The 72,089-nt window shown below is 40.0% G+C and overlaps 2 protein-coding genes across 2 annotated transcripts; one reads left to right on the plus strand and one right to left on the minus strand.

The window, feature by feature from the left end:
• The first annotated feature begins 6,073 nt into the window (after positions 1-6,073).
• LOC103722910 (Pectin lyase-like superfamily protein) lies at positions 6,074-10,573 on the plus strand. Its single transcript, XM_008813642.4, has 9 exons — positions 6,074-6,697; positions 7,408-7,539; positions 7,673-7,843; positions 7,974-7,994; positions 8,088-8,295; positions 9,383-9,464; positions 9,549-9,657; positions 9,746-9,862; positions 9,948-10,573. The coding sequence occupies exons 1-9, from the start codon at positions 6,440-6,442 to the stop codon at positions 10,239-10,241; spliced, it is 1,392 nt and encodes a 463-aa protein (XP_008811864.2). The 5' UTR covers positions 6,074-6,439; the 3' UTR covers positions 10,242-10,573.
• A 1,034-nt stretch (positions 10,574-11,607) lies between these two features.
• On the minus strand, positions 11,608-27,232 carry PDF1A (peptide deformylase 1A). Its single transcript, XM_008813643.4, has 4 exons — positions 26,736-27,232; positions 25,751-25,840; positions 25,607-25,674; positions 11,608-12,154 (listed from the first exon to the last, which is right to left on the minus strand). Exons 1-4 carry the CDS (start codon positions 27,120-27,122, stop codon positions 11,914-11,916), a joined length of 786 nt encoding a protein of 261 aa, XP_008811865.2. The 5' UTR covers positions 27,123-27,232; the 3' UTR covers positions 11,608-11,913.
• Positions 27,233-72,089: the final 44,857 nt, after the last annotated feature.

Raw genomic sequence — 72,089 nt, forward strand, 5'->3', positions numbered from 1 at the left:
TCGGAGATCTGGTGCTAAGGCGAGCTAAAGCATCTCAACCTGCGGAAGGTGGGAAGCTAGCGCCAAATTGGGAAGGCCCGTATAGGGTTCGCTGGGTAAACCGACCTGGCTCCTACCAGTTGGAGGCCCTAGATGGTCGAGAAATTCCAAGGAGCTGGAATTCTGCTAACCTGCGGATGTATTACCAGTAGAACGACAATGCCAGAAAGACAGTTCGAAAATGTATAACACTTTTCATTTTAATAATTTCTGGTTACAACGGCGTGCTCGTATGATTACAAGGAATTCCCAGAGGGGAATTAGGGTGTAAAGAAAGTAAAGAAGAGGTGGAGACTCCGAGGAGCTGGAGATCTGGGATCCCGAAACCTCCATCCGAAGCGGCTGCAATCCCACCGGAAGTGGGTGCTTCCAACCGGAGGCGCCATCGACGTCCCGCGAAAAAGACGAAGAGCCAGCGCGGATGAAGAAGAAGTGGACGAAGGAGAAGTCCACACTGCTCCTACCCAGAGGCGCCATCCACGCCTCACGAAAAAGACGAGGAGCCGCCGCAGACGAAGCTCCCGCTGCCTCCAGGGGAACGCCACCTCCAAGGGATATTCCGGTCCTCCCCAGTGTTAGGGGAGAGAAGGAATACAAGGGAGAAAAGCATATGGAGGCGCGGTCCCGGATCAAGCGCCTGGTGCGGAGCTCAATCGGGAGGCCGAACTTCAAGGAGGGGAGACGTGATCCCGGATGAAACGCCTAGAGCGGAGTTCCGCCGGGAAGAACCTCCTTGTTGATCCCAGATGAAACGGCTAGTTGGCGGAAGTCGCGAAGGGCGCGCCTCCCGTTCCTTCGGTAGGGGTCTTTCAACCATGCGCCGGAGAGGAGGCCCACGATCCATGGCAACCTGAACAGCTCCGGCTTGGCAGGCTCCATCGCACCTGCACCTATATTTATAGCCAAACTGCGGCCCCCCGGTCGTTCCGATGCGGGTGGCTCCAATAAATGCGGGCGCATTGAATTCGGAGCCGATCCGGCTCTCGAGGCGTATCTTCCCGCGATTTCCTAAGCGTTATTCTCCTTAATCGCATTCTTTGTGCAGGACACTCCGGGTGGCCTGTACCCCTAGGTCCACATATCTCCGCTCGCGCCCAGGCCGCATCCGCCTCGAAGAACGCGCGTATCGCGGCCGCTTAACTGACACTCCTCGCAAGCAGCAACTGGCGATCCAATTTCCTAGGTAACCCCTCAATTAGCATTTAATGCCCATCTGGTGTTCCCCAGGCGACGCTTGGAGAGGAGGAGAAACACGATCGCAGCTGGCCACGGAGAAATCCCGTCGGGCGGCAAGCGACAGGCGCACGACCAGCGAGCGGAATTTCCCGAGGCTCGGCCCTCGGATGCTAGGCTAACCCGATGATCATCCCGGGAGCAGACTAGCCTGAAGCCCCGACCGGTCGCCTCGGCTTGCGCCAGCCTTGGCCGACCAACGAGCGGAATTTTCCGAGGCTCGACCCTCGGATGCCAGGCTAACCCGATGATCATCCCGGGAGCAGACTAGCCTGAAGCCCCGACCGGTCGCCTCGGCTTGCGCCAGCCTTGGCCGACCAACGAGCGGAATTTCCCGAGGCTCGGCCCTCGGATGCCAGGCTAACCCGATGATCATCTCGGGAGCAGACTAGCCTGAAGCCCCGACCGGTCGCCTCGGCTTGCGCCAGCCTTGGCCGACCAACGAGCGGAATTTCCCGAGGCTCGGCCCTCGGATGCCAGGCTAACCCGATGATCATCCCGGGAGCAGACTAGCCTGAAGCCCCGACCGGTCGCCTCGGCTTGCGCCAGCCTTGGCCGACCAACGAGCGGAATTTCCCGAGGCTCGGCCCTCGGATGCCAGGCTAACCCGATGATCATCCCGGGAGCAGACTAGCCTGAAGCCCCGACCGGTCGCCTCGGCTTGCGCCAGCCTTGGCCGACCAACGATCGGAATTTTCCGAGGCTCGGCCCTCGGATGCCAGGCTAACCCGATGATCATCCCGGGAGCAGACTAGCCTGAAGCCCCGACCGGTCGCCTCGGCTTGCGCCAGTCTTGGCCGACCAACGAGCGGAATTTCCCGAGGCTCGGCCCTCGGATGCCAGGCTAACCCGATGATCATCCCGGGAGTAGACTAGCCTGAAGCCCCGACCGGTCGCCTCGGCTTGCGCCAGCCTTGGCCGACCAACAAGCGGAATTTCCCGAGGCTCGGCCCTCGGATGCCAGGCTAACCCGATGATCATCCCGGGAGCAGACTAGCCTGAAGCCCCGACCGGTCGCCTCGGCTTGCGCCAGCCTTGGCCGACCAACGAGCGGAATTTCCCGAGGCTCGGCCCTCGGATGCCAGGCTAACCCAATGATCATCCCGGGAGCAGACTAGCCTGAAGCCCCGACCGGTCGCCTCGGCTTGCGCCAGCCTTGGCCGACCAACGAGCGGAATTTCCCGAGGCTCGGCCCTCGGATGCCAGGCTAACCCGATGATCATCCCGGGAGCAGACTAGCCTGAAGCCCCGACCGGTCGCCTCGGCTTGCGCCAGCCTTGGCCGACCAACGAGCGGAATTTTCCGAGGCTCGGCCCTCGGATGCCAGGCTAACCCGATGATCATCCCGGGAGCAGACTAGCCTGAAGCCCCGATCGGTCGCCTCGGCTTGCGCCAGCCTTGGCCGACCAACGAGCGGAATTTTCCGAGGCTCGGCCCTCGGATGCTAGGCTAACCCGATGATCATCCCGGGAGCAGACTAGCCTGAAGCCCCGACCGGTCGCCTCGGCTTGCGCCAGCCTTGGCCGACCAACGAGCGGAATTTCTCGAGGCTCGGCCCTAGGATGCCAGGCTAACCCGATGATCATCCCGGGAGCAGACTAGCCTGAAGCCCCGACCGGTCGCCTCGGCTTGCGCCAGCCTTGGCCGACCAACGAGCGGAATTTTCCGAGGCCTGGCCCTCGGATGCCAGGCTAACCCGATGATCATCCCGGGAGCAGACTAGCCTGAAGCCCCGACCGGTCGCCTCGGCTTGCGCCAGCCTTGGCCGACCAACGAGCCTTGGCCTTGCCCTCGGATGCCTGGCCTAGTGCCGGAAGAAGTTCCTGAGGCCTAACCCTCGGATGCCTGGCTTAGCGCCGGAAGAATTTCCTGAGGCCTAACCCTCGGATGCCTGGCCTAGTGCCGGAAGAATTTTCTGAGGCCTAACCCTCGGATGCCTGGCCTAGTGCCGGAAGAATTTCCTGAGGCCTAACCCTCGGATGCCCGGCTTAGCGCCGGAAGAAGTTCCTGAGGCCTAACCCTCGGATGCCTGGCCTAGTGCCGGAAGAATTTCCTGAGGCCTAACCCTCGGATGCCCGGCCTAGTGCCGGAAGAATTTCCTGAGGCCTAACCCTCGGATGCCCGGCCTAGTGCCGGAAGAATTTCCTGAGGCCTAACCCTCGGATGCCTGGCCTAGTGCCGGAAGAATTTCCTGAGGCCTAACCCTCGGATGCCCGGCTTAGCGCCGGAAGAAGTTCCTGAGGCCTAACCCTCGGATGCCTGGCCTAGTGCCGGAAGAATTTCCTGAGGCCTAACCCTCGGATGCCTGGCCTAGCGCCAAAAAAAATTTTCTGAGGCCTAACCCTCGGATGCCTGGCTTAGCGCCGGAAGAAGTTCCTGAGGCCTAACCCTCGGATGCCTGGCCTAGCGCCAGAAAAATTTCCTGAGGCCTAACCCTCGGATGCCTGGCTTAGCGCCGGAAGAAGTTCCTGAGGCCTAACCCTCGGATGCATGGCGTAGCGCTGGAAGAATTTCCTGAGGCCTAACCCTCAGATACCTGGCCTAGCGCCAGAAGAACTTCAAGAGTCGGGAGTCAGCGAGACGCTACCAAGAGTTAAAAAGAAGAAGGACGAAAGTGAAATGAAGAAACTCTATTTGCACCATACGCCATAAAGAAGGCGGGGAGCTCGAAGCGCGCGCGCCTCTCCGAGGGATGGCGGCAATCACGAAGCATCACTCCCTTCACCCGTTCCCCTTCTGGTTCCAGGCTCGGAAGTGGGGGGCTACTATTACGGGGGAACTTAGCCACCATGCCCCACGTGACCGGCACGCGCGCCCAGGAAGACTACGGCAGCCCCTTGATCCAGCAATCCGACCCCGAGTCGGACATCTTCGGCTCCGCAGCCCGACCCCGAGTCGGCTGCCCCTTGATCCAGCAATCCGACCCCGAGTCGGACATCTTCGGCTCCGCAGCCCGACCCCGAGTCGGCTGCCCCTTGATCCAGCAATCCGACCCCGAGTCGGACATCTTCGGCTCCGCAGCCCGACCCCGAGTCGGCTGCCCCTTGATCCAGCAATCCGACCCCGAGTCGGACACCTTCGTCTCCGCAGCCCGACCCCGAGTCGGACATCTCTCGACAACGACAGGCTATTCCCCAGAGTTATGCCGCAGCCTCCTGCTCCACTACTCCCTGCAACGGTTGTATCTGGCGCTGCTCCACGATCCCCTGTAACAGCCGTACAAGGCGGAGCTCCACTACGCCCTGTCATGGCCGTACCCAGCGCTGCCCCACGACGCCCTGTAACGGCCGTGTCAGTGGCAGCTCCATCGTGCCCCACGATGACGAACCTCCCTGAAAGACCCCCCAGCCTGGTATATATGCGGCTGGGGGGAGGAGGGGGGGTAAGCAAGAACTTCCAGAGAATTCTCCTACTTGCTACTATTATCTCTCCTTCTCCTCCAATCTCCTCTGACTTGATCGTCGGAGGGCCCCCACTACCCCAGTGGTGGTGCGAGGCTTGCTTGCAGGTTTTCCGGTGGAAGGTGGAGCGCAATCAACACCAACCAAGGCAACTCAGACGGAATCCCGTTCACACCGCTGTGCCAATCGTTCTCGGTTTGGACCACCAGCAACAATTAGCATTCTAATTATAATTTATTTTCTGTTCTATTTTTTTAAAAAATATTTATTATTTTATTATATAAATTTATATTTATATTTTAAATATCGCATAGGCCGGGTATCTTTTTCATGTTTTCAGAGCGACTCCAACCCGGCATCCAAATCTAGGAAACCAAACTAAAATTCGGATGTTAAATGGGCCCTGTCACGACATATCAGTTTGAGAGCCCTCATGTATGAAGTCGGCAAAATCTGCTTGCCGGTTTCGCTTATAGCTACTCCGGTTTTTTCTTTTTAATGCACTTGGGGGAAGGAATCCTTCAGATAAGGGGAGTATAGCTAGTCCTGAGTTTGGTTCTTGAAGTCTTGCGTGCAGGAAACGTAAGGAGTGCCTTATCGAAATGTTGGAGTGACTTTATCAAGGCGATGCGAACGCATAGAAATGGATAAACGTTTACGGAGGTACCTGCCTGCTGCAGATACCCGCATTTCGTGGAAACGAAACAAAAGGTGTGCAAGAATCAGCCTTGGGAGGTAATTGTCCATTTTCTTTTCTTCGAGGAAAGGCGGAAAAAAAACGGAGAGCCTAATTCAGATGGGCATTCAGTCATCCATTCCATCTAATCCATGATTCGTGATACTCTCTGGCTGGCCAAGTTGCATTCAAAAATCCAAAGCAAAAAGAAAAAGCATTCAAAAATTCAAGATTATATTTGAAGAAACCCAAAGAACATCATTATATTGTGAAGCATTTGCTAACAGTAGTCGGGGCACTGATCTTGGTACATGGATGGCGGCCAGGTATCGCTGGATGCTAATTTTATATGTGCTATCGTGACCTCTTTTAGGACTCATTTGGTTGGCATGATGATTTTTATCTCGCAAATATATTTTATTAAAAAGTTGATATACCGAAAAATAATTTTTACATTTTTGTTAATTATAAAAAATAATTAAAACATATGCTATGCTTTTAAATGAAAAAAATATTTTATTTTATTTAAAAGCTTAATTTTTTATTAAAAATTATTTTAATTTTTAACAAATATATTTTTTTTTTCATGGTCCATGGATCCGTAGAACGCGAGTGCATCCAAATAAGTGATGGTAAGAATATTTTAATATTTTTAGGCTACTATGCAATGGACACGTGACATCAACTATTAAGATAGTGTCGGCTAGCATGCTAAGTTTAAAAATCCAACTAAAGATTTTTAAGAAAGGAAGAGAAGAGGAAAGGGGTGCCAAAGATTGCCGGTGGCACGCGCTTGCGAGGAAGGGCGCTCGTCGCTGCCGAGCCTGGCAAATTGGAGGGACACGCGGTGCGTCTTGGAAGATGATGCGAGGGTGATGCGCGCAGCGGAGCAGCCCCGAATCTGGAGCGTCGTAATCAAATCCCAACCACGGTTGTACTTGCAGCTGACAGCACGTTTTTTTCTCCCTCCCTCCCTCCTTTTCTCTCTCTCTCTCTCCGCGCCTCCTCCGCCCCAGTTGGGCGGTAGCAGCCTCGAAATCGGACAAAACGGAAAAAAAAAAAAACTGCAGGCGAGAGCAGAGAGTCGGAGATGATGATGGAGATGGTCGATGATTTGTGGGGGAGGAGGAGGACATCATCTCGATCCATTGCTGTGATGCTTTTCCTTTTGGTCCTCCTCCTCCTCCTCCTCCATTGCTCCTCCTCCTCGTCTCCATCTCAAGTCCTCCCTCCTCTGATCATCCAGCAGCTCCCCCGCTCTTCGTCCAGCAACAGTACAGGGGCGGCCGTGGTCGTGTCCGTGGATGATTTCGGAGCAAAAGGGGATGGCTGTACTGATGATACCAAGGTACCCCCTCAATTCCCCTTTCCCTTTTTCTTTTGTTTTGCCCCATCTTATCTACTAATTATGGAGAAAAATCAGCGACTCATGGTATTGGATGATGATGATGGGATATTTTGATGCTAGTCACGTTAGTTAATAGGAGGCTGCTCCAGCTGCCTACGTCTTTTTGCGCAAGAATCTGCTGGAAGAGCAGCGGACCGATTAGATTAGCAAGAAAGAGACGACCAAAACGGGGAGAAATCCTCGTTCTCTATTTATCTTTCGCTCTTATTCTCCTGAATAAATGGTTCTCGAGCGGGGACATCTTAAATTTCTCGCTGTCATGACGTTCATACCGAACAGAACCCATGTACTTCGGATAATTTGGACAGGTCTTACCGTAACCAGATATCCTTGTGTTGAGAAGGAGGTTGGCGGCAATGACATGCAGACGTCGTGTGCCTGATTTATTTACAGATGATGACAGCTCCAGTGTGGAGCCCTCATCTTTAGTTTGCTTGCTTCATTGATACTCTTAGCCCTTTATGATTCATGTTCATGTAGTTTTTTCTTGTGCACGCCGTGCATTAATTGCAGGTACATTGTTCATAGCAAGCTAATGATAGAGGAAACTTTCTATACCCCTATACTGAATATAAATAACAATTGCTGAGCTATGAAATTTTAATTGTGCGTTAAACGAATGAAGGTTCTGATGAATATTATTTTATCAGGCTTTTAAAGATGCTTGGGAGTTTGCCTGTTTATCACCATTAAGATCCATCCTTCAAATTCCAGCAGAAAATGTATATTTGGTCAGTCCAATCAAATTTGCTGGACCTTGTAAAGCAAAGCTGACATTGTTGGTATGCCTTTCTAAACTTTTAAAGTGGCATTTGCTATACAAGACACACTCGACAAATCTCCTATTTCCCCTCTTTCCGAAATGTAATATTGTCTCTTTTCCTGCTTATTATCCTAGAGCTGCCATGTGAATAGGTTTCAGGAACTATCATTGCTCCATCAGATCCTGATATCTGGCAGGGGCTGGATCCTCAAAAATGGCTATACTTCCATGGAGTAAGACAGCTGGTGTTAGGAGGTGGAGGGACTATCAATGGCATGGGACAGGAATGGTGGGCACGGTCTTGCAAGAGAAATGCAACGAATGTAATGTTCTAATTACCCGGAATATGTTTCTGCATGTATGTCTGTTGAATGCTTGTGCATGCATGTCTGTGCGTGAGAGTGCGCACTTGAAATAACAAAATCTGATGTTGTCTTAATTTGTCATTTGCAGCCGTGCCGACACGCCCCTACGGTTAGTGCCCCTTCTATATCAAAACAGATAGCCTAATTCTGGTGCTTTCTTGGTATGCCCGTAATCAAAATGGATAGCCTAATTCTGATGCAGGCAGTAACTTTTCATCGGAGCAAGCATCTTACCGTCCATGACCTGACTCTGATGAATAGTCAGCAGATGCATATGGCGTTCAACACATGTTCTCATGTTCGAGCATCTCGTTTGCGAGTGGTTGCACCTGCTGAGAGCCCCAACACTGATGGAATTCATATAAGTGCATCAGTCTCTGTTGTGGTGGAAGATAGTATAATTAGAACAGGTCTGTAGCACTACGACATCTAGTTACCTATTCAGCTAAGCTTGAGTCATGATTGTCTCTTAGTAGCTTCCAATATTTTTTTGAGAATAATGGCAGGGAAAGTCCCTTCCAATAACACAAGATGATTTTTAGCGTATTTCACAACTTCACATTCCTGTTTCTTTCAAATGGTGTTCAGGTGCTATCATCACAATACAAATATTTAAATATAAGGTGAATGATTTACTTTTAAGTAGTCGATGTGTCTCCCTGTCTATTGGATCAAACTTTCTGCACATTTGAACCGTGTACAAATGATCGGCTTATTGTTTTGTTTCTTCTAGAAACAAGTATCCTACTTACTTTTGAGTTTACATATATGTGTCATTCTTTTTTTTAGCACTTGATTAACGCGCATCACATATTCATGTATCTCATATTCAAGTCGAACACTTTATTATTTAAGAAACTTCTACACTAAGAAGAAAAGGTCTTCTTGTTATATTCTAAGCTCTAATTATGCTTAAAGTAGTTCTCGTATCGTCTTACCAATTATATACAGTGCCGGCTACTATATATGACTTATATATTCCTCTCTTGAAGATGGTCTATTGCTGTCAAAACATAGTTGTTCAATAGCAATTTTCTGGCAATATCCTTAGCAAATGCACATCGAAGGCTATATACTTTGGTTAGGTACTCAAAAACCGTGCTTAGCTAATTGAATTTTTACAACTCAGGTCTGGGCACTGAATTAAGATAAACGAAACCTGAAAGCTCAACTGACTTCTGAATGAGCGAGCAAGTATGAAGCAACGTTTTTACCAAAAAAAAATCTGTCGTATGACCGAATTACAAAGAACAGACTAGGTTGTCCTACTAAATCAAAAATAGAGTTAGTATTCAAAGTTAAGCCAGTTCGGTACTAAGCACAGCTAACAATTGACTACATGTAAGTTGACTAATACAAAAGCTACCTTGAACATTGTGTTTTCTTCCAGTTGGAGCTTTACTGTCCCTTGCCTCACTGACTTATTTTCATGTCTTTCATCTATCCCTTTTATTTTACATGCTGCGCTTGTTCAATGTTTATGTTGTGTCCTTTCAGGAGATGACTGCATATCTATAGTCAGCAATTCTTCTGATATCCTAGTCAAAAACATCGTCTGCGGACCTGGTCATGGAATAAGGTAATAACACTCAAAAACTCTTAATTGGTCAAATGGAGAAATATTGTAATAACAATGAGATCTGTCCTGCTCTTTCCCTATTAGTATTGGAAGCTTGGGCAAATCAATGACATATGCTCGAGTGGACAATATTCTAGTGGATGGATGCCTGATTACCAACACTGAAAATGGAGTAAGGATCAAGACATGGCAGGTAACTCTCTGGTCCTAGACCCGCATATAAACATATACGTATCATGGGGTCTCATTTGGTTTTGCTGTATGAACCACAACTGTGTCAGGGAGGCAGTGGCTGTGCCCGCAAAATAATTTTCCAGAACATTTTGATGAAGAACGTCTCAAACCCAATAATCATTGACCAGTACTACTGCGACTCGTCCCACCCATGTAAAAACCAGGTATGGGTATGGATATGCATCCATTCTATCTGCTCATCTTGGCTCCAAAGAAAATCAATCTTTTTTGTTGGCCATGCAATTGCAGACATCAGCTGTGAAGGTGGATGAGATTTCTTTCATTGACATAAAGGGAAGTTCAGCAACAGAGCATGCGATTAAGTTTGCTTGCAGCGACACATTTCCATGCGCGAAAATATTTCTGAAAGACATTCATTTGTCCTTGGAGTCTGGGGGGAATGCTACCTCGTATTGCTGGAAGGCATCAGGCTTCGCCTCTGATTCGGTGTATCCACCCTCTTGTCTGTCAAGATCTGACCAGCACGCGAACCATGTTATCAATCCATGTGTTACTTCAAGTACAAGGAAGCTCGACTCATAGAATTGTAGTTGATGTCCTTGCTTTACTTGTACCTTATGTGTACAAGGCACGCATTGGTGGGGACACCAGTATCAGACCGCCTGTTACGCGGAGCCACGATCGTTGCAGGAGGATGATCTAGCCATTTTCGTTGTAGCTGAATTGATTTTATGTTATTTTATTTTGTTTTATTTTATGTTGATTGGGCTTGTTTGCATATTATCATTTGAGAGCCTTTATGGGATTTTTTTTGGGGGGTCTTTTTGTTATTTCTTGGCCTTATATATATGGATCTATGCACTTGTTTAGAGTTATTGAATAATTGAATGAAAATAGCCTCTTTTTCTCTGAAATTCTGGTGCGAAGCTATGGCCAGAGTCAGATGAGAAGTCTGGTTTTTCTTCTTTTCCCTCCTCTTCTCTTCTTCTTCCTTCTTCTCTCTCCTTCCTATAGTTGTCCTGTATTCATGGATGGTTGTGATTCCCCCTACTCTTCTTCTTCTTCTTTGTGGTACATTTCCCCCGCCCTCCCTTTTAACGAAGAAAGTTCTGATTCCAGAGTTAATCGTGCCCTCCCACTAGCGCTAGTTGCACTACTCTAAGGCGAAGCAGCAGCAGCGCAAACGTATTTAGCAGAGAAGCGCCAGTAGAGGAGCCTCGCAGCCACACCTGGCAACATAATTAACGTCGTAATTAGGCAGGGCTTGGCGTACTTGGGGCCTCAGTCTGGGGTTTATGCGTACTATATGATAGATATTGAGATGTTTAAGATAGAAATCACCAATAAATATATGCTCTCATGCGATATTTTTCACCTTGACCAACAAGCAAGCATCAGAACTTGCTTCAACTTTTAGTTATAAGGAAAAGGGTTTACTTCAAAAAATAATAATAAAAAAAGGCAGGTCCCTGGAGGACCAACCGTGCAGGAATGTCCGGTCCTTTTACAAGAAAAATAGGACATGTCCCTGGGATAGCTTACCATAAAATTTCAGCACATCCGAATTCATCAAAGCTTTAAAACAAGGTGCTAGAAGTCTGTCATCCGGTAGCTATCTAGCCTGAGAAAAAGTACAAATCAAAGAAAAGAAATATGTAATATGTTCCACGATGTAATATGGCTCAAAGAAGGGAATTACGTGAAGGCCTTCATAATCACATCCACAATGTCATATGTTCATTAAGAACAGAAACCTCTTGCGACTTTTGACCCAATAAAATAAAAGAACAAACTTGATTACAGCATGAGGTTCCAAATACAGCAATTGCCAGAGCTCCCTGTCAATCGTTCATCGTCTATTCCTTGCACGTTGCAGTTCCATACATCAGAATCTGAAACAATCAGAATCTGAAACAAGATATACAAAACAAAGGATCCACAGAAAGCATTTGGAAGCAGATAGCTTCGTGTGGTCGATTTCATTTAATTGCATGCTGATGAACAGAGAATAAGCTCGATCGGCAAAACTGCCTGCATTGGCATGTCATGAACAGGTGACAAAGAAATCTCCCAAAATAAAATTGGAAAAAAATAAAACTTATAACCCACTCCATAAGCCCTCTGGTGCGTTTTCACCACATACATTTTCTTAGCAGAACATCAACTATTAGAAATAATGTCCGCAGAACGTGCCCGAGAGCACTGACAGCTCTTGTTGGTCAAAATTAACTTTCTTGCCGTATAAAGATTTCAACTAGCGTACACCAAGCTGTGGGCATCCTACGGGTAGCGGCAAATCTAAATTCTCAACAGCCCTGAATGTTCTTGGCACCATCTTGTCGACATAAAGCATGCCATCCAGGTGATCACATTCATGTTGTAATATGCGTGCTTGCCAGCCAGTAGCATCTACCCTGATGGGGCGCCCGTCACGGCCCAAACCTGTTACTTCAACCTCAAGGTAGCGCTCAACCACTGCTCTAAATCCATCAACACTGAGAGAAGAGAATTAAATAAGATATACTGTTCAATGCAGCTAACCTACCTTGTGGTTGCAGTTACAGTAAGTAGAAAAAATAATACAACAGATTGGCATCAAAGACTATTTATCTATACCTAGTTGATACTCTCGTAGGAAAATTAAATCTCTAGTCGAACTATTTGACACGAATGCGAACAAGGACCATACAGGACATTCACAGAAATCAGTACATTTTTGAGAGAAAGGGATGAAGCCCCGCCCCACAATTTAATTATTCAGACCCAAAAATTTGGACATGAACCATCCAAGATTCGAATCCAGAATCACTAATGCTAGATAGAGGGGCATGACCATTAGGACAAACCCCAATTCACCATGGAAGTCCTTATGTTAAGGGGATTCCTCTTTGGTAACAAAACCAAGAGAGCATGCCCTGCTCTGTTGTTTGCATTGTTCTGAAGCACCCCTACTTAACCTAAGAGGCTGTTTGGAGCCCTATAGGTGGGGGTGCAGTGTGGCTCAAGCTACAATGCAACTTGAGCTGCATATAGTCTACCCTCAGTAGCTTCATTACTCTTGTTTAGAAATAAAAGGAAAGGGTGAAGGGGAGAGAGGGAGGAGGATAAGATAGAATAAGGACTGGAGCCAGCATGCTGCAGAGGGTGCGGACAAGCATGTCAACATGATTCTGGTCAGGGAGTGCAGAGAGGACAAAGTCAGAGGCCTTGAGGTCACCGACCTCGTCAAGGAGGAGGTCTTGTAGCTTGAGGTTATGAGCAATGTTGAGGGTGGTGCATTCCTTAACTCTCAACCTCACTAATGCCGCTGCCTTCATCTCTGACCCCTCCCTCTCTAGCTCTGACCGTGCAATCCTCACCGCCCACCTCGACTCCGACATTGTCTTTCTCAATGCTTGCAACGTAGTTGTTGCCCACATCGATTGTATGAGGATCCATGCAGGTGTGTGTTTAGTTCAACATCGGTTACGTAATAAGTAGATCTTAGGTTTGTATACAAAGTAGATCCTAAGTTGTTGCAAATCGTATCAGAGCAGATCCAGTCTATGACTCATGTGGACGAAGGAACACTACAACACAAGCTCTTTTGGGATTGAACATAGGCCAATCATGGTATCTATCAAGGAATGTTGAACTGGTCCGTACCAGCCGGTTTAGTCCGTACCGAACCGGTCCGGTCTCTGACCAGTCCGGTTCGGCCTTAAAAAATAGTTCCGGTCCGAAGCGGTACCGGGCTAGAACTGGTCTAAACCGGCCGGTACTAGTTGCATATCGGACCGAACCGGACGGTTCCGTCCCGTATGGCTAGGAACCAGACGGTTGTTAGAAGTATGCCCTAGAAGCCAATTTGGCTGACGCATTATTTTATTCTGGGATATAAATTTGTACTTGACCTAATAATGAATTTATTAGAATGGGCATTCTTTTCATTCATGTTCTTATGTGTCCATGAATCGTCCAAGAAATTAATAAGATGATGACGCATATTCTCAAGAGTTGAGAATTTGAGGCATGTGTCATTGGTGATTAATTTCTAAATTGCTCTTGATCGATGGATCATCACGAGGACGGTGATCGATCCGCTGAGATTAGTGCACATATCGCTTTCTTTGATGGACGAGTCTTGAGTCCACAGTGTGGCGACACTGGAGCAATTGTGCAAGTGCTTGTTAGAGAACAAGGGTACTGAGCGTGACCATAGCAAGTAGTCACTTGGATGTCTATCCACTCGTCAGTGACTTACTTGATGCTGCAGTTGTATGACTGGTCCTTTGACCTGCGATGCCTCGGCTATTCACAGTGAGGTTGCTGTAGTTTGACGAGCACATAAACATGAGCCCTAGCCAATTGGGTTCTTGTGGTGCAGATTGGCTGCAGTAGGTTCATTGTAGGAGTAGGGGTGCATCTAGATGGAATCTATCGATCTTGATAGGTTAAGAGAGATCCTATGTGATTTATGAGACTGAGTTCGTAAATCCTCGGCCGGGGTAGTATGTACAGTGGAAAAGGAGTTTTCCATTCTCGAACTTAAGTCGAATAAATCTTGACATATGACAGACGATGGGGTTTGACGAGTTATCCATGACCTCCGTCCTGTAGGGATCCACGATAGAAGGACCGTATCATATGATAACTGCACCTAGAGGTTCATCATTCCATTCTGCTGGGTTGCCACTACATGCTGCTAGGTGTCACTGGTGGATGGTGAGACTCACAGGGACTATCTTGATGATCGATGGTCCCTGGTGAGTTGAGTTGGAATTGTTCCAACCCATTGAAAGGAGTTTTCAATGATATTGTGATAGAGATCGCAATATATCTCACTACCAGACAGAATAGAACCTATGGGGTCACACACATTAGAGGTATTGACCGATCCGATGGTTGAATTGTGATTAGGAATCACAAATAATCAATTTGATTGATAATTGGTTAACCCGCTAAGAGTTAGTGAGTTGAAGAAGGAATAATTGCAATTGGATTGCAATTTAATTTAATTAATTGGATTTAATTAATTGGACTTAATTAGGAGTTCTACTTGGATTAGGATTCTTAAAGTCCTAATTGGATTAGGATTTCAAATTAAATTAAAGTCCTACTTGAAGTAGGATTTCTAAAGTCCTAATTGAATTAGGACTGAAATTTAATAAGTCCTAATTAGATTAGGATTTCTTAAGTCCTAATTAATTTTAATCTAATTAATTAAAAGACTCCTAATTGGATTAGGATTGAAGAGTTCAATTGAGTCATGGTTCAATTGAATCCTAATTAGATTAGGATTTGAAGGAAAAAGAAAATGGGCGCACTCAATCCTCTTTGGAAGAGGATTAGACCCACCTTGTACATGGCCCCACACCCCACTTAATTGGATTAAGTGGGCGTGCGTGAAATAGGGAGAAGAGGGAGGGGCTACGCCCCTCTTGGCTGAATACGTGAAGAAAAGAAGAGGGGCGTACGCCCCTCCTCTTTTCTTAGAGATAAGGATGGGAGCTCCTAAATTTTAGGAGCTCCACATGCCATATATAAGAGAGAGAAAGGGGGCAGCACCCTAATTTTTCCTCCCCCTCTTTTCAGCCGTGAAGGACCATCTTCCCATCTTGGTGATCCAGCCGTGAACCCCCTCCCTTCAGCCTCCTTGGAGCTGCAAGAAAAAAAAAAAGGAGGAGAAGAAAGATAGGTGGCAGGTGACCCATCTTTTCTCTCATGGGCCCGCTTGACAATCCCCTCCTTTGGAAGGACGTGGGATTTTTCTCCTCCCTTTTGTGCCGTGAACCCATCTCTCCCATGATGGTTTCAGCCACCAGCAAGCAAAGAAAAGGAAGGAGGCATGCAGCCCTTCCTCCCTCTCTTCTTTTGGTTCCAAAAGAAAAGGAAAAGGAAAAGGCTGCAAAGGGGTTTTGCCTTCTTCCTTTTGATCTATCCTTCTTCCTCCTCTCTAAGGCAATCAAGAGTTGATTCAAAAGAGAGAATTTCAACCATCAAAACATATCTCTGCAAGGGAGCTAGCACCCCGGGGAGATTAGAGAGTTTGGATTGGTCCTCTGCCTCGTGTAGATACCCGTAGAGGCCGGACGCGTGTGCGGCTTCAAGCGAACCTTCAACAAGTCCACGATCATCAGATTTGCGGTGATCATCTACCCGCACAAGGTGAAGATCTGATCTTCCTAATATTATGTAAAAGTATTTAATCCTAATCTATCTACGAACATCGGTTTTAAAATATGATCATGAGATGAACGGGATCTCGCGCATGTCTTCCGCTACGCGCAGAATTTTTCTGAAATTTTCTGCGACGTGCGAGGGATTCCAACAGTGGTATCAGAGCCATGGTTGCGTAGATTAAGATTAGGATTAAATGATTAAGGCATAATAGATCTGAAAATTTAAAGATTATGCTTGCTGAATTTTTCTGCATGCAGAATTTTCAGCTTGCTGATTTTTCTGCATGCTGATTTTCTATGCGATTAGATTAATGATTCTATTGATTTGTTAATGAGATTAAAAATATTTAGAATCATATCTTGCATGATCAGCAACTCATAAGATGACATAATCTGTTAAATATTCAGATCTGTAAATTTTATTTAATGCATGAGATGCGTATGGTGATGATCATGGATGGACCCTTTAATTGTGCTGAAATGTTCTGCAATGTCTGAGATGTTCTGTGATGTTATGTGATGCATGTAAATCAGATTTTCAGATGCCTGCGTGCATCTTATATTGACGTATTAGAGACCTGCGTGTCTCATGAAAAAGGGTTGTAACTATTATTTAATTTTATTTATTTTTAAAGTTATCTGGGATGTAATCTGTGATGTGTTTGCATGTCAATGGTTGATCGGTGCATGCCTCTACAAGCACGATTTGCGCGGATCGAGATCAAGGGTTGATTGGAGATGGATCAAGGAGTTGATCGCAATTGGACCAAGGGTGCTTAAGATCGAGTCAAGAGTTGAAGACGATCTAACCAATTGACGTGCATGTGCTTGTACTATGACCCCATCCTGGATCCATGATCATCACCAGTTTAATTTTTGTTATTATGCCTGGATGTTTATGTCTATGTTTATGCATAGCGGTTAGATAATTATTTGCATGAGATGTAGATAATTAAATAAAAGAGACCTAAATTAAATCTCCTCGAAAAATATTAAGTCCATAGGTCTTCCACCGTAGTAGAGCTGCTAAGGTCTTTCCGGCGTTGATTTGTCTCGGCTGGATACAGTGGGCAAGTTGCATCGGGGGACTGGACCTCTCTATTAGGCATGAGATGTTGTAGGGGTAAAGATGGGGTTGGGCCCAATAACTGTTAGGTGAGGGACCCAATGACGGCTTTGCTTCTGCGGTTATACGGTGGGTCCGACTTAACTAAGGAATGGGGCCAATAACTGTTAGGTGAGGTCTTCATTACTTAGAGACCGGATAGCGCTACAACTTGCTTGAGAAGCATTGTACAAGAGTTGTACACTCATCATTTATTTGTCACCAATAACTGTTAGGTGAGGTGGTATGTAAATTGGTGGGACCGTAGCACCCCACTTGAAACCTAGAGTCGCAAGGTTTCCGTTTCTCTACTAGAGGAGTGTGAGAGATTCGAGAAAATAGTGGGAGGTATATTTGTTTTAAAAGGCCCTAAAACAAATAAAGTTCAAGTACAAAATTCTAACTAGAATCTTTACTCTCTGAGGATTATAAAGTCAGCTTCTAGACTCTTAACTCATATCCTATAGAACAACTGTTTGACCAAACCCAATTATAAAAACTAGCTCAGCAAATTTCAAAATAGTTTTGAATTGTGAGAAATTAGGGTATATGCTAGACCATGGAATCCCTGTGTTACCAATCCGTCCGATTACTTGTCAGCATAAGACGCATGCTAAGTGGATGAACAATGACAATAAAGTTAGGTGCTGCACAAAGGCATCCATGTCCAATTAATTTTAATGCCAGCATGAGAACATGAAGATTGCCAGGGACATATTATATCACTTACAAGAGTTGTATGGTGAACAGAGTCACGCAGCATGTTTTGAAGTGTCCAAGAGGCTCTTCAAGGCTAAGATGCGTGATGGGTAGTCTGTCCATGATCATGGTTTGACCATGATAAAGGACTTAGAGGAGCTTGAGAAGCTCGGCATGACCATGCACAAGGAATTGCAAATGAATTTGATCCCGCAATCCCTTCTAGCTTCATATGAACAGTTTATAGTAAATTACCATATGAACAAGATTGTATGCACCAAAATAGAATTGTTAAATAAAATTGGTAACTACCTTAGGGACCTTGAAGAGTTCAAGGGGCATCGTTCTCGCTGTCGAGTTGGTTTCTACTTCCAAGAGAGAGTCTACTTGGAAGAAGAAGAAACCTGTGAAAAGGCAGAAGACCGAGAAAAGGCCAAGTAAGGAAGTTCCAAGAAAAAAAGGCCGATTGCAAGGAAAAGTGTTTCCATTGCATCATAAGACGGACATTGGAAGAGGAACTGTCCTACATACATGGAAAGCATAAAGAGTAAGAAGGGTGACAGACCTTCAGAAGGTATGCCAGATATGCTCATTATTAAAAGGATACTTAGGGACTGTTACCTGTTGCAAACAGAAATTTGATTTCTGTATCTTGTTTAGCACAGAAAGATTTTTATAAGACTATTGTTCAATTTGTTTGAGAAATAAATTGGATGCATATGGTTTTATGATTGACCGTCTCTATCACTTACATTTGGATGTACCTGTGAATGTATCTAAGCAAACAGTGAGTACCATAGGATCCAAAAGGATCTAGAGATGAGATAAATCTAAAGTATTTGTGGCACCTCAGGCTTGGTCATATAGGAGAAGACAGAATAAACAAATTGAAGAAATATGGGCTTCTGAGCTCATTGACTTTCGAGTCATATCCGATTTGTGAATTCTGCCTTCAAGGAAAGATGACCAAATTATCCCTTTTAGTACATGGGAGAGGTCCACTGCGATACTTACCCTAGTACACACTTATCTGTGTGGCCCATTCGATGTGCAGGCTAGGGGTTGTAATTTTTACTTCATTTATCGATTATTACTCACGGTATGGATATGTGTATGAGACACAAATCTGAAATTTTTGAAAGGTTCAAAGAGTTCAGATATGAAGTAGAAAAACAAACAGAAAAACTCATTAAGGTTCTTCGATCAGATCGAGGAGGTGAATACCTTAGTGGAGAGTTCCGTGATTATCTCAAGGAGAATGGTATAGTTTCATAATGGATCCCTCCTGGTACACCTCAGCTTAACGGAGTGTCGGAGAGGAGGAATCAGATCCTATTGGATATTGTCAGGTCCATGATGAGCTTCACTGATCAACCCTTGTTTCTTTAGAGAGATGCCCTATTTTCAGCTATTTACATATTGAATAGTGTTTCCTCTAAGTCTGTTCCCACCACACTATATGAGATATGACATGGTAAGAAGCTGAGTCTTGGTTATTTCAAGATTTGGGGATGTCCGGCCCAAGTCAAATGACAACAGGCGGACAAGTTAGAGGATAGGACAATTAGTGCTCGTTTTATAGAATATCCTAAAGAGTTATTTAGATACAATTTTACGTCCCAGAGAATCACAAAGTGTTTGTGAGCCGACATGCTATCTTCATGGAAAATAGTTTATCCTTGATAGAGGCAGTAGGAGAAAAATTGAGCTCGAAGAGAAAGTCTCTAAAGAGCAACGAGCCATTGTGCCTATAGAACCTATTCATATCGAGCCAGTACATGTTGTACCTCCTCCACCTCGTAGATTTAGTAGGATCTTCCATCCTCCTGAAAGGTACTTAGGTATACTTACAGAGGATGTAGAGGAAGTGTTCCTCATGGGAGATAGGGATCAAGGTAAGGATCCCAATACCTACAACGAGGCGATGTTAGACATCGATTCCGAGAGATGGCTGGAAGCCATGAAGTTAGAGATAGACTCCATGCATTCCAACCAAGTCTGGACCTTAGTAGATTCACCGGAAGGTACAGTACCTATTGGGTGTAAATGGATCTACAAGAGAAAATTAAGTTCGGATGGCTAGGTAGATACCTATAAGGCAAGGCTAATGGCGAAAGGTTATAGTCAGTGCGAAGGCACTGATTATCAGGATACTTTTTCACCTGTAGCCATACTGAAGTCCATTCGAATATTGCTTGTTGTTGTAGCATATCATGATATTGTGATGGTGATCACAAGGTCTGTAAGCTGCAAAGGTCCATCTATGGACAAAAACAAGTATCTCGGAGTTGGAACACTCGTTTCAACGATATAATCAAATCGTTTGATTTCTTCAAGAACGAGGAGGAACCATGTATTTATAAGAAGGTTAGTGGGAGGACTATTGCATTCCTCGTATTGTACGTGGATGATATCCTAAGTCAAGGTTTGGTTGTCTAAGGAATTCTCCATGATAGACTTTGGAAAAGCATCCTATATTTTGGGAATTAAGGTCTATAGAGATAGATCTAAGAGGATGCTTGTCCTATCACAGAATATTACATAGAGGGAGTGTTGAAGAGGTTCGGCATGGAAACCTCTAAAAGAGGATTATTACCCCTTAGGCATGGGATAAATCTCTTCAAGAAGATGTGCCCCAACACATCTGAAGAGATTCAGTGGATGAGCAAGATCCCTTATACTTCGGCTATAGGGGCCTCATGTATACCATGCTATGTACATGACTTGATATAGTACATGCTGTGAGTGTCACGAGCATATATCAGTCAAATCCAGGCAAGAAGCACTGGATAGCTGTGAAGAACAGTCTTAAATACTTGAGAAGAACTACGGACATGTTCTTGGTCTTTGGAAGAAGATCAGAGTTGAAGGTAGAAGGATGCACACATATTGATGATAGAAAGTCTACATCAGATTATATGCAATGATGGTTCAGTAAATTGGAAGAGTTCCAAACAACCGATTATTGTAGATTCTACCTTAGAAGCTGAATGTTTAGCCATATCTAAGGGTGCAGTGGAAACCTTCTGGTTTAATAAGTTCATTGCTGAGTTAGGTGTAATGTCATCAGATGCCATAACACTCTACTGCGATAACAAAGGCACCATAGCACTAGCTAAAGAGCCAAGGTCTCACCAGAAGCCGAAGCACATAGAGCGGTGGTTTAACCTAATAAGCGACTACCTTGAAAAGAAATAAGTAAAGTATCAGAGAGTAGACTCCACAGGAAATGTGGTGGACCCATTCACTAAGCAGATAAGTCAGCAGAAAACTGAAGCGCATCTTGAGAAGATGGGGTTTAGGTTTATAGCTGATTGGCTTTAGTGCAAGTGGGAGATTGTTAGAAGTATGCCCTAGAAGCCAATTTGGCTGACGCATTATTTTATTCTGGGATATAAATTTGTACTTGACCTAATAATGAATTTATTAGAATGGGCATTCTTTTCATTCATGTTCTTATGTGTCCATGAATCGTCCAAGAAATTAATAAGATGATGACGCATATTCTCAAGAGTTGAGAATTTGAGGCATGTGTCATTGGTGATTAATTTCTGAATTGCTCTTGATCGATGGATCATCACGAGGACGGTGATCGATCCGCTGAGATTAGTGCACATATCGCTTTCTTTGATGGACGAGTCTTGAGTCCACAGTGTGGCGACACTGGAGCAATTGTGCAAGTGCTTGTTAGAGAACAAGGGTACTGAGCGTGACCATAGCAAGTAGTCACTTGGATGTCTATCCACTCGTCAGTGACTTACTTGATGCTGCAGTTGTATGACTGGTCCTTTGACCTGCGATGCCTCGGCTATTCACAGTGAGGTTGCTGTAGTTTGACGAGCACATAAACATGAGCCCTAGCCAATTGGGTTCTTGTGGTGCAGATTGGCTGCAGTAGGTTCATTGTAGGAGTAGGGGTGCATCTAGATGGAATCTATCGATCTTGATAGGTTAAGAGAGATCCTATGTGATTTATGAGACTGAGTTCGTAAATCCTCGGCCGGGGTAGTATGTACAGTGGAAAAGGAGTTTTCCATTCTCGAACTTAAGTCGAATAAATCTTGACATATGACAGACGATGGGGTTTGACGAGTTATCCATGACCTCCGTCCTGTAGGGATCCACGATAGAAGGACCGTATCATATGATAACTGCACCTAGAGGTTCATCATTCCATTCTGCTGGGTTGCCACTACATGCTGCTAGGTGTCACTGGTGGATGGTGAGACTCACAGGGACTATCTTGATGATCGATGGTCCCTGGTGAGTTGAGTTGGAATTGTTCCAACCCATTGAAAGGAGTTTTCAATGATATTGTGATAGAGATCGCAATATATCTCACTACCAGACAGAATAGAACCTATGGGGTCACACACATTAGAGGTATTGACCGATCCGATGGTTGAATTGTGATTAGGAATCACAAATAATCAATTTGATTGATAATTGGTTAACCCGCTAAGAGTTAGTGAGTTGAAGAAGGAATAATTGCAATTGGATTGCAATTTAATTTAATTAATTGGATTTAATTAATTGGACTTAATTAGGAGTTCTACTTGGATTAGGATTCTTAAAGTCCTAATTGGATTAGGATTTCAAATTAAATTAAAGTCCTACTTGAAGTAGGATTTCTAAAGTCCTAATTGAATTAGGACTGAAATTTAATAAGTCCTAATTAGATTAGGATTTCTTAAGTCCTAATTAATTTTAATCTAATTAATTAAAAGACTCCTAATTGGATTAGGATTGAAGAGTTCAATTGAGTCATGGTTCAATTGAATCCTAATTAGATTAGGATTTGAAGGAAAAAGAAAATGGGCGCACTCAATCCTCTTTGGAAGAGGATTAGACCCACCTTGTACATGGCCCCACACCCCACTTAATTGGATTAAGTGGGCGTGCGTGAAATAGGGAGAAGAGGGAGGGGCTACGCCCCTCTTGGCTGAATACGTGAAGAAAAGAAGAGGGGCGTACGCCCCTCCTCTTTTCTTAGAGATAAGGATGGGAGCTCCTAAATTTTAGGAGCTCCACATGCCATATATAAGAGAGAGAAAGGGGGCAGCACCCTAATTTTTCCTCCCCCTCTCTTTTCAGCCGTGAAGGACCATCTTCCCATCTTGGTGATCCAGCCGTGAACCCCCTCCCTTCAGCCTCCTTGGAGCTGCAAGAAAAAAAAAAAGGAGGAGAAGAAAGATAGGTGGCAGGTGACCCATCTTTTCTCTCATGGGCCCGCTTGACAATCCCCTCCTTTGGAAGGACGTGGGATTTTTCTCCTCCCTTTTGTGCCGTGAACCCATCTCTCCCATGATGGTTTCAGCCACCAGCAAGCAAAGAAAAGGAAGGAGGCATGCAGCCCTTCCTCCCTCTCTTCTTTTGGTTCCAAAAGAAAAGGAAAAGGAAAAGGCTGCAAAGGGGTTTTGCCTTCTTCCTTTTGATCTATCCTTCTTCCTCCTCTCTAAGGCAATCAAGAGTTGATTCAAAAGAGAGAATTTCAACCATCAAAACATATCTCTGCAAGGGAGCTAGCACCCCGGGGAGATTAGAGAGTTTGGATTGGTCCTCTGCTTCGTGTGGATACCCGTAGAGGCCGGACGCGTGTGCGGCTTCAAGCGAACCTTCAACAAGTCCACGATCATCAGATTTGCGGTGATCATCTACCCGCACAAGGTGAAGATCTGATCTTCCTAATATTATGTAAAAGTATTTAATCCTAATCTATCTACGAACATCGGTTTTAAAATATGATCATGAGATGAACGGGATCTCGCGCATGTCTTCCGCTACGCGCAGAATTTTTCTGAAATTTTCTGCGACGTGCGAGGGATTCCAACAACGGTTCCGTCCTGTATGGCTAGGAACCAGACGGTTCCGTCCAGTATGGCTAGGAATCCGTGCGAACCGGTCGGTTGGCACCGGTCTCAAATTTTTTTGCTATAGCGCAAACGCGCTGTGGCCTATTTGGCCGATAGTGCGGGCGCTGTGGTCCATACAGTTACGAATATAAATATGGTGCATCCGAGTCATCTTCCGGTGGCTACTACTCTACGCAGCTCAAAGCATCACAAGGGTCGGATTTTGCTGCCACCATATTCGGATGGTCCCTCCACAGCTAGAAGACACCTCTCAGAACTAGAGCTTCAGCGAGAGATCCGAGAGTGTTTATAACCCGAGGCACGTTCCTTATGGGATGAGCATTCAAGACTACAATACCGCTTGGTTAGAGGGATGAGTTGATGTGTCTCCTGATTATGTTGATGATCCGAATATCTACGAAAGGCATTACCACTCGACCCGATTTTAGATATCTGAGAGTACTTTAAAAGTATGTAATTGATTGTATCTTGTTTTAAAGATATCTTATGAATTGTATCATTTGAAAGCAATAAGATGCATCATCTAGCTTAAACTGGGATCATAGAAATATCAGAAAACATGAAAAAAATATCAAGAAAACAACAAAAGAACATCAAATTAGACTTATATTCATAGAAAAAGTTCGAAAAGAGAGAATTTCAAAAAAAAAGTGTGGAATCAAAAATCAGGCCGAACCAGTGGTACTGGTTCGGTTCGGTCTGAACCGGTACCGAACCAATTCGGTAGCTGACTGGTACGCCTTCCGGTACCAGTTTGGCATACCTTGGTATCTATGATTAGATTTGTGGTATTTATGGTTGGATTTGTATCTGTAGCCCGACGAGGATGCCAGAGTTTAAACAAGAAGAGTATGTGAAGATTCATGCAAATGTGTGTTTTGCTCCAAATCGGTTATGCACTGGGTCGATTTTGGATATATATACAAGCTAGAAATCAAACAATAGCTTCTAGCTAACCTTTTTAAGTGAGGTCCTGGGTTATTGCAAATAGCCTCCTACTCTTCTTTGCCATCCCTCCTCTCTCCTCCCCTTTCCTAGACTTCCTTTGCCATGCCACTAATCACTCCACCAACGAACTAGGAAATGGTGATGGTGGTGAGGGGGCCTCGAAGGAGATGGGGACAATCACAGGGGGCTCACCAATGGAAAGATTGGAGGGAGCTAACCAGTGTAGAAGATCAGAAGGGGCTGGTGGGGTGGTGGTGGTGGGATATCTTGAAGGAGGGGCACGAGCCAAGGGGAGAGAGGAGCAAGAGAGAAATGGGAAGATTTACCATGGAATCATCTTTTGGGGAAAGTTCGAGATGCTACAGCTCATCTCATGCTCGTTTCGACCATAGGTCGAGCTATAGTATTTTTTTCCCTAAGTTGCTGTTGGTCCTTATCTCAAGCTGCAGCATGCTACTCAGACACAAATAGCCAAGCAAGCGGGCTAGACCGTGCTTGCAGCTCAACCTACAAGCAGGTTAAGCTGTAAGGTTCCAAACAACCCTAAACAACATGATCTTGCTCGAAAAGTCTATGTGCTAAAAGGGCGAGATGCTTAAAGTATCCAAAAAATAGAGAAAATCTACTGTGAGTCCAACTGCCAAATTTCTACCAATATCCAAAAAGTCATGTTACAACCCCCTTTACTATACAAAACAGCCACTATTATTTCAAAATAAGATCACTAACCTCCAGCATTCCCAAAAGCTTATTTGAAGTTGGCTGGAGTTGGGCTTCAAGTCCAACAAAAGAGCTAGAAGGTCGTATCAATCCTTCAACCATATACATAAGATTACTATATTATTTGAGACAGATAAGACCAGATAAGGCATCATTTCCATGTTTTAAACCGGTGACACCTAGTTCACAGTGGCGCAAATTTTACATTGTGCCAAAGCCCACCTCTGTATGCTGTTATAGACTTGCAAGGAAATATGTCATCAGGGCAATATAAGACGAAAGGATTGGTCAAGAACAATTAGAGGAAAAAATTGAAGGAACATAAAGCAAATATATTTATGGATTACAAATGATAGTTGCAAAAAAATATGTTATAAAGGAAACTGCAATTAGGGTTTCAAAAAGCACAAAAAATACCTAAAGGGTTAGATTCCTTTTTACCTCAAGCATCCTTCAAAGAAAAGTGCAGTTTTGTTGCTCCTCTTCTTCATCTTTGGATTCACTATGACCTGTGTCAGAGAAAGTAACTGATAATTCATATATGAAAGACAGATCAATTACTTTCTTCCTTTGACATTAAATTACCAGAAGATCAAAAGGGTGGCGGTCTTGTGCTTCAAGTTCATTCTTAGGAGCATAACTAATGTATTCCTTTGTGTCCTCCAGAATGATAATCTGCCACAGTAAGAGCGATGATATGTTAGAAGGATTGGAATTCCACAAAATTAACCTCTAGTCAGATGGTTAAATTATTAGCACCATGGCAACACACCCTTAAAGAGAGGGCTTTGTTTTCCTCTAGTACTCGTGCGTACTAAATGAATGGAGGAGATATAATAACAGTTACTCAAAAATCAAAAATAAGGATCGTGAAAGCTTTATGAATGGACCTCCTGCCCTGTTTTGCACTAAGAAATAAGAAGCATGCAATTCCATGACAGATTCCACTCTTCTGAATCAGAAGTTTTACTGATCTTCAGCATCTTTCTACTTTACATTCAGCTAGGGAATTCGTGTATTTCCATGATGGTCGGTTTAAATGCATGCATATACAGATCTAGAAAAATAAAGCAGGATGCTGTTTGCTGTTTAAGTAAAACAAGGCTATTTGGCACATCATCAACCATTTCCTGAGAAGAACAACATTATGCACGAGCATTTCAATCCATGGCCACCCCACAAGACTACAATAGACGCCACCTCCTTTGGTTTCAAATGGCATGAAGAAATACTATCAAGTCACACGACTGCTTACTTGGCTAATAGCGCATAAAGCCCCTAAAATCATCGAGCAACAAACTATTGTGCATGAGACCAGTTATTTTAGAATTTAGATTGCTGTCACAGTTAATTGTCCGGTCGTAGAGGAGCAACATTCATGCATCCCTGCATTATAATCCAAGAAACCTAAAAAATTCATGCTGGGTCCGAAAAATCCCATATACATACTATTTAGCAAGCAAAGCCCCAGTTCAACTCAATCCCCAGCAAAGGGATAGCGTACCGGCAGCAAGTTCGCAAACGCCGTGTGTGGTAGAAGAACCAAGTAAAGATATGATTTTGATCAGACCTTCAAGGGGACACCGATCTGTGGAGCCGCAAGGCCGACGCCGGGAGCCTTTCTCATGACGGAAATCATGTCTTCGATGATCCTCTGGATCCTTTCCGACCCAATGTCCTCGACGGGGACCTCGCCGGCGGGCTCGTGGAGGACGGGGTCGCCGGCCTTCACAATCTCCGGAAGAACAGCCCTCTGCCTGGTGCCGAAGACCGAGAACCATCCAGCGGACACTCTGAAGCCATTGGAGAAGCGGCGTCTGAACTCCAGAGCAGGGGATCCGGCCGGAAACACGGAGGGATTCTTGGGCGGGAGTGGGGGGAAGCGAGGGGTCCTGGGACAACGGAATATTAGGGTATCGGCGGCGGAGATGGGGAGGAGGCGGTGGATGGTTTCCATGGCCGCCCGCTGGCCGGCGAGAGGAGGCAGGCGAGAGGAGGGGAACGATGGGCTAGGGGAGTCGAGGCTTCCGGTGGGAACATATGGCACAAACGTGGTTCCCCGAGATCAGTGGACTGGAAAATAATTTATGATTTCACAAGGGATCAACATATAATCTTATATTTTTCAGGTTATAAATCAGAAAAATTATATATATTTTTTAAAAAATTAATTGGACTCTTTAAGTCACTCCATTTACTTACTATCATCTTCTGCCGTATTAATCACTCATTCCATCATAAGATGCTATTTCAAATGACAAATATTTTCTCTAGCTTGAAACCCAAATTTTTGAAAAACTTAAGCCTCGTAACCCATCCAACTATTGTTGCTCATCTTCAATTACTGATATAATACCTGATAACACATTGCAAGGCTAATCAAGAAACTTGAGCAAGCAATATTATGTGGTTTATGGTTTTTTAATATATAATTTACTGGAGCAATTTACTTGCTCTGGGATTGATTTTTTTATATATTTTAACAAACTCGGACGATCTAAAATTACTTATATCAACTGATTTATTTTCTATAACTATCGATCCCTTCAGAAGTGTTTATTCTTAAGTGGTAAGTAGAATTATTGGATTAATATAAATTGTTCAAGAAATTTATAGGGGTCCATGTCAAATATTGACTGATTCCTTAGTAGAAATGTACAATTCTTTTTCTCTACTTCTAAACCACCCAACTTTTTCCCTTATTCTTTTTCTCCATCATTATGTCAACATCTTTAGGTAATTAAAGAATACATATCACAATGACTAGACGTATGAAAGCTACCTCTTGTCACAATGACTTGGCATTATGCATGAGCTTTTCTTTTTCTTCCATTAGAAGAAAGAAATATTGCTTAGTATAGATTCATTATACATGCATGCTCAGGGATGGAACTAACTTTCTTCTATACAAATTAATTATTCCAGTATAAATGAGGTTTATTCTTATGCTCGTTGTAGATCCAGTTTGCTTGCATCTTAAGCTCAATGAGACATGGATATTCTTAGGGCATGCAAAATCATAGTTGTTCTACCATAGAGTCCATGGCAATATGCTGGGACAAAAAGATCATTGCTGTACATGTAAATGAGCAACTCAGGTTAATTGACATAATCATATCATTTATTCTTTGTAATACGAGTCTTTAGAATTTTAGTATTTCCAGAATATTTTAGTATTTCTAGAATGCCTTGGTTGAAATGATTGCAGAGAAACATCTGCTATTTCCTCCGTTTTTTTTCCTCCCCCGGTAAGAGGATAAGAATTGTTGGGTGATCGGAATACAAAATTTCTTGCGTCAATCTCCGTATCGGTCCTCAAATGTTGTTAGGGCCAAGGCTGCTGTCAACTGTAGTTATGCGGGGCTCTACGTGGGAGCCTGCTTTGTTCCATTCCCTCTGTATAACTACAGAGAGATGAGATGAGCCAATGATGGAGGAACCCAACCTGGAGGATGCTTTGCTGCTGGTATTCGGAGAGAGGTAGCTTTGGTTATGCTACAAGGCTATCGACATCGTAGGCTAGTTTTATTCGGGGAGGAGCCTTCCATCTACCCGAACGACAACAAAGATTGAAAGGGGGACAAGGTTTATAGAGGATGGAGCTATAGAGAGAGAGAGAGGGGGGGGGGGGGGGGGGGGGAGGGGCAGAGTTTGCAGAGGACAAATGAGAAAGAGGGGGACATGGTTTGAGGATGAGCCAGAGAGAGAGAGAGAGAGAGAGATTGGAGATTGAGGGGGAGCTATCTCGTCATTTTAACCGTGACATGTTTCATCTTGAGCTGAGGTCCCACCGGTGGCATGCAGGTTGCGAAGGTCAGGACCAGCCATGCAAGCCCGGCCAGTCCCTCGGTCGACCCGGACCTACGAGTGAAAAAGTCATTTTCCTGTGGAGGTCTATTGCCGAATCTTTTCCCAGCGTAGAATTTGGCCAGGAGACTCTTTGGGGCATCAAACCATTTAGTTTGAGCCTATCTATACCTTCCCAGTGTACCACCGCCTGGGTGTTTTTTCCCCCTTGTAAACAAAGTGGGGTTGCCGCCGTCGAGGATCGAATCCAGATCCTCTCGGAGGCTCCTGCTTTGCCATGGGGCATTTTTATATTCAGATATCCATACTTTTCATGCTAGTGATGGCTTCCGTTCATATTAAGTCAATATTGCAACAGAAAAAAGATATTAAGTATAGGGATCAAAACAAATTGTACCGAGAAAAAGAAAAAAACAAAATCTGAAAAGGATATAGGACTAAACACCCACTCGATCGGATCCTCACACACTCCCGTTCATGCCCCGACGTTTTTGTCAGGCTAAGAGTTCAAATCCATTCAAATCTAATCATAAACATCACGATCGGCCCGTAGTCAGCCTCTATGAACTTATGTTGCAGTGTCACTTAGTTCACATATGCTATGGGCCGAGTTCGCTCGTGCTGCAGTGTCCCCTAGTTTATACAGGCTATGGGTTGAGTTTGCTATAATATTATTTGTAATAGCCTAGGACCTCACCCAAAATGGCTAGTCGGAAGATATTTTTTGGGTTTCTTAGTCCTATATAAGTATCTAAGATCTTCTCAGCGAATAACCAATATAGGACTAAACACATGCCCGCACGGGTCCTCACATACTCTTTTCACTCAAGCCCTAACGTTTTTGTCAAACTAAGAGTTCAAATCTATTTAAATCTAATCATAAGCACCACGATCGGCCCGTCGACGAATATCCAATGTGGGACTAAACATATGTTTGCATAGGTCGTCACACTTTTTAGGTAATAGGCGACGGCCGTTACTTTTTCTTCTTCTTCTTCCTTCTCCTCTGTGTCATCGGAGACAGTGTCGACCGCCAACAACAGGATTGGAAAGAGAACAATGAAAGGAAAAGGAAGGAAAAAGACAAGGGGAATGCGAGGGTAATTGAGGACAGTGGAAGGCGGTTGGTTTGAGATGGATGCGCAGCTCCATCTGACGAATGCGTATGTGGACCGGGTCAAATCCAAGGTGGATCACAGTCAAGTCCCTGATTGGCTTCATTAATTATTCCTCCGTTCCTAATGTAGAGCAGCCGGTTGTACACTAGTATATCTATATTCATATATATTCTTTTGTTTGATAAATATAAATATAAATATAAATATTTGTTGATAAAAAATTATATCTATATTTATTTTAAATAGATAAAGATACAAATCAGATATTGGAATTATGAATATAAATACATATAATTAAATGTTATGATCATAAAATTAGAGATATCATTAAGTAGATGATAAATTAATTACAGCATATTAACATGGTTATTTATTTTCTTTAAAAGTTTATAAGTACTATATACAATTAAAAGCAAATTACAAAAATGCTTCTGAGGTTTACATTTATTACACTCACATTTAATAGTTTGTGAAACTTACGCTTATATCTAGTCAAAGTCAAGATGGACAAGAGGGTAGGCGACGATTGCTGCTGTGTGTTCGCAGATTTGGCGGGAGAGAGACTCTCTCTTGTTCCTTAGCAAGAAGAAATTTTACCATTCAACTATATCCGTATTTTCTTCGTTCCTGATATGTATGCATATGTCCACACATATATGACATATATCATATATCATATATGCTGTTAGCCTAGATGCACAAATATAATTTATAAATCAATAATTGAATGTTTCTAATATTCATAAATAGTAAATAAAAAGAATAAACTAGCAAATTATTTACTTGAAAATAGAATAATAAAATGAAAAAATAAAAGAAGATGGCCCATAGATCGAAGCACGCTGACATGCTGTCCCAGAAATATCTATGCCCCCCGTGCACGGGTCCGCTGGCACAGATTCCTAGAGATATGATGACCCAATATAGAACTACGTCTTCTCCATCAGTGCGCCTCCAGAGAAGAAAGAAGAGCATGTTCACGCTTGCAGATAGCTCAAAAGAAACTCAGAAAAATAATTGAAATTATGTGGAGAAGAGAATAAAAACAAGAGGGAGAAGATAAATTTTTCATTCTCTTGAAATGATCCCTAGAGCCCTTTATATAGGCTCAGGCGCGTCAAAAGAAGCATACTCTTCTCCCGCGGATTGATGACATATTTTCTTGTGCTCCTTTGATCCTATGGCCTGTTGCATCTTGGCCGCCCATGCTTCCATCTTTCTTTGGGGGCCATTTCATGCTTGCTCTTGTGCGTGGATGCATGACACTTGTCTTGGTCTGTTTTCTTTGGAGATCTTTCCATATTTGCTCTCTTACTTGCGCGCGGATGCTTGACACTTAGTCGTTGACCAAGTCAAAGCAGAAATCCCGTTGACGTGGAATTTGAATTCCAATTTTGAATATGGAGGAAAGGTTTAAAATATTTAATTTAATTCAACAATCTCCCACATAAATTAAATATTTAAATAATTTAAAAATCAAAATAAAGTGCTGAGTATCTTATATTATGTAATAGGTGTAGGTACCTTTCCGTTTGAACCTTCACTTAGTGACAATTGATTATCTCTGTAGAGCTAAGGTGGACTATACCTTAAACTTTAGTCCATTGCTCAGATTTCATCAACAGCACACATAATATAGCGTGAACAATGCTCGAAGCAGGTTTACGCCTTATGACCATGCGTATGTATCTCTTCATATGTGTTATTAGGGAATAGCTCACTTTTCATAGTCGCAGCCTCACAACTACACATATATAGGTTAATCCTTAAAAGGGTACAAGCAAGTAGGTATCCTGCCTCATGGGTCTTGGATTCATTAGGAGTAAAAAATCAACCTAACCCTTGCTTTTTATGAGCACTGTTGTCCTAGAGATGGGAAAAACAAATAGTGCTCCTCATTAGTCATATATCTGGCTTGTTTCTACCCATTGAACCTTTTCAGGTTGGATTACCACCGTGGTGACTTTACTTATGGGCTTAGCCCCATCTTCCTCGACAACTCTAAAACCACTATTCTAGACAATTCTTTCGTAAGCTGATCAGCTAGATTTCTTTTGGATCTTACAAAATTTAGTACAATTAAGTTATTCTTTAATTTGGATCTCAATAATTTATGAGGCACTTTCAAGTGCCTATTCATTTTCACATTTGCATTTTCTTGATTGCATTTGTCTTTAACAGATCTGTAGTCACAATGAACAGATATAGAAGGTAATGGTGAAGTCACTAGAGGTAAATCTACCAGTAGATCTCTAAGCCACTGTATGTAACTTGGTGTACACCCAAGAAGGAAACTCAATCTCCATGCCCAAGGGACTAGACCCAATACTCCACGCCCAAGGAGGATGCTCCTGCATCAATTGCCCTAGGTGACAAGCCAAGAGGTGGTGGTGGGGAGGGGGGGGGGGGTGAATTGGATTTTCTAAATATTTAATCCCTTAATCAAATTGCTAGATGAATGGGTAGTTTAGCTAATATTAATTAAATGCATGTAGTGAAATTAGAAAGGCACACAATATAAACATACAAGAAATATAGTGGTTCGGTGCTCTCCTAAGAACCTACGTTCACTCTCCAAGCGTCTCCTTGGAAATTCACTATAATCCCGTGGATTACAGTTGGATTATTTTTTGGGCTCACAATCCAAAAATCTTTACAATTTGATTTTTTGGGATTACCAATAATCTACGTTGGTTTTGCGGGCTCACCAACAACCTACAATGTTGGTTTTACGGGCTTACCAACTAACCTTACAATAAGATTAATGATGACCCAAAGATTGATTCATAGATTGATTTTGATGATCACAAAACCTTGAAGTATAGATACTAATGTTTATGTTGCAAGGAGAAAGATATTTATTTTGCAAGGAACATAGCAAGTTGGAAGAACATAAGAAGGCCTCCAAAAGCTCTCAAGAAAAGTTAGAAGAAAGCTACAATTCATTGGCCCAAGTTTAAAGTTCAAAAGGTTCAAATTGGAGGAGTAAAATCAAAGGAAAAATTCGAAAGAATAGTCTTCGAGTCGACTCCTGAGGAATTCGAGTCAACTCCAATGTTTACCGAGTCGACTCCGGGGAAGTATGAGTCGACTCCTAGGAGTCACAGGCAGAAAAGTCAGAGAGCAGTTTTCGGGTCTGAAATTCGAGTCGACTCCAGTGGAACGCGAGTCGACTCCGATGGTTGGCAGGTCGACTCCAAAGAAAGCAAGAGTCGACTCTCAGCGGTACATAAAGAAAAAGTCAGAGAGCATTTCATGGACTCTGAGATTCGAGTCGACTCCCGCATTGCACGAGTCGACTCCGAGACTCCGCGACCATCAACAGACAGAAAACCAAGTTACTGCCTCTGAGATTCGAGTCGACTCCCAGACAGCTCGAGTCGACTCCAAGACAAGCTTCACGTCAAAAGGCAGAAGACCAACTTTCGGAAACTGAGAGTCGAGTCGACTCCGAGGAAATTCGAGTCGACTCCAAGACTGGATGAGCCAAAAGACAGAGGATCGGGAGTTCGGGCTCTGAGATTCGAGTCGACTCCCAGGACAGTCGAGTCGACTCGAGTGGATCAAATTCAAAATTGGATCCACGGACTTCAGTGGATGAGCCGACTCCGAAATTGCCAAGTCAGCTCCAGAAGTTGGCGAGTCGACTCCAGGTTAAGACGAGTCGACTCCCAGTCGAGGCAAGCACATTAATTCAAATTTGGAACAGTGGCCGAGTCGTCTCCGGTAAAACACGAGCCGACTCCTGCAACAGGCGAGTCGACTCCTGATCGCGCGAGTCGACTCCGATCCCAACGGTCATATTGTCAGGAGGTGCAGACTGGTTCCAACGGCTCTATTTTTGTCTCTAACGGCTATATTCTTGTTTCCACGCCATCTAAAGCTATAAAAAGCAAGAAGAGAGCTTGGGGAGAACTTATGGAAGTGGGAGAGATCATCTAGGAAAGAGATCTCAAAGAGATTACAAAGAAAATCTCCCATAAGCACAAAAGGGCCATCCAAAGCGAAATAGAGAGAAGAAGAGCATCCAAGAGAATCCCAAAGCTTCCTCTCCATCCGTGTGCTGCCTCAGTGATCCTCTACCTCGTGCCAAATCAGAAGAGGGTCAAGTAAAGAAGAAGCCGAGCTCCTCCATCTTCAAAACTCGTTTGAGGGCTTCTCTTTACTCTATTTGTTTATATTGTTATATTTGCTTGCTTAAGAAGCTTTGATTTGTTTTTATTCTTTGTTTTAATATCTTGTAACTTGATTCAATCAAGGGATTGAATCAAGGGGTTAAAGGTTTGTTGGTGAGCCAAAGGGAAAACCAACGGTGTAAGGTTTGTTGGTGAGCCAAAGGGAAAACCAACGGGGTTTAGGTTTGTTGGTGAGCCGAGGGTAAAACCAACGTGTAAGGGTTCGATTGTGATCCCGGGAAAACAATCGGGGGTGGTTCTAGTCGGTGAGCCTGGGAAAACCGACCGAGTTCGTTGTTATCTCGCAAAACAACAAGTTGGGTTGTGAGCTTGTAAAACAACCGGCTGTAATCTGTAGGATTATAGTGGAATTCCCAAGAGGTCTTGGGGAGTGGATGTAGGTGCTGGGGTGCACCGAACCACTATATGTTTATTGTGTTTGTGATGCTTTTTGTCATTGTCTAACTTGCTTACTTAGATATATTGCTTGCTTAACTCGTATCTACGCATCCCTTAGTTGCAAGCATACTCAATTTACTTAATCAAGTCCCATTTAATAAATCATACTGTTGCTAAGTTTAAATTCCACTGTGCATCTATATAACTTAGCATAGTTAATCAAAAAGTCTTAGAAGTAGTTTAAAAGTTTTAAAAGACCCAATTCACCCCCCCCTCTTGGGTTGTATCTACTGGGCAACAAGTGGTATCAGAGCAGGTGCTCAAATATTATTTGTAGTCTTAACCGACTAGAGCCAAAGATCATGACAACTCAAATAGATAGTTTTCTAGGAGAAGGACAATCAATTGATACACCTCCACTGTTTAATGGTATAAACTACCCACATTGGAAAATACGCATGCGCATTTTCATTCAATCACAAAACTATTATCTATGGAAAATCATAATAAATGACCTTCACACACTCTCTCATATTAATGAGAAGGACTTAGCACAATTAAATGCTAATGCTATGAACATATTATATTGTGCTATTCAAGAAACAAAGTTTAATGAAATTTCTGCATGCTTATCTGCTAAGGAGATCTGGGATACTTTAGAAAATATTTATGATAAATCTCAGATTAGCTCTCATATGCTTCAATTATATACTAACAATGAGACTGCAGAAAAGGGTGATGAATCTCCCTCAGTCGAGTCGACTCCAAGAAGCTCAGAGTCGACTCCCAAGTTAGTCGAGTCGACTCCAATAAGGTCCGAGTCGACTCCGAGGCAAATCAGCTTCCTAAAGACAAAGAAGAAGAGGAAGCAAGAAGAAAGGAAGAAAGAGGTAAAGCGCAAGAAAGCCTTGACCAAGAGAAAGTCAGACAAGGAATTGAAAGTTAGGAGCAACAATGAACTACAAGAGGTAACTAACTTATGTCTTATGGTACAAGAAGATAAAGTAGAATCTGAATCTAATCTTACACCAAATGACTTTCATGAAAAATATTCTTATGATGAACTTTTAAATGCTTTTCATGATTTGTATAGTGAATGTAGAAAATTAGCTAGGAAAAATAAAAATCTTAAAAAGCTAAATTTGGAAATTTCAAAAGAAAGAAATTCTATTACTGAAATACAAGACAAACTAAATTCTGAAAATAAAAGTTTAAGGTCATTTTCAGAAGAATTGATTCAGAAAAATCATAGCTTAATTAAAGAAAATCAAAACTTAAGTAAAGAAATTAATCAATTAAAATCTTTTATTAACAAATTCACCGTAAGTTCAGAACGATTAAAAATGATGTTTGAAAGCCAATATGTTGCTTGTGATAAATCAAAACTTGGCTTGATTCCTTTACTTAACAATAAATCTCTAGAGAAAAAGGTTATCAATTCATCAAGCAAACCATTAAATAAGATAAGTTATTTCAAAAATGAAAAGGATGGGAATAACAACTTTACCTATCGTTCTAGTATAATTAAATCAAATGGTAAAGTTATTACTATTAAACAGATATGGGTTCCAAAAGGAACCATATGTCCTAACTCTCAAGGACTCAAGCAAGCTTGGGTACCCAAAATGAGAAAATGAGGATGTACACATAGGTGTACCAAGATACCCATGGAACAAAAGAAACTTAAAATATACTTATGAAAAGTTATTAACAAAAATCAGTAATCCTTGCATCTCATCATTATTTTTGCTTAGTATTTGATATGAATTGCTAATAGTGATCAATTTTGTGATATAGAAAATACTTTTGGAAATATGATCAAATCACTTCATAGTGTACTTTACTCACTATTGGATAAGTTGCAAAATGATTAATTTATTAAGAATAATTCTATGAATTCTCTATATGCTTGATTGAGAGTTTTTATCCATGGCATTATTGTTTATTGATCATAGATATGATAATGTGTACTTGGTATGTTTTTAAATATATGCACTATGAATACCAAGATTAAAGAAACCATCTTTAGCATACAAAATCAACTCATGCTAGTATATACTTAATCTCAAAAGACCTTGCCATTGGCTTACTTAAATTATCTTCTTAAAGGTCAAAGTTTTGCTATGCATGCTAACTAAGGAAACAACCAAAAATCATTTCTAAATCTAAAGATGTTGTTTCCATCTCTAAGTTTTCAAAAGCTTACATTGGATTTGTTCTTGGAAAATAAACTTGAAAATATTTTCTGTATTTGCTGAATCTTGTAAAAGTGTTTCAAATGATAAAGGTTTCCTAACTGTGAAGATAAAGAGTATCATGGCACAGTGTTGAAAACCAAAATCCTGATAAAGTTTATGCAGAAATTAACTATTTCAGCACCAAGGACATCTTAAGTAAAATAGGGGTAATAGAATTCTTGAAGAAATGAAAAAGACAACTGTGTATGATAGTCATCTACTTAAATGATTTTTAAAAAGCTATCATCACTGCTTGTCATACATATGATTTCTATTAGATCTATTTTTGATGAAAACTCCTTTTGATCTTCTGAAAAATGGAAAATGAACCATTGCATATCTTTCATATTTTTCAGTCGTACATGTTATGCTTGATATGTTCTTATGAAAAATAATGCCAAATCTGATAGAGATATGTCTATCCTTGGATATCATTCATCAAGCAATGTATATAGAATATTCAATGAAAAGATTTTAGTTGCAAAAATATCAAGTCGTCTTATTCTCTATGAGACTAATGATTTACTGTCAAGATACTAAGATCAAATTATATATGGTTAATCTTTTACATATAACAATCTGAAAACTTGTTAATAATTATAACAAAATTGAGTTTTTCAGAAATGCACTTAATGAAGAAAAATTGATAACTACTAAAAGACTGAATCAAGAAAAGATGAAATAGATCTTGATTCTTGCATGATTAAAAGTAAAGATCACCACTATCATTTGCTTGACTCATGAGCTTTATATTCTGTCAAATGAATGTGTAGAATTCACTCCTATGTGGTTATTTCATTAAAAAGTAGATCTATGTTAAATAACCACCATATTTAAAAATTACACATTACATATATGATAAAGCAATATGTGATTTAAAACAAGCATCAAAAGCTTGATATATAAAAGCTTAGGTAACCTTGTTGATAGAAAGTAATAGTGATAAATCTATGCATCAAAAAGAAGAATCTATGATATCTTGCTTGCTCATAGCACACATTGATGACATCATTTTTGGTTCTACTAATGAAGAGTTATATTGCAAAGTGAGTTTGAAATATGATGAATGAATTAACATCTTCTCTCAAACTCCAAATTAAGACAAACAAGAAAGGGGATCTTCATTGACCAACGTTAGTCCATAAGAAAACTCTTATAGAAGATTGGCGTGAAGAAGGTATATCTATGACCCCATCTTGTAGAAATTGTAAAGGATGAGCAAAGTAGATCTATTGTTTAAAGCTGTATTGAAGCATGATAGAATAATTATTTTATCATACAGCTAGTAGACCAGATTGTATGCTCATTATGTGACCTTGTGCAAGACTTCAATCTAACTTTAATTAATCATATTTTATTGATAACAAATACGTCATAATCTGAATTTTGATAGAAACAAACGTTTAAGATAAGTTGATTAAAACTTAGTTAACACATCTTATTGATAATTATCTTAAGCAAATAGAATCTAAACTAAATTGATTTGACCTTGATAAATCTGTCTATTGCCTCACATGCTTGTCCTTGAACTATCTTGGTTAATGAATCTATCTCTTTAGTTCAAGTGATATGTGCTTGCTTATATTTAGGCAATCTCTTGAATAAAGTGACTCAACATGCAACTATTGTCATATCTCATATTGAGTCATCTAATTAAAAAATATATATATATTGGATGAATGCTTTGTATCTTAAAGAAACTAATGACCTTCCTTCAAGAAAGAAAAATGAGAAATTTCAACTTGAAGGATATCTTCATGTAAGATACACTAAACATTCACATGCAAACAAGAGAGAGGATCTTCTTCAGCCAAAAGTTCACACATAAGAAATCTAATTTGGCTTGAAGAACATATAATGAATAGGTAATTTTAGATACCTTTCTCACAAATTAATTGAGCAAAGTCAATAACTTAAATCCTATTATGGCATGATTAAATTCTTTAATTATTAATTTTTGATATCATGTCTATATGTGTATTGACTGACTTATACTTTTAGAAATTGTTTCATGGTTTGCTCAATCTAAAATATTTCTATGGCTGTATCATAACCATGAAATACACAAGTATATGATTAAAACTCTGATTTAGAATGACTTGTGAGAAGCTACGAATTCTTGGGCATAATGAAAATAGTGTTTGCATGATATACCTCTATACGATACATTTCATTATTTCTTTATTCTGCTCTTTCATGTAGATTACTTGAGAATAACAAAAAGAGAGAGAGATAAAGAAAAGAAAATGGATATTATTCAAGAGAAGTAAAATCCAAGTAGAGGCAAACACTTCAACCTTAAGGAAAAGCAAAACAAACTTAATATATTCGACACATTTGTGAGACTTGTGTGAGCATTCTTTTGGAAGGAATAAAATCCATAATTAATTACACTTAAACAGGGAGTTTTTGAAGTAAACATTTTAACCTTTCTATATTGCTCATCATAGGGATGGTGCCAATGGGGAGGCTAGTGGTAGTACCCGGCACTATTTGACCCAACTATTCGGTGTAGGGCATATTAGGGACGGCACAAGAGGAAGGCTAGTGGTAGTACCTCGTGCCCCTTCCCAACTCCACCGGATAGGGAGCAAATAGAGTATAGAGCATAAGAAAGTTATAAATAAAAAACAAAGTAAATGAAAGTAGAATTAAGTCAAATTTTTAATCACTTGAAAACACACTTTAAGGATGAAATCATTGCAAGATTATATTTAAATAGGGGGAGTTTATTTGAAAAGAATTGATTTTGATCCTTGACATTCTTGTTCTTAGTATTTTAATGCATGACTTAACACATGGTATATTTTGCATATGGTATGATGTCTTGATTTATGGATTCTCAATATTTTGTAATGTTTCATACTTGGACAATTTGATTGAATGTTTGAATTGCTACATAACATCTTTTGTTTAGTTTTATTGAAAAGAAATTTCAGATTTATCATTCACAATCATTGTTAAAATCTGAAAGCTAAATAAAATTGTAGAAAGGAGAAGAGAAGAACATCTCTATTTAGGGAAAATAAATTGATATTGATCTATCTTTCTACTTGCCTAACTTTGATACATAATGTCCTAATACTTGTTAAAATATCCTTTATTTTGTATCGAAACTCAAAATTAAACACAAAGATTCTGAAAGTGCTTTAATGTTATTGAAATATGTATTTTTCAATCGTAACAATTTAAGATGAGCTACATTGTGAAAGATACATATCTCATATTATGACTTAGAAAGCTTCTATTGAAAATCCTATGTAATTCAGAATCCGATTTTGTATAAAAGTTTAAACTCCATATGATTACTAAATAAAATGTTAATGTAAGAAAAACAGAATTTATTTTGATTGCTCCGATACGCATCCGAAACATATCATTTCTTACCTTCAAAGTATACTAATTTTGATTCAAATGATGTGTCTTACGATGATCTTGATTGCAAGTAAATATTTTTAAATATATGACTTTATTTTAATATTTAAAAAATTTATTGAGCTTCATGTATACATTGCTGAAAAACTGTGATTAAGAAATTGAGTTCTATAAATACACATACCTCAATGATCATCTATATGTTTTTTTTTCTCTCCTACATTCTTAGAAACTACCATCAGAATATATATATATAGAGTGAATACTATAAATTTTGAATAATTCTAGATCACTCTACATTCTTGATAACATAGAATTTCAGTTTTATTCACGTTTATTATTAAATTCTGAAATTCAACCAAAGAAAAGAATGATTAAAGAAGAATGCATCTTTTGAGGGGGAGCTTTAGATATTCAGTATCTTATCCTAAAGAAACTTTAATTTGATGCATACCTTGAATTTTATGGATTGATTTTGATGAACCTCCTTATATTGCAAGACATGCTTTAAATTACCTTGAGATGAGTTCTATAAAGGTTGTCTTATCTCAAACCTTGAGTCTTATGAAAATAAGCTGAAACTTATAGAAAATATATTTTTGAGATTGACAATTTTATTGAACATTATCTTAGGATTCTAAACTCTTAAATGGAATGATCAATTGAGGGGGAGAAAGAAAATTTCAGAAGGAGAGGTCTTATTGGACTTAATTGCATAAATCTATAGCTAAAGGAGAGAGAAAGAATACTAAATGAAAAATGATCCTAATACTCTCCAATATGTATTATCTGAAATTTAATCTGAAAATCTTTATGATACACCTTGAGGCGTGTTATTTGGTTAGTATATCTTATGCATAAATCATGAACCAAATTGCAAGTTGAGCTTAAAGAGCCTCTAACTTAATGAAAAAGGGGGAGAATAACGTGTAAAATTTTCTTGAGCATCTCTTAGAAAACCTATTTTGATATTCACTAATGAGTCCTAATTGACTTGATCTTTAGAACTTAAATTGTGTGCCAATTCATATTTTTATGTATCAAATTGTTTTTTTTTGGAATAGAAGAATAAAGTCTTTAAAAGAGCTTTAAAAGAACCTTCAAAGCCTTGAACTTTATGTATACTCTAAGATATATTATAAATTGCATGAATTCATATTTTGGTATTTATGCCACAATATTTTTACACCATAAAAGAACTTTGCAATCATACTTAATATATTGTTCTTATACTCAGAAAATTAGTTAAATTGCTCTCATGTTGATAAAATACTTAATAGATTGGGCACAAGATCTTAAATGAACAAGCTTTCACACTTATTATTGAAGAGAGGTTAGATTTCCACTTCTTGAATTAACCTAAGGAAGATCCCACCTACACTTGATTAGAAAACTATCTGTGGTATCAACTTAGAAAAACTTCTTGAAAACTATCTTAATTGGCTCTGATCTGTGCTCACTAATCTGATTCCAATATTATTGCCTTAAGTTATATGATTCATATCCTTGCAATAATTTAACATTCAAATCAGAGTACAATAAGGGAAAGAAATATTTGAGTGTTCTTATCTTTGTGCTTAATGTTTCCCTATCTTTTTGATGTTGTCAAAAAGGGGGAGAAATATCTAAGTATATGCAAATATCTAAGTATATGCTCATAATGCCTTTATGCTTTGAATTGAATACAAATCAGCTTAAATTGAAATATGTTGATTGTGTTAAGCTGATTAAATCTAAAGCATTATCATGAAGTATGTTTTAAATTGAAATATGTTGATTGTGTTAAGCTGATTAAATCTAAAGCATTATCATGAAGTATGTTTTAAAAATATATGTTTTCTACTTCATGCAACTTTGCTATGTATTACTTCTAGAAAACAATATCTTTTATATTGCATATACTCCAAGTTTTGTCATCATCAAAAAGGGGGAGATTGATGACCCAAAGATTGATTCATAGATTGATTTTGATGATCACAAAACCTTGAAGTATAGATACTAATGTTTATGTTGCAAGGAGAAAGATATTTATTTTGCAAGGAACATAGCAAGTTGGAAGAACATAAGAAGGCCTCCAAAAGCTCTCAAGAAAAGTTAGAAGAAAGCTACAATTCATTGGCCCAAGTTTAAAGTTCAAAAGGTTCAAATTGGAGGAGTAAAATCAAAGGAAAAATTCGAAAGAATAGTCTTCGAGTCGACTCCTGAGGAATTCGAGTCAACTCCAATGTTTACCGAGTCGACTCCGGGGAAGTATGAGTCGACTCCTAGGAGTCACAGGCAGAAAAGTCAGAGAGCAGTTTTCGGGTCTGAAATTCGAGTCGACTCCAGTGGAACGCGAGTCGACTCCGATGGTTGGCAGGTCGACTCCAAAGAAAGCAAGAGTCGACTCTCAGCGGTACATAAAGAAAAAGTCAGAGAGCATTTCATGGACTCTGAGATTCGAGTCGACTCCCGCATTGCACGAGTCGACTCCGAGACTCCGCGACCATCAACAGACAGAAAACCAAGTTACTGCCTCTGAGATTCGAGTCGACTCCCAGACAGCTCGAGTCGACTCCAAGACAAGCTTCACGTCAAAAGGCAGAAGACCAACTTTCGGAAACTGAGAGTCGAGTCGACTCCGAGGAAATTCGAGTCGACTCCAAGACTGGATGAGCCAAAAGACAGAGGATCGGGAGTTCGGGCTCTGAGATTCGAGTCGACTCCCAGGACAGTCGAGTCGACTCGAGTGGATCAAATTCAAAATTGGATCCACGGACTTCAGTGGATGAGCCGACTCCGAAATTGCCAAGTCAGCTCCAGAAGTTGGCGAGTCGACTCCAGGTTAAGACGAGTCGACTCCCAGTCGAGGCAAGCACATTAATTCAAATTTGGAACAGTGGCCGAGTCGTCTCCGGTAAAACACGAGCCGACTCCTGCAACAGGCGAGTCGACTCCTGATCGCGCGAGTCGACTCCGATCCCAACGGTCATATTGTCAGGAGGTGCAGACTGGTTCCAACGGCTCTATTTTTGTCTCTAACGGCTATATTCTTGTTTCCACGCCATCTAAAGCTATAAAAAGCAAGAAGAGAGCTTGGGGAGAACTTATGGAAGTGGGAGAGATCATCTAGGAAAGAGATCTCAAAGAGATTACAAAGGAAATCTCCCATAAGCACAAAAGGGCCATCCAAAGCGAAATAGAGAGAAGAAGAGCATCCAAGAGAATCCCAAAGCTTCCTCTCCATCCGTGTGCTGCCTCAGTGATCCTCTACCTCGTGCCAAATCAGAAGAGGGTCAAGTAAAGAAGAAGCCGAGCTCCTCCATCTTCAAAACTCGTTTGAGGGCTTCTCTTTACTCTATTTGTTTATATTGTTATATTTGCTTGCTTAAGAAGCTTTGATTTGTTTTTATTCTTTGTTTTAATATCTTGTAACTTGATTCAATCAAGGGATTGAATCAAGGGGTTAAAGGTTTGTTGGTGAGCCAAAGGGAAAACCAACGGTGTAAGGTTTGTTGGTGAGCCAAAGGGAAAACCAACGGGGTTTAGGTTTGTTGGTGAGCCGAGGGTAAAACCAACGTGTAAGAGTTCGATTGTGATCCCGGGAAAACAATCGGGGGTGGTTCTAGTCGGTGAGCCTGGGAAAACCGACCGAGTTCGTTGTTATCTCGCAAAACAACAAGTTGGGTTGTGAGCTTGTAAAACAACCGGCTGTAATCTGTAGGATTATAGTGGAATTCCCAAGAGGTCTTGGGGAGTGGATGTAGGTGCTGGGGTGCACCGAACCACTATATGTTTATTGTGTTTGTGATGCTTTTTGTCATTGTCTAACTTGCTTACTTAGATATATTGCTTGCTTAACTCGTATCTACGCATCCCTTAGTTGCAAGCATACTCAATTTACTTAATCAAGTCCCATTTAATAAATCATACTGTTGCTAAGTTTAAATTCCACTGTGCATCTATATAACTTAGCATAGTTAATCAAAAAGTCTTAGAAGTAGTTTAAAAGTTTTAAAAGACCCAATTCACCCCCCCCTCTTGGGTTGTATCTACTGGGCAACAATTAATAAGTAACAAAAGAGAGCTCCTAAAAGAGCAAATAATGCAATTATAAACTACAAAAAAGAGTTTAGAGAATGTTTATCGCTTTGGAGGAGCTATTCTCTTCTTTGTCAAGCTTGCTTCACTTCACAAGAATTGGTGGAGCTATTGATGACTCTTTGAAACTGCTCAACAACTTTTTTGGCCCTTTTTTGAGGCAATTGAATGAGGCTTTCTTTTCTAGGGTTTGCTCTTGAATATTCTTCTTTTTTGTCAAAAGATATTTTCCTCTGATGAATAATATCTCTTAAATACCTTTCCAACCTCTATTGGTTACTCTCCAACTGTTTGAATTGAAAAACTAGCCGTTTTTGCCATTGGGAGCTCGAAAAGTACTTCTGCAGAACTAGCCGTTGGGCTGTTACCCGTACTGGGGTCGACCCAAGCTTTTCTAGGGTCGACTCAAGTTACTATTCATCAGCCTTGGGGTCGACTCAAACTTCTCTGGGGTCGGCCCTGCTATAGTGGGGTCGGCCCCTGCTACAGTGGAGTCGGCCTTCTCAGGAACCATAGAACCTTGTTTTTCTGATTATTTTCACTGGGGTCGACTCATGCTTTCTTGGGGTCGACCCATGCTACAGTGGGGTCGACCCAAGCTCCATTCGGGTCGGCCCTCTAAAGAATTTCAGAGACATGATTTTTGAACACTCATCCTGGGGTCGGCTCATATTCTCTTGAGGTCGGCTCCACTGGGGTCGGCTCCACCTAGGGTCGGCTCAAGAAAACTTGGGGTCGGCCCTCTCAGTAAAGTCCAGAGAGTTGTTTTCTTTGAGGTTGCAAGTTGGGGTCGGCTCATGGTTCTTTGGAGTCGGCTCCTCTCTTGGGGTCGGCCCCAATTACTGTTCTTTTGTGCCATTTTTGTAGGAAAGTGCCAGAACGTCCCAAAACGTGCCAAGGTCGACACCATTTTTTCTGGGGTCGACTCCTACTCTGTGCCAAGTGTGTCACTCCGTGCTAGTGTGCTGCTCAAGGTGACAACCCAAGAGGGGGGGGGGGGGTGAATTGGGTTTTCTAATTAAAATTTAATCGGATCAATTTTTTCTTGAATACTTAAGATACAATTGATCTAAAATTAACTTATAGTTGTATAATCAATTTTAATCTATATGAATGGTATGAATGCAGTGGAAGCTAAGCAAGCTCTAAACAATCACATATAAATTGATAGAAAATAAAGTTAGAGCTATTATACAATCAAGTATGAATGTAAGGCATTAAGCACAAGAGATAAGGCATTACAAACACAAAGATGTATAGTGGTTCGGTGCACCCCAGCACCTACATCCACTCTCCAAGACCTCTTGGAAATTTCACTATAATCCTTCAGATTACAACCGGTTGTTTTACAAGCTCACAACCTAACTTGTTGTTTTCACAAGATCACAACGAACTCGGTCGGTTTTTCCAGGCTCACCGACTAAAACCAAACCGATTATTTTTTGGGGCTCACAATCTAACCCTGTTGGTTTTCCCCGGATTACCAACTACAACCTACAACGTTGGTTTTCACTGCCTCACCACCAACCCTTAACCCCTTGATTCAATCCCTTGATTGAATCAAGTTACAAGATATCAGAATAAGAGTTTAAAACAAATACAAGCTTCTCAAATAAGCGGATATAACAATATAAACAAATAGAGTAAAGAGAAGAAGCCCTCAAACAAGGTTTGTAGATGAAAGAGCTCGACTTCTCCTTTACTTGACGCTCTTCTGATTTCGCACGAACTAGAGGATCACTGAGGCAGCACACAGTTGGAGAGGAAGCTTTGGGATTCACTCAAATGCTTTTCTTCTCTCTCTTTTGCTTTGAATAGCCCTTTTGTGCTTTTGGGAGTTTTTTCTTAAAATCTCTTTGAAATCTCTTTTCTATGTATTCTCTCCCTCGTCTCTCCTTGATTTTATAGCTTTGGATGGCGTGGGAACAAAGATCTAGCCGTTAGAGACAAAAATAGAGCCGTTGGAGTCGAGAAAAAACTAGCCGTTATGCATCCCAGTCGTACTGGAGTCGTCTTACCCGTCAGGAGTCGGCTCGGCTCAAGTGGGAGACGTCTCGCATAATTCTGGAGTCGGCTCTGGCTCGGGATCCCTCTGACAGATTATTGGTCGATTCTTATTGGAGTTGGCTCGCGCGGTTTGGGAGTCGTCTTGCATCTTCGTCCCTCGAAAATAAGTTTTCTATCTTTGTCTGAGAGAGACGTCTCGTACTAGTGAAGAGACGACTCGCGCTTCGTCCGTGGTATAGGAGACGACTCGCGCTTGACTCGAATTGACTTGCGCTTTGCGATCAGAAATACCTCTTTCTGTCTTTCTGAGAGAGTCGACTCGCGCTTGGTGGAGACGGCTCGAAGGTGTGCCAATATTCTATGCTTGTGCCGGAGTCGACTCGAACTTCCTGGAAATTGACTCGAAAACTGTTCTTTTGAATTCTCCTTTGAATTTGCTCCTCTAACTTGAATCTTTTGAACTTGAACCTTGGGCCAATAAAGTGTGGCTTGCTTCCAACTTTTCTTGAGAGCTTTTGAGGCCTTCTTTCAATTTTTTTCAACTCGCTATGTTCCTTGCAAAACAAATTATCTTTCTTCTTGCAACACAAACATTAGTAATTATACTTCAAGGTTTTGTGATCATCAAAATCAATCTTTGGGTCAGCAATCTCTCCCTTTTTGATGATGACAAAACTTGGAGTATATGCAATATACAATAGATTGTGTTCTAGAACTAATGCATAGCTAAGTTGCATGAAGTAGAAATCATGTATCTTTAAAATATACTTCATGATAATGCTTTAGATTTAATCAGCTTAACCCAATCAATACATTTCAATCTAAGCTGATTTATATTCCATTGAGAATACGTAAAGCATTATGAGCATATACTTAAATATTTCTTCCCCTTTTTGACAACATCAAAAAGGTTACAAGATAATGAAACATGAAGCAACATATACTCTAATTTCTCCCCCTTATTATCCTCTAATTTTCATTCAATGCATGTCAAATTATTGCAAGAATATGAATCATGTCATTCAAGGCAATAGTGTCAGGGTAAGATTAATGAGCATAGATCAGAGCTAATTAAGATGATTTCAAAACAAATTATAATGAGAGTACATCGAATGTGATTCCAAAGATAGTTTTCAAATCAAGTTTAGGTGGAATCTTTTTCAAGTTAATTCAAGAAGTATCAAGAATGATATTCAAAAAAAGCATGAATGGAAATCCAACCTCTTTTTTTCTTTTTTGAAAGAGCTTTAATAACAAGTATGAAGGCTTGTTTATTTAAGATCTTTGGCCCAATATATTAAGTATATTGCAACATGAGAACAGTCTAATTAATTTTCAGAGTATAAGTTCAAAACTTATATACTTGAAAAATATACCATCATGTTGGATCATTAATTCTAATGACTTCAAAGTTCTTTTATAATATAAAAGCATTGGGGCACACATAAAGTTCAAAAGTTCGTTGATAATTCTCTTGCTTCTTTTAAAAGTTAAGGTATCAAAATCAAGCAAGATGAGTTGGCATAGGGTTGAAACACTAAAGTGCAAGCCAACAAGAGCTCATTAGTGGATTCCAAAATAAATTTTTGACACTAAGACAAATAGAATCCATTTCAATTTATTTTCAAAACAAATAATTTACCAATGAAGTGCAGATGAAAATCTAAATTTTGCAACAAGGTTGTACCAAAATCTATTTAACGAAGCACAAGGGTTGATACTAAAATATGTTTAAATTGATATCAGTTTTAAACCAATTAGACATCAAAAACATAGTAAAATTATTGTCAAATTTACATAGAGTAACTTTTAATAATTTGGCTTTAAGAGCATTCATTTTTCTTTCATTTATGTAAGCCTCTTGAGTTCTATTCATGAATCAGTCATACAACATTACATTTCAAGCTGATTTTTTACTTTTATTTTTCTCTCCCTTAATTGAGCATTCCATTTAAGAGTTTAGAATTTGAAGATAATTTTCAATAAAACATTCAAATTGTTAATCTTAAAAATATGTTTTCTACAAGTTTCACTATTGAGAGCATATTTCCATTGAGCTCAAAGTTTGAGATAAGACAACTTTTATAGAACTCAACTCAAGGTATAGGCTTATTATGTAACTAAGGCAAGTAAGACAATACAAGGAGGTTCATCAAAATCAATCCATAAAGCATTTAAGGTATGCATCTGTGGAGTGATTGGTTATACCCCTATTTGATTTTGATGAGCTCAAAGCATTTGAGTATATTTCATGTTGTACTAATGAATTCAATCTAGTGTTTCAGGCAAATATATGTGAATTTATCTTTAAGAGCATCGAGCTTTTGTTCAAGATTATTTGGCTAAGTGTTGAACACAATTAAGCCAAAGTCTAAAGCTCGAGTCGACTCCGGAAGCTTGCGAGTCGACTCCAAGTGTTTCAGAGGTTCTGGCACAAGCTCGAGTCGACCCCGGTTCACTACGAGTCGACTCCGATTGAGAACAAATAGAAGGACAGAAAGATGAATTTCAGACTCCGTCACCGAGTCGACTCCGATGCTTGCCGAGTCGACTCCCGACAGTTTCGAGTCGACTCCAGAGGGTAACAGACAGAAAGACAGAACGATGGTTTTTGGACCCTGTTACCGAGTCGACTCCAGAAGGTTACGAGTCGACTCCGAAGTTTGGCGAGTCGACTCCTAAACATGCAAGAGTCGACTCTCAGAGGAAAGCAGACTGAAAGGCAGAAAATCAAACAAAGTGACTCTATGACCGAGTCGACTCCGAGAATACGAGAGTCGACCCCAAGTCAGCCGAGTCGACCCCAACAAAGTACGAGTCGACTCCGAGGCAGTGCAACTCGAAAGATAGAGGATCAGTTGGCGGACTCTGAGGGCCGAGTCAACTCCGAGATAATCCGAGTCGACTCCAAGGCAGTTCAACTCCAAAGACAGAGGATCGATTTTCGGGCTCTGAGAGCCGAGTCGACTCCAAGATGATCCGAGTCGACTCAAGAAAAAAATGCAGAAATATAGATCTCTGGAATCCTGAGAACGAGCCATCTCCAAAAGTGCCGAGTCATCTTCGGATATTGGCTAGTCGACTCCAGGTTTGGCCGAGTCGACTCCAGAACGGGACAACACTTTAATTCAAATCCCGAACAGTGGACGAGTCGTCTTCAGTAAAGCAAGAGTCGACTCCAGCAACAGCCGAGTCGACTCCAGATCGAGCGAGTCGACTCCGACCCCAACGGATACATTGTCAGGAGTTGCAGACTGTGCACAACGGCCACAAATTAGTGTCTAACGGCTAGTTTTCAAAGAGGACTGCTTAAATAGCCAGAGTGAATAGTAGTAGACACCAAGAGAGTTACTCCATTTGTGCATTAAGTGTTTTCCATCTACCAAGAGTCTATTGAGAGAAAAGACAAGCAAAAGAAGGAAGAAACGCATTCAATACATTCCTAGAAGTCTTCCCTTCGCATTCAAGGCTCTTTCTCTGACATCAGATCTTCAGTGCACTCAAAGAGGAGACTCAGAGTTCGAGAAGCCCCTTCTTCCTCTTCCAAAATCTGTTTGAGGGCTTCTAACTCTACTCTTTTCATATTGTTTAATATTTGCTTGTTAAGAAGCTTTCCTTATAACTTTTTCCAAACTATTTTCTTACTTGATTCAATCAGGGGATTGAATCAAGGGTTGTAAGGTTTGTTGGTGAGCCAAAGTTAAAACCAACGGTGTAAGGGTTCGATTGTGATCCCGGAAAAACAATCGGGTGGTTCTAGTCGGCGAGCCTGTGAAAACCGACCGAGTTCGTTGTGATCTCGCGAAAACAACAAGTTGGATTGTGAACTTGTAAAACAACCAGCTGTAATCCGGAGGATTATAGTGAACTCCCAAGTGAAGCTTGGGAAGTGGACGTAGGAGCAAGGGTTAGCTCCAAACCACTATAAATTGGTTTGTGTTTGTATTGGTTGCTGTTTTTTCTCTCTCTCTTCATTCACTTCATCTAGTAACTTAACTAGTTTGCTTGCAATAGATTTAGTTAATTACTAATCATAGTTTTTAATTGGTCGACAATTAATCCAAACCCAATTCACCCCCCTCTTGGGTTGTCTTCTTGGGCAACAAGTGGTATCAGAGCCGGAGCTCTTATATTAAAAGAGTAAAAGATCAAAATGACAACCCCTTTTGGATCTTCTCTTATTGAGGGGCAATCCACCCATAGGCCTCCATTCTTTAATGGAACCGACTACACCTATTGGAAGGCTAGGATGAGGATATTTATCCAAGCCCAAGACTATGAGATTTGGAGCATCATAGTTAATGGACCATACATTCCTTCTATTTTTGTTGATAACATTACTATACCCAAGCTTGAAGAAGATGTTAGAAAACCCCGATCATGCCGCTGAAATTTCAAAATTTTCAGATGCAGCGGAAGAGGCATGCGCGGGATCAACCGTTCATCGCATGAACGTTGTTCAAAAACCGTTCGTAGATAGATAAGGATTAAAAACTTTTTAAAACATTAGAAGATCAGATCTTCACCTTGTGCGGGTAGATGATCACCGCAAACTGATGATCGTGGTTTTGGATGAGGGTTCGCTTGAAGCCGTTCAAGTGCCCGGCCTCTACGGGTATCCACACGAAGCCGAGGACCAATCCAAGTGCTCCAATCTCCCCGGGGTGCTAGCTCCCTTGCAGAGATTACTTTGATGGCTGATCACCTCCCTTTCAATCAACCCTTGAATGCTAGAGGGAGGAGGAAGAAGATGAAAGGATCAAGGAAGAAGATCCAAAAAGCTAGATGCAGCCTTTCCTTTCCTTGCGTTGAATCCCAAACGGAGGAGGAAGAAGGAGACCACCATGGATCTTTTTCCTTCTTGCTTGCGGCTGATCCAAGAGGAGAGGAGAAAGGGGGCGTACGGCCACAAGGGGAGAGCTTCTCATATGAATTAGGTCAGCCCCCAAGCCTCCTCTTAAATAGCATCTAGGGCTCCTATTTGGTTTAGTCCAAATCATGAATCAATTGGGTTCAATCTATGCTAGTCCTAATCTAATTAGAACTTGAATGAACCATGACTCAATTGAACTCTTCAATCCTAATCTAATTAGGAGCCATCTTGATTCATTGGATTAATAATTAATTAGGACTTAAGAAATCCTAATCCAATTAGGATTTGTTTAATTCTAGTCCTAATCCAATTAGGACTCTAATTTGAATTTGAAGTCCTAATCCGATTAGGACTCTAGGAATTCTACTCCAAGTAGGAATTCAAATTTAATTCAAAACTCCTAATCTAATTAGGATTATAGGAATCCTACTCCAAGTAGGAATCCTAGTCCTACTCCTAATAGGATTCCCAGTCCAAGTAGGAATCCCAATCCAAGTAGGATTCCTGTCCTAATCCAATTAGGACTCTATGAATCCTACTCCAAGTAGGACTCCTAGTCCTACTCCAAATAGGATTTCCAGTCCAAGTAGGAATCCCAGTCCAAGTAGGATTTCTAGTCCTAATCCAATTAGGACTCTTGTTTTAAGTCCAATTAATCAATTCCCTTTGTTCCTTCTTCAACTTATTATCAATCAAATTGATTACTTGTGATTCCTAATCACGATTCAACCATTGGATCGGTCATTACTTCTAGTGTGTGTGACCCCATAGGTTCTACTCTGACTGGTAGTGAGATATATTATGATCTCTATCACAATATCATTGAAAACTCCTTTCAATGGATTGGAACGATTCCAACTCTACTTATTAGGATTTATCGATCATCGAGATAATTCCTGTGAGTCCCACCATCCACCAGTGACACCTAGCAGCATGTAGTGGCTACCCAGTAGAATAGAATGATGAACCTCTAGGTGCAGTTATCGTGTGATACAGTCCTACTATCATGGATCCCTACAGGACGGAGGTCATGGATAACTCGTCAAACCCCTTCGTCTGTCATATGTCAAGATTTATTCGACTCGAGTTCGATAGTGGAAAACTCTTTCTCCACTTTATATTACTGCCCTGGCCAAGGTCTTAGAACTCAGTCTAACAAATCACATAGGATCACTCCTCTTCTATCAAGGTCGATAGATTCCATGTAAGTGCATACCCTACTCCTACAGTGAACTTACTGCAGCCAATCTACACTACAAGGACCCATATGACTAGAGACCATGTATACGTGTAGTCAAACTACAATAACCTCACTGTGAGTAGCTGAAGCACCGCAGGTCAAAGGACTAGTCATACTACTGCAACATCAAGCAAGTCACTGACGAGTGGATAGACATCCAAGTGACTTCTTGTCTTGGTCACGCTCAGTACTCTTGTTCTCTAACAAGCACCTGCACTATCACTTCAGTGTCCCTACACTGTGGACTCAAGTCTCGTCCATCCAGAAGGAAAGTGATCTGTGCACTGATCGGATCGATCACCGTCCTCGTGATGATCCATTGATCAGGAGCATTTAGAAATTAATCACCAATGATACATGGCTCAAATTCTCAACTCTTGAGAATATGCATCATCATCTTATTAATTTCTTGGACGATTCATAGACACATAAATAATATGAATGAAAAGATGCCTTTTATTTATTCAATAATAAATAGTCAAGTACAAAATTATGTCTCTAGAATTAACAATGTGTCAGCCAGATTGGCTTCTAGGGCATACATCTAACAATCTCCCACTTGCACTAAAGCCAATCAGTCGTATATCTAAGCCCCATCTTCTCAAGGTGGGCTTTAGTCTTTTGCTGACTTAGCTGCTTAGTGAACGGGTCTGCCACGTTATCCGCAGAGTCTACTCTCTACACCTCTACATATTTCTTCTCAACATAGTCGCGTATGAGGTGGAAGCGCCGCTCTATGTGCTTGGACTTCTGATGAGACCTTGGCTCCATAGCTAGTGCTATGGTGCCAATGTTATCGCAGTAAAGTGTTATGGCATCTAATGACATTACACCTAACTCTGCAATGAACTTTTAACCAGAAGGTTTCTACTGCACCCTTAGATACGGCTTAACATTCAGCTTCTAAGGTAGAATCTATAATGATCGGTTGTTTGGAACTCTTCCAATTTACTGAACCACCATTGCACATATTCTGATGTAGACTTTCTATCATCAATATGTGTGCATCCTTCTACCTTCAACTCTGATCTTCTTCCAAAGACCAAGAACATGTCCTTAGTTCTTTTCAAGTACTTAAGACTGTTCTTCACAGCTATCCAGTGCTTTTTGCCTGGATCTGATTGACATATGCTCGTGACATTCACAGCATGTACTATATCAAGTCATGTACATAGCATGGCATACATGAGGCTCCCTATTGCTGATGCATAGGGGATCTTGCTCATGCGTTGAATCTCTTCAGATGTTTTGGGGCACATCTTCTTGGAGAGATTAATTCCATGCCTTAGGGGTAATAGACCCCTTTTAGAGTTTTCCATGCTGAACCTTTTCAGCACTTCCTCTATGTACATCTTCTGTGATGGGCCAAGCATCCTTTTAGATCTATCTCTATAGACCTTTATTCCCAAAATATAGGATGCTTCCCCAAGGTCTTTCATGGAGAACCTTTTTTGACAACCTGACCTTGACCGAGGTTAGCATGGGAATATCATTCCCTATCAGGAGGATGTCGTCCACATACAGTACGAGAAATACAACAGCACTCCCACTAACCCTTTTGTAAACACATGGTTCCTCTTCATTTTTGATGAAATCAAACGTTTTGATTGCGTCATCGAAACGAGTGTTCCAACTCCGAGATGCTTGCTTTAGTCCATGGACCTTTGCAGCTTGCAGACCTTGTGATCTCCATCACTGGAAGTGAAACCCAAAGGCTGTTCCATATAGATGTCTTCATCAAGATATCCATTCAGGAAAGCTGTTTTCACATCCATCTGCCAGATTTCATAATCATGAAATGCTGTAATGGCAAGCAATGTTCGGATGGATTTTAGCATGGCTACAGGTGAAAAGGTCTCCTGATAGTCAATGCCCTCGTACTGACTATACCCTTTCGCCACAAGCCTTGCTTTATAGGTCGCCACCTCTCCATCCGAATCTATCTTTCTTTTGTAGATCCATTTGCATCCAATAGGTACAATACCTTCTGGTGGATCTACTAAGGTCCAGACTTGGTTGGAATGCATGGAGTCTAACTCTGACTTTTATGGCTTCCAGCCATTTCTAGGAATCGATATCAGATATCGCCTCGTCGTAGGTTTTGGGATCCTGCGTGTGATCCCTATCTCCCACTAGGAACATTTCCTCGGTATCCTCTTCTAGTATACCTAAGTATCTATCGGGAGGATGGGAGACCCTACTAGATCTGCGAGGTGGTTGAGGGACATCGTGTACTGGCTCTGTATAAATGGGTTCGATAGGATCCATGACTCGTTGCTTTTCAGAGACTTTCTCTTCTAGCTCAATTTTCCTCCCACTGCCTCTATCAAGGATAAACTGTTTTTCCAAGAAGATGGCATGACGGCTCACAAACACATTGTGATCCTCTGAGACGTAAAAATTGTATCCTAATGACTCTTTAGGATATCCTATAAAACGAGCACTTATGGTCCTAGCCTCTAACTTGTCTGCCTGTAGTCCTTGACGTGGGCCGGACATCCCCAAATCTTGGTTTCTTACCATGTCATATCTCATATGGTGCGGTAGGAATGGACTTTAGAGGGATCTCTATTCAACAAGTAAATAGCTGAAAATAGGGCATCTATCTAAAGAAACAAGGGTAAATCAGTGAAGCTCATCATGGACTGGACCATATCAATAGAGTCCGATTCCTCCTCTCTGACACTCCATTGAGCTGAGGTGTTCCAGGAGGAGTCCATTATGAAACTATACCATTCTTCTTGAGATAATCACGGAACTCTCCATTAAGGTATTCACTTCCTCGATCTGATCGAAGAACCTTAATGAGTTTTTGTGCTTATTTTTCTACTTCATATCTAAGCTTTTTGAACCTTTCAAAAGTTTCATATTTGTGTCTCATACACATATCCATACCGTGAGTAATCATCGGTAAATGAAGTAAAAATTATAACCCCTAGCCTGCACATCGAATGGGCCACACACATCAGTGTGTACTAGGATAAGTATTTCAGTGGACCTCCCTGTGTCCTACAAAGGATAACTTGGCCATCTTTCCTTGAAGGCAGAATTCACAAATCAAATATGACTCGGAAGTCAATGAGCCCAAAATTTCATGTTTCTCTAATTTGTTTATTCTGTCTTCTCCTATATGGCCAAGCCTGAGGTGCCACAAATACTTTAGATTTATCTCATTTTTGGATCTATTAGATCCTATGGTATTCACTGTTTGCTCAGATATATTCACAGATACATCCATATGTATGTGATAGAGACTGTCAATCATAAAACCATGTTGAATCAATTTATTTTTCAAATAAAAATCTTTCTGTGCTAAATAAAATACAGAAATCAAATTTCTGCTAGCAATAGGTAACAGTCCCTAAGTATCCTGAGCATATCTGACATACCTTCTGAAGGTCTGTCACCCTTCATGTTCTTTATGCTTTTCATGTATGTAGGACAGTTCCTCTTCCAATGGCCGTCCATGATGCAATGGAAACACTTTTCCTTGCAATTGGCCTTTTTCTTGGAACTTCCTTACTTGGTGTTTTCTTAGTCTTCTGCTTCTTCGCAGGCTTCTTCTTCTTCCAAATAGACTCTCTCTTGAAAGTAGAAACCAACTTGACAGCGAAAACGATGCCCCTTGAACTTCAAAGTCCCTAAGTTAGTTACCAATTTATTTAACAATTCTATTTTGGTGCATACAATCTTGTTCATATGGTAATTTACTATAAATTGTTCATATGAAGCTAGAAGGGATTGTGGGATCAAATCCGTTTGCAATTCCTTGTGCATGGTCATGCCGAGCTTCTCAAGCTTCTTCAAGTCCTTTATCATGGTCAAACCATGATCGTGGACAGACTGCCCCTCACGCATCTTTGTCTTAAAGAGCCTCTTGGACACTTCAAAATATGCTGCGCGACTCTGATCACCATACAACTCTTGCAGGTGATTTAATATGTCCCTGGCAGTCTCATGTTCTCATGCCGGCATTGTAATTCATTGGACATGGATGCCATTGTGCAGCACCTAACCTTATTGTCATTGTTCGTCCACTTTAGCATGCGTCTTACGCTGATCAGTGATCGGACAGATTGGTAACATGGGGATTCCATGGTCTAGCACATACCCTAATTTCATAATTCAAAATTATTTTTGAAATTTGCTGAGCCAGTCTTTATAATTGGGTTTGGTCAAACGGTTGTTCTATAGGATATGAGTTAAAAGTCTAGAAGCTGACTTTATAATCCTCAGAGAGTAAAGATTCTAGTTAGAATTTTGTACTTGATCCTAATCTGTTCTAAGGTCTTTTAGAACAAATGTAACTCCCACTATTTTCTCGAATTTCTCACACTCTCCTGGTAGGAAAACGGAAATCCCACACGACTAGGGTTTCTAGTGGGTACTGCGGTCCCACCGATTTACATGCCACCTCACCTAACAGTTATTGGTGACACATAGATTGATGAATGTACAACTCTTGTACAATGCTTCTCAAGCATGTTGCAGTGCAACTTGGTCTCTAAGCCATGAAAACCTCACCTAATAGTTATTGGTCCCATTTCTTAGTTAAGTCAGACCCACCGTATAACCGTAGGAATAAAGTCGTCATTGGGTCCTCACCTAACAGTTATTGGTGCCCAACCCCACCTTTACCCTACAACATCTCATGTCTATAGAGAGGTCCAGCCCCCCGATGCAACTTGCCCACTGTATTCAGCCGAGACAAATCAACATCAGAAAGGCTTTAGCAGCTCTACTACAGTGGAAGACCTATTGACTTAATATTGGTTAATCAGGTCTTAGTGTTTGCAACCTTGAGCTTTTCATAAGAGGTAATCGAACAATTGGCCAGGTAAGCAGGTGGGAGGCTCTCCTTACTCAGAGAGTAAGGTCCTAATTAAGTAACCACCTTTCATGCTTTCCTAGACACCAATTAGATCAATTAATCTAATATGACTTGCTCATGTTGGTTCACTCTCGACTTGATTGAGGAGGTTTTAATTTAGGTCTCAATTGGGTTTGCTACATCACATGTAAACCTATCTACCCGACTCTCATTCACATCACATGCAAACGGCACATTGCAGGCAGTTATAATCGCAGCAATAATTAAAGCTAAACTTTAAATAGGTGATGATCATGGATTCTAGTTAGGTCGTATTACAAGCACATGCTCGTCAATCGATCAACTGGTCTTCAACTCTTGAATTGGTTCCAAGCCTCCTTGATTCGATCCTTGATCAACTCTTGATCCAATCGCCATCAACCGCTTAGACCCCTGTTCATCTCATGCCTTGTCTTCAACTTGATCGTTGACGTATATCACATCACAGAAATACAACCAGATGTAAAATAAAAATAATAATAAATTACATCTTCTTTTAGGAGGCACGCAGGCCTCTCAAAACATCAAATAAGATGCATGCAAGCATCTGAAAAATTACATGACATTGCAGATCACATCGCAGGTCTTTACATTTAATACCAAAAGGGTTTGAATCCTATGATCATCACCACATGCAGCAATTATAATTTTCAGATCTGAAAACTAACTGATTATCTCATGACGTAGGTTGCTGATCATGCTAATCATGATTCCAAACTTTATAATCTCATTAACAATGCAATTAGAATCATCATCTTATCACATAAAAATCAGCATGCAAAAATCAGCACCTTAGAAAAAATCTGCATGCAGAAAATTTTCAGCATGCATAATCTTTCAATTTTCAGATCTAATAAGCCTATTAATAATTAATCCTTACCTTAATCTACGAAGCCTAGGCTCTGATACCACTGTTAGAAAACTCCGATCATGCCGCTGAAATTTCAAAATTTTTAGATGCAGCGGAAGAGGCATGCGCGGGATCAACCGTTCATCGCATGAACGTTGTTCAAAAACCGTTCGTAGATAGATAAGGATTAAAAACTTTTTAAAACATTAGAAGATCAGATCTTCACCTTGTGCGGGTAGATGATCACCGCAAACTGATGATCGTGGTTTTGGATGAGGGTTCGCTTGAAGCCGTTCAAGTGCCCGGCCTCTACGGGTATCCACACGAAGCCGAGGACCAATCCAAGTGCTCCAATCTCCCCGGGGTGCTAGCTCCCTTGCAGAGATTACTTTGATGGCTGATCACCTCCCTTTCAATCAACCCTTGAATGCTAGAGGGAGGAGGAAGAAGATGAAAGGATCAAGGAAGAAGATCCAAAAAGCTAGATGCAGCCTTTCCTTTCCTTGCGTTGAATCCCAAACGGAGGAGGAAGAAGGAGACCACCATGGATCTTTTTCCTTCTTGCTTGCGGCTGATCCAAGAGGAGAGGAGAAAGGGGGCGTACGGCCACAAGGGGAGAGCTTCTCATATGAATTAGGTCAGCCCCCAAGCCTCCTCTTAAATAGCATCTAGGGCTCCTATTTGGTTTAGTCCAAATCATGAATCAATTGGGTTCAATCTATGCTAGTCCTAATCTAATTAGAACTTGAATGAACCATGACTCAATTGAACTCTTCAATCCTAATCTAATTAGGAGCCATCTTGATTCATTGGATTAATAATTAATTAGGACTTAAGAAATTCTAATCCAATTAGGATTTGTTTAATTCTAGTCCTAATCCAATTAGGACTCTAATTTGAATTTGAAGTCCTAATCCGATTAGGACTCTAGGAATCCTACTCCAAGTAGGAATCCAAATTTAATTCAAAACTCCTAATCTAATTAGGATTATAGGAATCCTACTCCAAGTAGGAATCCTAGTCCTACTCCTAATAGGATTCCCAGTCCAAGTAGGAATCCCAATCCAAGTAGGATTCCTGTCCTAATCCAATTAGGACTCTATGAATCCTACTCCAAGTAGGACTCCTAGTCCTACTCCAAATAGGATTCCCAGTCCAAGTAGGAATCCCAGTCCAAGTAGGATTTCTAGTCCTAATCCAATTAGGACTCTTGTTTTAAGTCCAATTAATCAATTCCCTTTGTTCCTTCTTCAACTTATTATCAATCAAATTGATTACTTGTGATTCCTAATCACGATTCAACCATTGGATCGGTCATTACTTCTAGTGTGTGTGACCCCATAGGTTCTACTCTGACTGGTAGTGAGATATATTATGATCTCTATCACAATATCATTGAAAACTCCTTTCAATGGATTGGAACGATTCCAACTCTACTTATTAGGGTTTATCGATCATCGAGATAATCCCTGTGAGTCCCACCATCCACCAGTGACACCTAGCAGCATGTAGTGGCTACCCAGTAGAATAGAATGATGAACCTCTAGGTGCAGTTATCGTGTGATACAGTCCTACTATCATGGATCCCTACAGGACGGAGGTCATGGATAACTCGTCAAACCCCTTCGTCTGTCATATGTCAAGATTTATTCGACTCGAGTTCGATAGTGGAAAACTCTTTCTCCACTTTATATTACTGCCCTGGCCAAGGTCTTAGAACTCAGTCTAACAAATCACATAGGATCACTCCTCTTCTATCAAGGTCGATAGATTCCATGTAAGTGCATATCCTACTCCTACAGTGAACTTACTGCAGCCAATCTACACTACAAGGACCCATATGACTAGAGACCATGTATACGTGTAGTCAAATTACAATAACCTCACTGTGAGTAGCTGAAGCACCGCAGGTCAAAGGACCAGTCATACTACTGCAACATCAAGCAAGTCACTGACGAGTGGATAGACATCCAAGTGACTTCTTGTCTTGGTCACGCTCAGTACCCTTGTTCTCTAACAAGCACCTGCACTATCACTTCAGTGTCCCTACACTGTGGACTTAAGTCTCGTCCATCCAGAAGGAAAGTGATCTGTGCACTGATCGGATCGATCACCGTCCTCGTGATGATCCATTGATCAGGAGCATTTAGAAATTAATCACCAATGATACATGGCTCAAATTCTCAACTCTTGAGAATATGCATCATCATCTTATTAATTTCTTGGACGATTCATAGACACATAAATAATATGAATGAAAAGATGCCTTTTATTTATTCAATAATAAATAGTCAAGTACAAAATTATGTCCCTAGAATTAACAATGTGTCAGCCAGATTGGCTTCTAGGGCATACATCTAACAGAAGATTGGGATGACAATGATAGAAGGAATGCACAACTAAATGCCAAAGCGATGAATGTACTTTATTGTGCCTTAGACCGTAATGAATTCAATAGAGTCTCTACTTGCAATTCTGCAAAAGAGATATGGAAAAGACTTGAAGTGACCCACGAGGGCACGAATCAAGTCAAGGAATCCAAAATAAACATGCTAGTTCATAAGTATGAACTATTTAAAATGGAATCTAATGAAACTATCACGTGCATGTATACTAGATTTACTAATATTGTCAATGGTCTAGAAAGCTTTGGCAAAAGTTATACTAACAGTGATCTTGTCAGGAAAGTTCTTCGATCTTTACCAAGGTCATGGGAAGCCAAGGTAACGGCGATCCAAGAAGCCAAAGACTTGAACAAGCTGACACTCGAGGAGCTCCTTGGATCCTTGATGACACATGAGCTCACAATGAAGCAACACAGTGAAGAAGAGTCCACCCACAAGAAAAAGATAATTGCCGTTAAGTCTACTTCTTCTAACAAGGATCCCTCTTGCAGTAGCTGCAGTGAAGAAGAAGACAATGAGGGAGATGAGGATGAGGCTCTTCTTGTGCGAAAGTTCAGAAAATTTATCAACCGGAAGATTATCCTTTCATCAGAGGAGAGGTTCCTCAAGTTCCTACAACAAGGACAAAGGTAAGGAAAGAGAAAGTGAGGGAATCGGCTGCTATGAATGCAAGAAGCCGGGACATTTCAGAATCGACTGTCCCTTGCTGAAGAAGGGCAGCAAATACAAAAAAAAGAAAGCTCTTGTCTCCACCTTGATAGACTCCGATCAATCATCATCATCATCGGATGAGGAACAAGAGGAAAAAGCAAATTTTTGCTTCATGGCAAATGATAATGAGGTAATATCTGAAACGCATTTAGATTTTACCTTTGATGAATTGTATGATACTTTTAATGAACTAATGGATGAATATAAGACAATAAACCTTAAAAATAAAGAATTAAAACTAACTAATCAATCTCACTCCCATAAGTACGATAAATTAATTAAGGACAATGATTCTATCATCAAAGAAAATTTAGAACTTAAAACAAGCAACCAAATGCTAACTCAAAAAACTTATACCTTAATTAAAGATAACGAAAGACTAACTAAGGAAGTTTCAGAACTTAAAAACAGTAAACAAACTATAAAAGATAATCTTACAAAAGACTTAAACTTACTAAAAACAGAAAAACTAAAGTTAACAAAAGAACTTGAAAAATACAAACCTATTGTAGAAAAGTTTACATATAGTTCTGAAAAATTGGAGATGATCCTTAATAATCAACGAGGTGTGTTTAGTAGAGCTGGTTTAGGGTATAAGCCTAAGAATAAGCAAAAATTTTTAAAAACTTTTTTGTAAAAGCTGGGGAAAGTAAAACTAAAAATATAACCTGTTTTTGCTGTGGAAAAGTAGGACATAAAGCTAATGTGTGTGATCATAGAAAAGTAGAAGCTAAAAGAAAAATTAAAAAGGTTTGGATTCCAAAAGGAACCAATATTACTAATCTTGAAGGATCCAAGAAAACTTGGGTACCTAAAATTGTATTATTTCCTTGTGTAGGAGTGTCTTGCAGCCAAAGTCGATAAAAACTGTTGGTACTTGGATAGTGGCTGCTTGAGACACATGACGGGTGACAAGGTGCAATTTTTCACCCTAGAGCCTAAAAAGGGAGGTGCTGTGACTTTTGGAGACGATAACCAAGGTCACATCATTGGCATAGTAAAGTACAAATCACCTCTTCAACCTTCGTTGATAATGTACAATTTGTAGATGGTCTTAAGCATAACTTACTTAGCGTTAGTCAATTATGTGATAGAGGTTCTGATATTCTGTTTAAGCCATCTCTATGCATCATAACTAACTCAATTGACAATAGCTTAGTATTCAAAGGAATAAGACGTGGCAATGTTTATGTAGTAGATCTTGAAGATCTCACCAATAATAGCCGTTGCCTAGTAGCTAGTGATTCTAAAGTCGATGATGCAAGTTGGTTATGGCACCGTAAATTAGGTCATGCAAGTATGGATACAATATCAAAATTAGTTAAAAGAGATTCTGTGATTGGTTTGCCAAAGCTAAAATTTGAGAAAAATAAAATTTGTGAAGCACGTCAATATGGCAAACAATTTAGAAGTTCTTTTAAACCCATAAATTGTGTCTCTACTGCTAGACCCCTTGAACTACTTTACATGGATATTTTTGGACCAACTAGAACCACAAGCCTTAGTGGAAACAAGTATGGTCTTGTCATTGTAGATGATTTTTCTAGATACACATGGATCATGTTTTTAGCTCATAAAGATGAAGCATTTTCAGTATTTAAGAAATTTCATAAGGAAGTAACTAACTCAAGAAATGCTTCAGTTATAGCTATTAGGAGTGATCATGGAACGGAATTTGAAAATCATCTATTTGATGAATTCTATAGTAAAAAGGGGATAACTCATAGTTTCTCTGCACCTAGGACACCACAACAAAATGGAGTTGTAAAAAGAAAGAATAGAACCCTAGAGAAAATGGCTAGAACCATGTTGTGTGAAAGTAACCTTCCTAAGTATTTTTGGGAAGAAGCCATTAACACGTTATGTCATATATTAAATAGAATTTTATTGAGACCAATTATAAAGAAAACACCTTATGAACTTTGGAGAGATAGAAAGCCCAAAGTAAACTATTTTCATATTTTTGGGTGTAGGTATTTCATTCATAATAATGACAAAGATAACTTAGGCAAATTTTATTCTAAATCTGATGAAGGTATCTTTTTGGGATATTCTACATCAAGTAAAGCTTATAGAGTCTTCAACAAAAGAACCCTTGTTATTGAAGAGTCTATCAATGTTGTTTTTGATGATACTAATGATGTCTCTTCTAGCAAGAGAGTAGCTCTTGATGATGATGCAGGAATACTTAAGAAAAGGATAGATGATATGACATTACAAGAGAATGAACCGAAGCAAATTGGAGAAACTTTAACAAGCCAAGAGGTAACTGCTGATCATGGGCTTACTAAGGCTTGGAGGTATGCTCATGGTCACCCTAAAGAATTAATTTTAGATGATCCATCTCAACCTGTTATAACTAGAGCATCTCTTAGGAACTTAAATAATCATCTTGCATTTGTCTCACACTTTGAACCTAAGAACATAGAAGAAGCTGAAAGTGATGTAAATTGGATAAATGCTATGCAAGAGGAACTTAACCAATTTACAAGAAATAAAGTATAGAACTTAGTAGAAAGACCCACTGAATACTCAATAATAGGAACTAAATGGATATACAAAAATAAACTTGATGAAAATGGAATTGTGATTAGAAACAAGGCTAGACTAGTAGCAAAGGGATATAATCAAGAAGAAGGTATAGATTTTGATGAGACTTTTGCTCCTGTAGCTAGACTTGAGGCAAATAGATTGTTACTAGCATATTGTTGCCCAGTAGATACAACCCAAGAGGGGGGGTGAATTGGGTCTTTTAAAACTTTTATGCTACTTCTAAAACTTTTTGATTAACTATGCTAAGTTGTATAGATGCACAGTGAAAGTTAAACTTAGCAAGGGTTTGATGTATAGACTGCGACTTGATTAAATATGCTTGCAACTAAAGGATGTGCGGATAAGAATTAAGCAAGCAATTTATCTAAGTAAGTAAGTGTGTTAGTTAGACAATAACTAGAGGCATTACAAACACAAAGGACATATAGTGGTTCGGTGCACCCCAGCACCTACATCCACTCCCCAAGACCTCTTGGGAATTTCACTATAATCCTACCGATTACAGCCGGTTGTTTTACAAGCTCACAACCCAACTTGTTGTTTTACGAGCGCACAACGAACTCGGTCGGTTTTCCCAGGCTCACCGACTAGAACCTCCCCGATTGTTTTCTCGGGATCACAATCAAACCCTTACACGTTGGTTTTACCCTCGGCTCACCAACAAACCTATCACCGTTGGTTTTCCCTTTGGCTCACCAACAAACCTTAACACCGTTGGTTTTTCTTTGGCTCACCAACAAACCTTAACCCCTTGATTCAATCCCTTGATTGAATCAAGTTACAAGATATTAAAACAAAGTATAAAACAAAACAAAGCTTCTTAAACAAGCAAATATGACAATATAAACAAATAGAGTAAAGAGAAGCCCTCAAACGAGTTTTGAATATGGAGGAGCTCGGCTTCTTCTTTACTTGATCCTCCTCTGATTTGGCATGAAGTAGAGGATCCCCGAGGCAGCACACGGATGGAGAGGAAGCTTTCGGATTCACTTGGATGCTCTTCTTCTCTCTATTTCGTTTTGGATGGCCCTTTTGTGCTTATGGGAGATTTCCTTTGTAATCTCTTTGAGATCTCTTTCCTAGATGATCTCTCCCACTTCCATAAGTTCTCTCCTAGCTCTCTTCTTGTTTTTATAGCTTTTGATAACGTGGAAACAAGAATATAGCCGTTAGAGACAAAAATAGAGCCGTTGGAACCAGTCTGCACCTCCTGACAATATGACCGTTGGGATCGGAGTCGACTCGCGCGATCAGGAGTCGGCTCGCCTGTTGCAGGAGTCGGCTCGTGTTTTACCGGAGACGACTCGGCCACTGTTCCAAATTTGAATTAATGTGCTTGCCTCGACTGGGAGTCGACTCGTCTTAACCTGGAGTCGACTCGCCAACTTCTGGAGCTGACTTGGCAATTTCGGAGTCGGCTCATCCACTGAAGTCCGTGGATCCAATTTTGAATTTTGTCCTCTCGAGTCGACTCGACTGTCCTGGGAGTCGACTCGAATCTCAGAGCCCGAACTCCCGATCCTCTGTCTTTTGGCTCGTCCAGTCTTGGAGTCGACTCGAACTTCCTTAGAGTCGACTCGGCTCTCAGTTTGCGAAACACAGCCTTCTGCCATCTTGGTGTAGCGCTGCCTTGGAGTCGACTCGAGCTGTCTGGGAGTCGACTCGAATCTCAGAGGCAGTAACTTGGTTTTTCTGTCTGTTGATGGTCGCGGAGTCTCGGAGTCGACTCGTGCAATGCGGGAGTCGACTCGAATCTCAGAGTCCCAAAAATGCTCTCTGACTTTTTCTTTGTGTTCCGCTGAGAGTCGACTCTTGCTTTCTTTGGAGTCGACCTACCAACCATCGGAGTCGACTCGCGTTCCACTGGAGTCGACTCGAATCTCAGACCCGAAAACTGCTCTCTGACTTTTCTGTCTGTGACTCCTAGGAGTCGACTCATACTTCCCCGGAGTCGACTCGGTAAACATTGGAGTCGACTCGAATTCCTCAGGAGTCGACTCGAAGACTATTCTTTCGAATTTTTCCTTTGATTTTACTCCTCCAATTTGAACCTTTTGAACTTTAAACTTGGGCCAATGAATTGTAGCTTTCTTCTAACTTTTCTTGAGAGCTTTTGGAGGCCTTCTTGTGTTCTTCCAACTTGCTATGTTCCTTGCAAAATAAATATCTTTCTCCTTGCAACATAAACATTAGTATCCATACTTCAAGGTTTTGTGATCATCAAAATCAATCTATGAATCAATCTTTGGGTCATCAATCTCCCCCTTTTTGATGATGACAAAACTTGGAGTATATGCAATATAAAAGATATTGTTTTCTAGAAGTAATACATAGCTAAGTTGCATGAAGTAGAAAACATATATATTTAAAAAAAAACATACTTCATGATAATGCTTTAGATTTAATCAGCTTAACACAATCAACATATTTCAATTTAAGCTGATTTGTATTCAATTCAAAGCATAAAGGCATTATGAGCATATACTTAGATATTTCTCCCCCTTTTTGACAACATCAAAAGATAGTGAAACATTAAGCACAAAGATCAGAATGCTCATATATTTCTTTTCCTTATTGTACTCTGATTTGCAAGTCAAATTATTGCAAGGATATGAATCATATAACTCAAGGCAATAATATTAGAATCAGATTAATGAGCATAGATCAGAGCCAATTAAGATAATTTCAGAGCAGAACACATCGAATGTGATACCACAGATAGTTTTCTAAGCAAGTGTAGGTGGAATCTTTCTTAAGTTAATTCAAGAAGTACCACACGAATGGAAATCTAACCTCTCTTCAATAATAAGTATGAAAGCTTGTTCATTTAGGACCTTTTGCCCAATCTATTAAGTATTTTATCAACCATGAGAGCAAATTAATTAATTCTCTTAATGACTTCAAAGTTCTTTTATGATAATAGGAGCATTGGGGCACAAATATCAAAATATACATTCATGCAATTTTTGATACATCTTAGAGCTCTTTTAAAGACTTTCTTTTATTTCTTTAGAAAATAAGCACAATTTGATACATAAAATAATGAATTTGCACAAAATTGAAGTTCCAAAAAGCAAGCCAATTAGAGCTCATTAGTGAAGTTTTAAAAAAAATAGATTTTCTAAGAGATACTCAATAAAATTTAACACATTATTCTCCTCCTTTTTCATTAAATTAGAGGCTCTTAAGATTTGCAATTTGGTTCAAGAGTGATGCATGAGATATACTAACCAAATAACACGCCTCAAGGTGTATCATAAAGATTTTCAGATTTAAATTTCAGATGATACATATTGGAGAGTATTAGAATCACTTTTCATTTAGTATTCTTTCTCTCTCCTTTAGTTATAGATTTATGCGATTAAGTTCCATAAGACCTCTCCTTCTGAAATTTTCTTTCTCCCCCTCAATTGATCATTCCATTTAAGAGTTTAGAATCCTAAGATAATGTTCAATAAAATTGTCAATCTCAAAAATTTATTTTCTATAAGTTTCAGCTTATTTTCATAAGACTCAAGGTTTGAGATAAGACAACCTTTATAGAACTCATCTCAAGGTAATTTAAAGCATGTCTTGCAATATAAGGAAGTTCATAAAAATCAATCCATAAGATTTAAGGTATACATCAAATTGAAGTAACTTTAGGATAAGATACTGAATATCTAAAGCTCCCCCTCAAAAGATGCGTACTTCTTTAATCATTCTTTTCTTTTGTTGAATTTCAGATTTTAATGACAAACGTGAATAGAACTGAAATTCTATGATATCGAGAATGGAGAGTGATCAAGAATTATTCAAAATTTATAGCAATCACCCTTTTTAATCTATCAAGAACAAGTTATACTTCCTCTTAATCTTTGAGAAAATGTACTGAAATATTAATCAGAAAATGATTCATTTGACGCTCAGTTTCTTTCAACAGCATTTACATTTTCTTTCTTTTAGAGTCATTTGAGTGAGGTGAAATATTTCTAGCTTTTAGATCATTCACTCTATTGATGGAAGTCTTTAATAATATAGGAGAGAAAAATATATAGATGATCATTGAGGTATATATATTTATAGAACTCAATTTCTTAATCATAGTTTTTCAGCAATGTATACATGAAGCACAATAAATATTTTTTTAATATCAAAATAGAATCATAAAAAAAAATTGCTTGTAATCAAGATCATTGAAAGACACATCATTTAGACCAATATTAGTACATTTTAACGATAAGAAAAGATATGTTTCGGATGCGTACCGGAGCAACCAACCAAGGCATCAAAATTAATTCTGTTTTTCTTAAATTAAGATTTTATTTAGAAATCATATTGAATTTAAGCTTTTATACAAAATCAGATTCTGAATTTCATAAAGATTTTCAATAGAGGCTTTCAAAGTCATAATTTGAGATATGGATCTTCCACATTGTAGCTCATCTTAAATCATTATGATTGAAGACACATATTTCACACATATAAGAGGATATTCAGAATATTTGTATTTATGTTTAGCACATTATATACCAAAGTTAAGAAAGTTGAAGGATAGAACAAACTCAGTTCATTTTGCCTAAATAGAAATATCCTTCTCTTCTCCTTTTTACAAATTTATTCACCTTTCAGATTTTAACGATGATTGTGAATGACAAATCTGAAATTTCTTTTTAATAAAAAAAAATTTTATATAGTATTCCAAATATTCAATCAAATTATCCAAGCATGAAGCATTGTAAAACATTGAGAACCCATAATTTAAAACATCATGCCACATGCAAAATATATTATGTGTTAAGTCATGCATTAAAATATTAAGAACAAGCATGTCAAGGATCAAAATCAATTCTTTTCAAATAAACTCCCCTTATTTAAACATTATCTTGCACTGATTTCATCCTTAAAGTGTGTTTTCAAGTGATTAAAAATTTGACTTGATTATTCTTATATATTTTCATTTACTTTGTCTTTCATTTTTATTTTCTTATGCTCTATACTCTATTTGCTCCCTATCCGGTGGAGTTGGGAAGGGGCACGAGGTACTACCACTAGCCTCCCTCTTGTGCCGTCCCTAATATGCCCTACACCGAATAGTTGGGTCAAATAGTGCCGGGTACTACCACTAGCCTCCCCATTGGCACCATCCCTATGATGAGCAATATAGAAAGGTTAAAATGTTCACTTCTAACTTTCCCTGTTTGAGTGTAATTAGTTACAGATTTTATCTCTTCCAAACGTCTCACAAATGTTCCGAGTATACTATGTTTGTTTTGCTTTTCCTTAAGATTGGAGTATTTGCCTTTACTCAGATTTTTCATCTCTTGAACAATGTCCATTTTCTTTTCTTTATCTCTCTCCCTTTTTGTCATTCTCAAGTAATTTACATGAAAGAGTAGAATAAAGAGATAATCTTATGTATCATATAGATGTATATTATGCTAACAACATTTTCATTGTGCTCAAGGATTCATAACTTCTCACAAGTTATTTTACATCAAAATTTTAAGCATATACTTGTGTATTTCATGGTTATGACATAGGCAAAGATATATTTTAGTTTGGGCAAACCATGAAATAATTTCTAAAAGTATAAGTCAGTCAATACACATATAGACATGATATCAAAAATTAATAATTAAAGACCTTAATCATGCCATAATAAGATTTAAGTTATTGACTTTGCTCAATTAATTTGTGAGAAAGGTGTCTAAAATTACCTATTCATTATATGTTCTTCAAGCCAAACTAGATTTCTTATGTGTGAACTTTTGGCTGAAGAAGATCCTCTCTCTTGTTTGCATGTGAATGTTTAGTGTATCTTACATGAAGATATCCTTCAAGTTGAAATTTCTCATTTTTCTTTCTTGAAGGAAGGTCATTAGTTTCTTTAAGATACAAAGCATTCATCCAACATATATATATTTTTTTTTAACTAGATGACTCAATATAAGATATGACAATAGTTGCATGTTGAGTCACTTTACTCAAGAGATTCCCTAAATATAAGCAAGCACATATCACTTGAACTAAAGAGATAGTTTCATTAAATCAGATGGTTCAAGGACAAGCATGTGAGGCAATAGGTAGATTTATCAAGGTCAAATCAATTTCTTATTTTCAAAATCAATTTAGTTTAGATTTTATTCAATAAGGCACGCTAGCTAAGTTTTAATCAACTTATCTTAAACAGTTGTTTCTATCACAATTCAGATTATGATTTATTTGTTTATCAATAAAATATGATTCATTAAAGTTAGATTGATGTCTTGCACAAGGTCACATAATGAGCATACAACCTGGTCTACTAGCTGTATGATAAAATAATTATTCTATCATGCTTCAATACAGCTTTAAACAATAGATCTATTTTGCTCATTCTTTTCAAATTCTACAAGATGGGGTCATAGACATACCTTCTTCATGCCAATCTTCTATGAGAGTTTTCTTGTGGACTAACATTGGTCAATGAAGATCCCCTTTCCTGTTTGTCTTAATTTGGAGTTTGAGAGAAGATGTTAATTCATTCATCATACATATTTCAAACTCACCTTGCAATATAACTCTTCATTAGTAGAACCAGAAATGATGTCATTAATGTACACTTTGAGCAAGTGAGGTGTCACACATTTTTTGATGCAAAGAATTATCACTATTACCTTCTATCAAAAAGGTTATTTAAGCTTTTATATCATGCTCTTGATGCTTGTATCAAATCATATATTGCTTTATCATATTTGTAATGAGTGTTTTCAAATATGGTGGTTATTTAACATATATCTTTTTTAATAAAGTAAGCACATAGGAGTCCATTCTACACACTCATTTGATGGACTATAAAGCTCATAAAGCAAGCAAATGATGATGGTGATCTTTACTTCTAATCATGCAAAAATTTCATCAAGATCTATTTCATCTTTTCTTGATTTAGTCTTTTAGTAGTCATCACTTTTTCTTCATTAAGAGCATATCTGAAAAATCCAAGTTGGCTCTAATTATTAACAAGTTTTTCAGATTGTTATATGTAAAAGATTAACCATATACATACATAATTTAATTTTAGTATCTTGATAATAAATCATTAGTCTCATAAAGAATAAAATACCTTGATATTTTTGTAACTAAAAACTTTTCATTGAATACTCTATATGCATTGCTTGATGAATGATATCCAAGGATAGACATATCTCTATCAGATTTGGCATTATTTTCATAAGAGCATATCAAGCATAACATGTACGACTGAAAAATATGAAAGATATGCAATGGTTCATTTTTCATTTTTTCAGAAGATCAAAATTTTCATCAGAAATAGATCTAATAGAAATCATATGTATGACAAGCAGTGATGATAGTCTTTTAAAAATTATTTAAGTAGATGACTATCATACATAATTGTCTTTTTCATTTCTTCAAGAATTCTATTAACCCCTTTTTACTTATGATGTCCATGGAGCTGAAATAATTGAATTTAATACTATTTTCTGTATAACCTTAATCTGGATTTTGGTTTTCAACACTGTGCCATGATCTTCACAGTTTGGAAACCTTTTTCATTTGAAACGCTTCTACAAGATTTAGTAAATACAGAAAAATACTTCAGTTTTATTCTCCAAGAACAAGTCCAATGTAAGCTTTTGAAGACTTAGAGATGGAAACAACATCTTTAGATTTAGAAATGATTTTTGTTTGTTTCCTTAGTTAGCATGCATAGCAAAACTTTGACCTTTAAGTAGATAATCTAAGCAAGCCTATGGCAAGGTCTTTTGAGATTAAGTACATACTAGCATGAGTTGATTCTATGTGCCAAGGATGGTTTCTTTAATCTTGGTATTCAAAAGCATACCAAGTACACATTATCATATTGATGATCAATAAAAATAATGCCATGGACAAAAATTCTTAATCAAGCATATAGAGGGTTCATAGAGTTATTTTTAATGAATTAATTAATCATTTAGCAACTTATCCAATAGTGAGTGGAGCATACAAAAAAAATGAAGTGATTTGAATATATTTTCTTTTCATACCCAAAAAGACAAATATCACTTATATCACAAAAATGATTAATACTTTCAAGTTATGTTTTAATCAACTAATAAAGTAATTTCAATACGAGAAGATGTAAGAATTACTTATTTCATCCTTTCTTTTATTTAAATCATTCTTTTTAATTACATTTTAAATTCAATTCTTTAACACATGTCTAGAGCACCCATTGTTTAGATAACATCTTTCATTAGAA

The sequence above is a fragment of the Phoenix dactylifera genome, chromosome 1 (genome assembly GCF_051530095.1).
Source record: "Phoenix dactylifera cultivar Ajwa chromosome 1, Ajwa_hap1_PhDact_Kaust_v1.1, whole genome shotgun sequence".
Lineage (NCBI taxonomy): Eukaryota > Viridiplantae > Streptophyta > Magnoliopsida > Arecales > Arecaceae > Phoenix > Phoenix dactylifera.

Bases quoted from the DNA above. Each gene is read 5' to 3' on its own strand.
- PDF1A (XM_008813643.4), bottom strand. From the start codon at position 27,122: ATGGAAACCATCCACCGCCTCCTCCCCATCTCCGCCGCCGATACCCTA. The intron at 25,675-25,750 runs GTAATTTAATGT...TCTCTGACACAG, and splicing joins GCCACCCTTTTGATCTTCTG to GTCATAGTGAATCCAAAGAT. The intron at 12,155-25,606 runs GTAAAAAGGAAT...CTCTTCTCTCAG, and splicing joins TTCTTTGAAGGATGCTTGAG to TGTTGATGGATTTAGAGCAG.
- LOC103722910 (XM_008813642.4), top strand. From the start codon at position 6,440: ATGATGATGGAGATGGTCGATGATTTGTGGGGGAGGAGGAGGACATCA. The intron at 7,844-7,973 runs GTAATGTTCTAA...TGTCATTTGCAG, and splicing joins GCAAGAGAAATGCAACGAAT to CCGTGCCGACACGCCCCTAC. The intron at 8,296-9,382 runs GTCTGTAGCACT...GTGTCCTTTCAG, and splicing joins AGATAGTATAATTAGAACAG to GAGATGACTGCATATCTATA.